General features: G+C 38.7%; 1 protein-coding gene across 3 annotated transcripts; it reads left to right on the top strand.

Annotated features, from left to right (window-relative positions):
* Positions 1-20,177: 20,177 nt before the first annotated feature.
* On the top strand, positions 20,178-45,390 carry LOC118855727 (trem-like transcript 4 protein). Of its 3 annotated transcripts, XM_036765732.1 has the most exons (7): positions 20,178-20,330; positions 23,294-23,632; positions 32,370-32,445; positions 33,097-33,210; positions 36,292-36,394; positions 37,647-37,760; positions 44,967-45,390. In XM_036765732.1, exons 1-6 carry the CDS (start codon positions 20,255-20,257, stop codon positions 37,725-37,727), a joined length of 789 nt encoding a protein of 262 aa, XP_036621627.1. In that variant the 5' UTR covers positions 20,178-20,254; the 3' UTR covers positions 37,728-37,760; positions 44,967-45,390. The 3 variants fall into 3 exon arrangements, with proteins under 3 accessions (XP_036621627.1, XP_036621626.1, XP_036621628.1); XM_036765731.1 differs by lacking the exon at positions 44,967-45,390 and having other exon boundaries at positions 37,647-38,102; XM_036765733.1 differs by lacking the exons at positions 36,292-36,394; positions 44,967-45,390 and having other exon boundaries at positions 37,647-38,102.
* The last annotated feature ends 26,699 nt before the right edge of the window (positions 45,391-72,089 follow it).

The following is a 72,089-nucleotide window of genomic DNA, read 5'->3' as shown; positions in this document are numbered from 1 at the left end:
GAGTTACAGAAAGAAATAGACAGTAAAACTATAATAATGGGAGACCTCAACCTCCCCCTCTCTGAACTTGATAAATCTAACCTCAACATAAACAAGAAAGAAGTTAAGGAAGTGAACAGAATTTTAGAAAAGGCAGATATGATAGACCTCTGGAGAAAACTGAATGGGGATAAAAAGGAATATACTTTTTCTCAGTGGTACATGGCACATACTCAAAAATTGACCATCTACTAGGGCATAAAAACCTCACAATCCAGGGCAGAAAGGCAGAAGTAGTCAAAGCATCATTTTCAGATCACGATGCAATAAAAATTATTTGTAATAAAGAACCATGGAAAAATAAGCTAAAAATTAATAGGAAACTAAATAATCTAATTCTAATGAATAAGTGGGCCAAAGAACAGATCATAGAAACAATTAATAACTTCATTCAAGAGAATGACAATAATGAGACAACATACCAAAACTTATGGGATGCAACAAAAGCAGTTCTTAAGGGAAGTTTTATATCTCTAAATGCTTACATGAATAAAATAGAGAAAAAGGAGATCAATGAATTGGGCATGCAGCTGAAAAAGCTAGAAAAAGAAAAAAATTGAAAATCCCCAATTAAATACCAAATTAGAAATACTGAAAATCAAAGGAGAGAGTAATAAAATTGAAATCAATAAAACTACTGAATTAATAAATAAATGCAAGAGCTGCTTTTATGAAAAAAACAATAAAATTGCTAAACTTTTGGTCAATTTGATTTAAAAAAAGAAAGAAGAAAATCAAATTACCGGTATCAAAAATGAAAAGGGTGAATTCACCTCCAATGAAGAGGAAATTAAAACAACAATTAGGAATTATTTTGCCCAATTGTATGCCCATAAATTTGACAACCTCAGGGATATGGATGAATATCTACAAAAATATAAATTGCCCAGGTTAACAGAAGAGGAAGTAAAATTCCTAAATAATCCCATCTCAGAAAAAGAAATTGAGCAAGCCATCAATGAACTCCCTAGGAAAAAATCCCCTGGGATAGATGGATTTGCATGTGAATTCTATCAAACATTTAAAGAACAATTAATTCATATACTTTGTAGACTATTTGGAAAAATAGGTGAAAGAGTCCTACCAAATTCTTTTTATGACACAAATATGGTACTAATACCCAAACCAAGAAGAGTCAAAACAGAGAAAGAAAATTATGTACCAATTTCCCTAATGAATATTGATGCAAAAATTTTAAATAAAATATTAGCAAAAAGATTGCAGCAACTTATCACAAGAATAATACAATATGACCAGGTAGGATTTATTCCAGGAATGCAAGGCTGGTTCAATATTAGGAAAAGTATCAGCGTAATTGAACATATCAACAACAAAACTAGCCGAAACCATACGATCATCTCAATAGATGCAGAAAAAGCCTTTGATAAAGTACAACACCCATTCCTATTAAAAACACTAGAAACCATAGGAATAAATGGACCCTTCCTTAAAATAATAAATAGCATCTACCTAAAACCATCAACAAGCATCATTTGTAATGGGGATAAGCTAGATGCATTCCCAACAAGATCCGGGTGAAACAAGGATGTCCACCATCACCCCTACTATTCAAGTTGGTACTAGAAACATTAGCTGTAGCAATAAGAGAAGAAAAAGAAATTAAAGGAATTAGAATAGGCAAAGAAGAAACTCAATTATCACTTTTTGCAGACGATATGATGATTTACTTAGAGAATCCTAGAGTATCAAGTAAAAAACTACTTGAAATAATAAACAACTTTAGCAAAGTTGCAGGATATAAAATAAACCCACATAAATCCTTGGCATTCCTATACATTACTAACAAAGCCCAACAGCAAGAGATAGAAAGAGAAATTCCATTTAAAGTTACTGTAGACACTACAAAATATTTGGGAGTCTATCTGCCAAGGCAAACCCAGAGCCTATAAAAACATAATTATGAAACACTCTTCATGCAAAAAAAGTCAGATCTAAATAAATGGAAAAAATATCAGTTGCTCATGGTGAGACCAAGCTAATATAATAAAAATGACAATTTTAGCTAAATTAATTTATTTATTCAGCGCCATACCAATTGAACTACCAAAAATTATTTTACAGAGCTGGATAAAATAATAACAAAATTCATCCGGAAAAAAAGAGGTCTAGAATATCTAGGGAATTAATGAAAAAAAATGCTAGGGAAGGTGGCCTAGCCATACCAGATATTAAACTGTACTATAAAGTAGCAGTCATCGAAACTACCTGTGTACTGGCTAAGAAACAGAGCCACAGATCAGTGGAATAGGATAAGTACACAAGATGCAGTAGTCAACGACTGTAGCAATCTACTCTTTGATAAACCCAAAGAATACAGCTTCTGGGCTAAGAATTCACTATTTCACAAAAACTGCTGGGAAAATTGGAAAATGGTAGGGCAGAAACTGGGCATAGACCAATATCTTACACCCTATACCAAAATAAAGTCAAAATGGGTTCATGATTTAGGAATAAAGGCTGATACTATAAGCAATTTGGGAAAGCAAGGAATAGTTTACCTATCAGATTTGTGGAAAAGAAAAGAATTCATGACACAAGAGATAGAAAGCATTACAAAATGCAAAATGTATAATTTTGTTAAATTGTTATGTTAAATTATGCTAAATTGAAATGTTTTGTATAAAAAGGCCAATGTAACAAAGATTAGGAGGGAAGCAGAAAATTGGGAGAAAATCTTTACAACCAGTGTCTCTGATAAAGGCCTCATCTCTAAAATATACAGGGAGCTGAGCCAGATTTATAGGAATACAAGTTATTCCCCCATTGAGAAATGGTCAAAGGATATGAACAGGCAATTTTCAGAGGAAGAAATTAAAGATATCTATAGTCTTATGAAAAAAATGCTCTAAATCACTACTGATAAGAGAAATGCAAATCAAAACAACTCTTAGGCACCACATCTCTCCTGTCAGATTGGCTAAAATGACAAAACAGGAAAATGATAAATGCTGGAGAGGATGTGGGAATATTCGAACATTGTCACATTGCTGGTGGAGTTGTGAACTGATACAGCTATTCTGGAAAGCAATTGGGAACTATGCCCAAAGAGCTATAAAAATGTTCATACCCTTTGATCCAGCAATACTACTTCTAAGGTTGCATCCCAAAGAGATCACACAAGTGGGAAAAGGACCCATATGTACAAAAATATTTATAGCAGCCGTTTTTGTGGTAGCAAAGAATTGGAAATCAAGGGGATGCCCATTAATTGGGGAATGTCTGAACAAGTCGTGGTATATGAAGGTAACGGAATACTATTGTGCTATAAGAAATGGGGAAGATATGGACTTCATAATAACCCAGAAAAACCTGCATGATATAATGTTGAGGGAGCTGAGCAGAACCAGGAGAACATTATACACAACCACAGATATATGGATTCTGTGATGACTAACCCTGATAGATTTCACTCTTCTCAGCAATACAAGGTTCAAAGACAACTCCAAAGGACTCATGATGGAGAGAGCTATCTACATCCAAAGAAAGAACTATGGAGTCTGAATGCAGATTGAGGCACATTATATGTTCTCCATTTTTTTCCCTTGGATTTTCCTTTTTTTTTTTTTGGTTTTGTTTCTTCTTTCTCATGATTCATTCCATTGGTCATAATTCTTCTTTACAACTTGACCATTGTGTTAATAAGTTCAATGAAAAGTTATATGTAGAAAATATATAGGATTCCATGCTTTCTTGGGAAGTGGGGGAGGGGGGAAGAAAATCTGGAACTCAAAATTATGTGGAACTGAGTGTTGTAAACTAAAATAAAAAATCTTAATTATAAAAAAAGGAAAAGGAGACGAAGACGAAGAAGACGAAGAAGACGAAGAAGACGAAGAAGACGAAGAAGACGAAGAAGACGAAGAAGAATCCTACTGGGAAAAACTTTATTTTGCAAATACCAAAACATGCCATACATCAAACTAAACATCAATGGAAGTATTGAGAAGGTTTACAACAAAGAGTACACAAGAACTTTTATGTGTGTTGTTGGCTGCCTGGATACAAGCAAAATTCAATTATGACAGCTGGAAACCATCTTTATCCAACCATGCATTGGTTTATTGTCATATAAAAATTTTATTTTCAACAAAGTCAGTTATGAATAAAAAAAGTAATCCAACTCTCCCACCACAACCAGTGAGTTTGGGTGAATAAGTGAAAGTACAACCAATCCTGGAAAGGGTAGCCAGAAAAGCTGTGTCATCAGGAGAGAACCAAGTCTCAGTGATTACAAGAAGTTTGTTGTTGTTGTTCATTCTTCATTCTCAGAGTGGATCAATGACATCATGGAGTGATATCTTGACTTGGGTGTGAATTTGAGTGAGGCAGAGCTGTGCAAAGTTGTCAGCTTCACTCTCTCCTCCAGAGTCATTGGGATCCGGTGGCAAGACAAATGGATTGCCCAGGATACAGTGAGTAACCTTGACCTTTCTAAGTTAAGTTCTTTCCCACGTTTCAGTTTGTCTGCAGCTATACTTATTCAATGACTAAGGGTGTAACAACAATGCTGCTTGCCACTACCGTTGCTGGGTAAGGCCAATAACACCAGCACACAGGAGGGCTACTAGCACAGGTTCTTTGATCTGTTTTTCCAAGGAAAGCCACTTTAATTGGCTTACAATCTCACTTTAATTAAACATACGTATATCATTCACTCAGTTCAGGGGGGAAAGTCAGCACCCTGAGCTTCAGAGAAAGCACGAACAGAAATTACAAGCAGAAACCGTATAAACTGAGCAAATAAACACAAATCAACAAATGGGGCTTCTAGTTGTCTGACCAAGAGATTACATACATAGTTACCAGAGAGAGAAGCACCAACATCTGGGTTTTTCAAAGCTGGGGGGCTCTTTAACAGCTACCCAGAGTCTCCACTCCAACTCTCTTGCAATGAGTGAGGCCCAAAACAAAATGCTAACCTTGGAGCATATATACCCTGTTTAGGGCCCTGGAGGCCTCTCAAGGGCTTCATACCTCTTGTGACCTAATTAGCAAACAGGTGTGTGCAAACAAACAAAGGAAGGCAAGACTCACTCAAAGGTAATCAAATACCTTTTGATTAGTGCTGAAGAAAAACAGAAAAAAATGGTGAAAAGTCTCACTTTGCTTGCCATTACAAAGGGCTAGGTAAGAATTGAGACAAAAGATGGCTCAATTTACCGGCTAAACAGAAAACAATTGGTATTTCACTCATTCAAAGCCATCAAAAACTAAACAATGAGCCACAGAGGCTTGGGCTGGGCTTATTATTGGCCATTCAAAAAAGGCCAGAATGAAATGGATTTAAATTCAGGCCTCCCTGACTTCAGGACCCACTCTCTAACCACTGAACCATCTAGCTTTTTTCAATGCTTCACTTACAAATGCATAATAGACAGAGTCAAGATTTATGCTAATAAGATGTTAACTGAAAAATCTTAGAGCTTTCTAATGAAGGCAACATTAAAAGTAGTGGAAAGCAAAAGAAGATGAAGAAATTTTGAGTCCCTTTGATAGGAGCACAAGCAGAAGAAATTTGTGCACAGAAAAAAAGGGATAAACAATGTAAAACCAGAATCTCCTGAAGGTTCAACACCTATAACCATGCTTGGAGATTGGGTAAGGACAAGAAACTGAAATCAGGGGTGAAAAAACATGGAAAGGGACATTGGCAGAAAATTCTCTCAAATTATACATTCTGCAACCAAACAAATGTTATGTTAAAGGAGCAGTCTGAAGATGTTAGAATTAGTTTCTTCAGATAATGAGAACTGAATGTATCTATAAAAGGTCAGTTAAATGAAGAAAACTTTAAAACTTTAGTAATTTGATGTATTTTGAAATGTTTAAATTTTTAGTGTAATAGTATTTTTTCATGAAGCAGAGTCATTGGACAGGCTTACTATCATTCTGCTCAGTTTAATATGTAATAGTCTGGAAAAAAAGATTCCACCAAACAAAATGTGAATGTTCTGAGTCATTGAACAATAATACCCTGCTAAGATAGAATAGCTTGGCTTTATGGCATCAATGTGTCACTAAATTTCAAAGCCTCGTTGATAAAATCCTAAATATACAATGTTACTTGTGTGCATTGTATGTTTTCATATACAGGAGCTGAAGATAATGAATTCTATATCTAGAATAACATAATATTGGGGAATACTTTCTTATATAATAAATTGTTTGACTTTGTTCTGATAGACTTTTAACTTAAATGTTAAGCTAGACTTCTGTAATATTACATTTGAAATTATACATCATAAATATCAAGGTGTGTGATATAGTAATATACTATTACTATATAGTAATATACTATCACTAGGTGTGTGATATAGTAATACTAGCAAAGTGCATGAATTGTACTAGAAACATTTGGACTCAGATAAGTCAAATTAGCAATTTTACTACCACTTAGATGAAAATGGATTAGAATAAGTCATGAAACCGTCACTGCTTGTTTCTTTCACCTCAAGCATTGTGTTCTTCACCTCTTGGTTAAAGAATATATAGTCTTGGCTATATATAGTCAATATATAGTCTTGACCCTTTTGCTGTTGAAATTGTGAATTAGTAAATAAAAAACTCAAATTCTCAGGAAAAAATGTATTTTCAGTTCCAAATTCTCTCCTTCCCTTCACCTTCTCTACCACCTATTGATAAGGCAAGAAATACAATACCTACTGTAAATGTGAAGTCAGACAAAACATATCTCCATATTAACCATGTTGTGAAAAATTAAAAAGCCAAAAACAAAAGAAAATGTCCTTCAGCCTCAAGTACCATAAACCTGAGTTGCCCTACAGGGCACTATATGCTCAACTACCCCACCCCATGTTCCCAAATTTCAACTTCTCTTTCTATCAGTATCTATAATTCTGAAAGTGAAACTAGCTGAAGTGCAGAACTTACCGAGCTTCCACTAATGAAAATAATCATAGTAATAATTTTCAAACTGACCTTTACATAGCATTTTAAGCTCTACAAAGCATTTTACCTACATTATCTCATTTGGGCTTCATCATAACTGAAAAATGGTTACTACAAATAGTGGCAAGAATCATCCTCATTTTACAGATGAGAAAAAAGAAACTTAGAAAAGTCAGGTGACTTGCCCATGGAAACACTGCCACTATAACTCAAACCCATTTCTCTCCTAACTCCAGGTCCACAGTGTTTCAGAACTACAGACACAAATTATTGAAAACAAAAGTAAACACGTTTCGTTCTCAGTCAAATGCATCTTTTGATGCAACAGCAAAAGCCTGGCCTCTTCAACCACTGGCAATAAACTGCTTAATCAATTAATCAGTACATTAAATCCCTACACTATGCTCAGGTGCATTTTTCTGTTATTGGTCTCTGCTTGTGGTTGTTATAGCTACTTGCTTCTAATGGGGGAATCTCGAAATTTCAAAAATTTAGTTCTGGCTTTAGTTAGTGAATTGGGACTTTGTGCTAAGGCCACGCTCTACCTCTACTCTGTGTTTTGGGTGGGGGTAGTCAGCTCACCCTAGGTCAATGAGGCTCCTGAGCTGACCTCTACTTTTCACCCTTAGGTTCCCACCACCCTTTCCCCTTCTTTGAAGTAAACAGCACTAGATCTACAGGGCCCTCTCTTGTACCTTAAGAGAGAGTATCAGAAACCTTGGAGCCCCAGGCCCCGGGTGAGATGACCTAAGAGATGTAGCCCCACATTGGTCATCGCTGGCTGCTTATTGCCCCTGGTCATTAAACTTCCAAGGTCTCTCTCTACCCTTGCCTTTCTGACTACCCTGATTCCCTTTCTCAAGGGAGCCCTCTACTCTGTCTGCCTCCAGACACAAAGTCCTGCAGGCTATACACCTTTGGGTCATTTCTGGTTACACTAGGAAGCTACCCTGCACTGACTCTACATCTGCTGGTGGACACCCTTTCCTACCACCTGTTAGGCAGTTCTGGGGTGGAAGAAGTCAGTTATTGGATTTCTTAATCATTATTGATTCTAGTGTAAACTCCAGAGTTTTGCTATCCTAAGTTTGTGATAGCTGAGTAGTTTGCTTCCCACTCAGGCCACCATCTTGACTGGACATCCTCAGTTAGGTTTATAACACATAACTAGAGATTCAAGAGGTGAACAGCGATAGAGAGTTCTAAAATCTCACTATGCTTAGTTACCCCCCACTACAATATTGTCAATTGACATGCTTAGCTAAAAGAGGGCAAGATGATTTCTAAAATGTCACCATCTGTACTTTCATTGGAATAGGAAGACAATTAAGTGTTTTGGTTTAAAAGGCCCTCTTTTCTTCAGTTCCTGCTGGGCTAACATAAACCCAAGTTTTTTGTTTTATGTTATAAAATGGAGTTCGTGAGTCAGGCACTTATACAAAAATGACTGCTTCATTTAGACCTCTGTCTTTGGTCTCTTTTATAAGTTGTTGTTCCATCACTTTGAGTGTCAGTCTGACCTCAAAGTGCTGCCCAACTGGTTTGCTCTCTTCTCCATTCATAAGCCCTCATAAGAGTTGACTGGACAGATATCCTACTCACTTCTGGACCTTCTAGAGGAGTTCCAGTTTTTCCTGGGTCAGCCCAGAACTTACAATGATAGGATGCTCTGCCCTCTTGAAATGGTAGGCCTCAAAAGCCACCTTTATCACTTGAAATTCCTTCTCCCAGACTGGGCAGTTTGGCTCTGGTTTTAAAAGCATTCAAAGTAAGAAGGCATGAGAGTAAAATGAACTTCAGTTTTGGGTAGAATCATCCCAAAAGGTATTGATTGGAGATATCTGCCTTGACCATAAAGGGTCCAAGTGCAATATGACAAAACAGAAACCAAGAAAGAATTAGGGAGTAAAGGTGGGCTTTGATGGCAAGGGACAGTGAAGTGCAATGGAAAGACCACTAGCTTTAGAAGCAGAAGACCTGGTTTCAAATCTTATGTCTATCATTCTCAACTTGTATGACCTTAGGCATGTCACTTAACTTCCCTGGACCTTAGTTTCCTCATCTTTGAAATGAAGAGCTTAGATTAGATGGTCTCTAAGGACCCTTCCCAGTTCTAGATCTAAAAGTCATCTTATTCCTGGTTTTGTGAAATCTTCCTATTATCCTTTGAGGCCCTGGACCAGACAGTTCCCTCAGTCACACTCTGATTTCCTATAAAACATACCACAGTATCCATTTCTTCAACTATCTTTCTCATTCAGTGGGTGCATCTGGAGGAAGTCAACCAGATTTAGGCTCACATCCAATGAGGACAATTTTCCTGGAAATTGGAGACAAGAGGCAATCTCTGTTCTTTCTAGAGCCAGGCAAGTTTCTCCTAGATTGAGTTCATCAAGCCTTCTTGAAACTGATCAATCAGGGTAGCCACATTCCACAGAAGGTCCCCACTAGGGGTTCAAAATGAATTGTTACACTCTACTGAGCTGTGCTACCTGTTATATCTGGCAGACCAGATACTTGGAAGTCTTCTAGCACAATTGATTCTTAAAAGTTCTTTCCATCCTCATCCATCTCCCTTAAATTGTTCAAAGTTGACCAGTGGAGGCTATTATAAGAAATGACATGGCCTTGCCCCAAACATGGTTGACTAGTATGGAAATTAAAAATCCTATGCTAGTTTGGCTCAAGGTAAAATTCTAAGGTCTATGGGAGTTCTGAAAGAACTGGAAGATGTCATTTTTAGTGATATTTGAAGGATCACAGAAAATGGGAGGAGAGGCATAAGACTGGAGAAGGCTATCTTGATTTTCCAGAAAGGGAATTGAACAGTATGGAAACTATAAGCCAATGAATCCAACTTAAATTCCTGGGGAAATTCTATAATGGATCATTAAATAGATGCTAGACAAACATCTAGAAAGAGAAACAATGATTACAAAGGGCCAGTTCATCAAGAATAGGTTAGGCCACACAAACCCCACTTCCTTTCTTAACAGGATTACTAGACCCGTAGATGAGGGGAATGATGTGTCTCTAGTTTAAGTAGATTTTTAGCAATTCTTTTAATAAAGTATCTTATACTACACTTGTAGAGAAGATGGAGAGATATGGATTGGACAGTTATGGACAAATAGATTCAGAATTGCTTGGATGACCAGACTCCATCTCACTACAGCTACAGGTACCTCCCCCCTTTTCAGCTTCCTTTGTGTTTTGCCTTCCCCTGTTAGACTGCAAGGCCCTTGATAACAAGAACTGTCTTTACTTTTTTTTATTTGTGTCCCCAATGGTCTGGAGGAGGTGCTTAATAAATGTTTATCAGCTGACTTAATTCTTCATATCCTGAATGCAAAGGAGCCACAGGAAGCTAGAAGGGCTTTCAGATGCTTAGCTAATGGGTCTTGAAGGGAGCTTCACTCTGCTGAATCACTTCAAAGGTGTCTGAATGCCTATCCCTGTCAAATAGCCTTCTCCTGCTATGTCTCAATAAATGTCCTTTTGTTAACACTGTAGGTTATTACCTGTAAATATCTGGTTTTGTTTCAATATTGGTTTCTAAACTACCCAGTCAGGCCCAACCTAGAAATAGCCCTGTACTATCGAACATTTTAATCAATGACTGATAAAGGTATATAATGTATAGTCATCAGATTTGTAGATGACACAAAACTGGGAGAGATATGTCCTACACATACCAAACATACACATACACATGCATGATCCAAAAGAATCTCAACAAGCTGAAGCATCAGGCTGGATTTAATATGATGAAACTCAATAGGGAAAGATGTAAAGTCTTATATTTGGTTATATGTATAAAATGGAAGATATGTGAATTAATAGCAGTCATTCTGAAAAAGTTCTGGGGGCTTTAGTGGACTGCAAACTCAAAGCGGGAGGTCATAAAAGCTAATGCAATCTTGGGCTGTGTTAAAAATGACACAATATCCAGAAATAGGAATGTGAGAGTATCACTATGCCCTGCCCTCCTCAGATGCCACCTGAAGCATTGTGTTCCTTTCTGGGCTTAAGAAGGATATTGATAGTCTGGAGAATGCCCAGAGGAGGGTAACCTAGTTGGCAAAGAGTCTTGCATATGACATATGTGGGTCAGTTGAAGGACCTGGATGTGTTTACCCTGGGCAGAGAAGATTCCAGGGGATGTGATGACTGTCTCCAAGTATTTGAAGAATGTCATCTGGAGGATGATTCAGATTTATTCTATTTGACCTCGAGAGGACAGAACCAGGAGTAGTGGATGGGAATTGCAAAGAGTCTACTTTAGGTCTGATGTCAGATGCTCCACATGTAGAATGGGTGTGCTGTATGTCTCAAAGGGAGGTAGAATAGATATCTCTAGTCTTTTCTCTCTTTGCCCTTATTTGAGAGAGACTTTATCTCCTAACAGGAAGGGAAGCAAGAGGTTGAGGCCACAAGCTCGACTGCTTTGATCTCCTCAAAGAGCAGGGACTGGGCTAGCATTATATCTATTTGCTCCCTTAAATATCATTAGTCTAGGGTAGGGGTGGGGAACCTGTGGCCTTCTAGATCCTTAAGTGTGGCCTTTTGGCTGATTCCAAATTTTATAGAACAAATCCTTTTAATAAGGATCTAGAAACCCCCATGTGGCCTCAAGGCCACAGGTTCCCCACCCCTGGTCTAGGGAATGTGGTTTTCAGGTTCAAGCTAAACTTCTGATCGCCATTTCTTAATGAGGAAAGGAGGGCCCCAAGCTTTATATCCCTTCCCACAAAATACCAGTTGCACAATAACCACATATAGGAAGCAGTAAAGAAATCTACTTATCTGAGCTAATAGCAAAACAGAAATCAGAGAAAGTATATGTATATATGCCAAACAATACAAAGTGAAGGAGCTGTCCCACTGAGAGTAAGATAACTGCTCAACTGAAAAAGAGAATCCCAGATCACACCCAAAGGGGAAAGTCCCCCAAAGTCTCTAGTGTGGCAAGCTGGGGATAGGGACACGATGCAGACTGCTAGCTCTTCTCTTATTGGCTTCTTGCCAGAGTCTTATTTTCTCTTTAGTGACTTGAAGTGGAGTTGACATCACACATTTTCTCTCTTGAAGCTAGTAGCCAGAAGCACCTGAAGTGACTACATAGTAACAAAGAAACTAAAGAGCCTCCCCCCGAAGAAGTCCAGAGACTAATTCTCTCTTCTCTTCAACTCCACTCCACCTTTTCCACAGGTGTGGGCCATTGATCTCCAACAGCAAGGAAAGAGTCTCACACCAGTGGTCTTTGAGACCCAAGTTGCACAGGAAAAAAAATACTTCCTAACAATTAGAGCTGTTTCAAAGTTGATTAGACTTGAATGTGGGGTGTTCCCTCTCCTTGGAGGTCTTCCAACAGAGGTCAGTTGATATAATAGCAATTTAGACTTGAAGATCTTTCCCACCCATTAATAGGCCATGTGACCTGCTTACATCACAGGAAGCCTAAGTCACATGTGGTGGCAGGAGCTTGCTGAAAGGAAAAGGAAATTGTGTCACAGGAAATCCTGGAAAGCAGTTATGACAGAACTGAGGGAAAGGGACCTGATGTGTGATATATGTGCTGTAAGTTTTGCTTGTTGGTGGCAAGTCCTCAGCAGGGGTGGATTGTTTTGAGATGGTGAGGCTCCATGTTGTGATGTTGTATATTGAATTCTTTGCTGCTGTGATGAATTGGGTAGATGGCTTATGGGATCTGGTGCTCTGGTGTCTGAATAAATGGTTTACTTCTTCTACCTTCTATGTGGAGAGTCTCTTATATTTTGTGATACAGAACCATATAGGCATTTTGACAATTATCATCTATATTGATGTCACAAACAGAATCGCAAGGTATAAGATCTCTATTTGGAGGCAGAAAGGCTTTAGAGAAAGAAATGGTTATCCCAGGGTGGGAAGAGGTACATTATTCTTCCCTAGCAAGGGAATGGTCTAAAGGCACTGGTTTCTGTGAGGACTAGAAACAGAAGCTGCAGTAGGGCCTAGAGATTTGAAAAGACTTTTGCAAGAAATTACAGTTAAGCCAGGGAGAGAATTGCCAACAGCAATCTCTAGACGAGGCTGGATTTTACTCACAGAGTATTGTATTATATATGAAAGCAGGGACGGACTGTTACAAGAGAGAACTGAGATGATTAGAGAAACATCTAGCTCAAATGAGAATATTCTTCTATACCAACAGATTCCTGTTCAGGAATCAACTGATTTTGCTGTTAATTTGGCTAGAAGACAGAGGGAGCCAAGGAGGTCAAGAGTGCATTTCGGTTCAGCCCAGGTCGAGTCTAACTGACCTAACTGCCAGTCTGGTTGCCATGGTGTATTAGGAGGGCAGAGTTTATAATCTCAAAGAGGATCATAAACATGTCTGAAAGGTTCGGAACCGCCGGATATAAGAAACTCTCAAAGTAGAAGGCAGAAGAATCAAAACATATATTTAGGCTCCACAGTAACCAACCCATGAACCAGCAACCCCATTTTGATATATTGATCAAAAGCTTCCAGGCCCAATAAGTACGCCTTGAAAGAGTAACCAGGAGGCTACAGAGAAGCATGATCGCATAAAGCAAAATCATGCTTCCCCCTCTATGGTAAAAAGATTACCCACTGGCCTGAAGTCTTTGTTCAGCTTCCTCCCGTAGGTCAGCTCTGCTACTGGCAGCTCCTGCTTCAGCTGTGGCTGTGGTTGTGGCTGTGGCTGTGGCTGTAGCTGTGACTGTGACTGTGACTGTGACTGTAGCTGTGACTGTGACTGCGGCTGTAGCTGTAGCAGCCTCTGGCTCCAACGGGAGCTGCTTTTAACCATCCAGCTTCTGCGGGGGTGTAAGGTACGCCGGGGAAAGCACAGGTTCTTTCAATCTGCTTAAGCAAGGTGAAGGGGTTGACCGGGAAAGCACAGGTTCTTTCCATCAGCTTAAGCAAGGGAAGCAAGGTGAAGGGGCCGACAAGCTTACTCCAGTCCAACATACAAACAGTATTCAGTTCAGGGGAAAAAGCCAAACTAGTCAAGGGCACTTGTTGACTAAGTGCTAAGGAGCCCATTTTTGGTTGCCAATACAGAGGGAGAGAGTCTAGAGAGGATGATACAATATCAGAAGCTGAGGCATGAAATGTTACTTTGTGGTATGATGCTATGGAAGGCAGAGAATGATACAGTATGAGACCAGGTACCTCAAACAGCAGTGCTCCCCATACAGCGAAGCAGGCAAGAAACCCAAGATAATAATACAGTGTTCAGGGAAATGTTGGAGGATTTTACACAGCAGGAAATCACAGATATCTTGAGTAGGTTCACCCAGAGAATGGGAGAATCGTTAATATCTTAGATGGTGAGAGTCGGTGGTGAAGGGGCCACAGGAGTATCTGTAGAACTGTGGATTGTATGAGATTCATAAGTATTAGTCAGAATTCTTTTGTACAGAAAGTTTTTAGAGACTGTCATTTGCAAGGAGGTAACCAAACAACCAATATGTTAGCTTTAGCTACAACAGATTGTAATAGAGGATATCCTGCTGATTCTATATGACCTACTGCAGATAGACCCTGGTATTCACTTAGGGAGGAGATGATGAAGACTGCTACTATGTTGGGGAACACAGAAGTTTATTACGATACTCCCTTGGGAGTCTTTCATAGGAATTTGATCGAAATACCTAATTCTGACTCTGCTAATTGCAGAAGTAGGGAATCCTCTTTCAGAGGTGCTGGTTAAGATTCGCAGTTAAATGACTTAGGAGACTGGGGAAAACATAAATTTCCTCCAGAGAAAAGAGTGAATAGCCAGTGGATTCAACATCAGAATAGAGTGACAAGAAATGTTTACTACTCTATTGAGAGCATGGGTAGATTTTAGAAGGATAGATGGTATTCCAACCAATGAGCCATACAAAATGTACCTAGATAAGAGGCTTAATAGCACATGGGAAAGATAATATTATAACAGATGTTTATCCAGGAGGAAATGATTATGAAACTGTAGCCTTCACTCATGTATACTACCATGAATGAGGCTATGACAGTCTCTTTGTTTCTTTTTGGATTTTTGTCTGTTAAATTTGTTTGAGATTTGTTTTCTGCAGGCTTAGTACCATCTACCTGCATATGCCTGATTGCTTAAGCCAGATGTCATCCCTGGATCTGTCCACAACTGTGATGTGTCATCCCTGGACCTGGTGTCAACCGAGTTCTGGATGCTGGCTTACTAAAGAACTGACCTCTCAAATAGGACTCTTTACCTCTTGGGGCAGGAACCTGACCTGTGATAGCTGTGCTGTAAGTTTTGTTTGTTGGTGGCAAGGCTTCAGAAAGGGGCAGATGGTTTTGGGATGGTGAGGCTCCATGCTGTGATGTTATATATTGAATTCTTTGCTGCTGTGATGGATTGGGTAGATGGCTTATGGGATCTGGTCCTCTGGTGTCTGAATAAATGGTTTACTTCTTCTACCTTCTACGTGGAGAGTCTCATATATTTTGTGATACAGAACCACACAGGCTTTTTGACAATTATCATCTATATTGTGATTATTGCCTTGCTGATATATTTGACCATTTGTCCGAAACATTATGGTGGGGATTCCCTTGGTGGTAGGTTGGATTAGTTGGTCCTTAAAGTTCCTTCCAAATCTCCAATTCTATGACATTGTATTTGCATAGCTCATGTTTCTTGTATTGAACTAAACTATGATAAATGACTCTGAACTGAACTGAATGAATTTAATTGAATCTATGCATCTGACTGATGCCTCTAGGATCACTATGGGGTCTCCTGCCTTATATACACCCTTGAGAACCCTACATGGAAAAGTGAAATTGTCAGACATCAGGACTGCTCCCAAGCCCTGTGTTGCCCTGAAACCCTACTTCTCCATATACACATGACTCCTTTCAAATGCTTTCTGTTGGCCTGGGGAAAAGACAGAAAGGGTTGGGTAAGAAGTCAGTAGTGGGAGCAGCTGGGTGGCGCAGTGAGTAGAGCACTGGCCCTGAAGTCAGAAGGACCTGAGTTTGAATCCGGCCTCAGACATTTGACACACTTACTAGCTGTGTGACCTTGGGCAAGTCACTTAACCCCAATTGCCCTGCCTTCCCCCCTCCAAAAAACAAACAAAAAACAACAACAACAAAAAAGAAGTCAGTAGTGACGGATAATCACTTTTTTTCTTAACTAAAAAGAGCTGTTTGACATTTTCTCATAGGCATCATTTTAATGTGCAGAAAGATTAAAATAGACCCTTCTAAATTATGAAAAATTGCTTTAAAGAATAATGTTGATGGCTAAGGAAGAAATAGCCATAATTTATTCTTTGATACATCCAAAAGTTACCAAATGTTAACATTAACAAGAGAGGAGAAGTTGCCAAATAGCAACTAAATTCTGGCAAAAACTGAGGCTGAAAAGGAAGATCTCCATCCACATTTCTAGAGTTCAAATTTAATTTTGCCAATTATTTTCTTTATAAACAGAAAACCCAAGTTCCAGCAATATGTCATGTGATCTAAAGGTGGCACATGGATAGAACACTGGGCCTGGAGTCAGCAAGACCTGAGTTCAAATACAGCCTCAGATACTTACTAGCTGGTTGACCCTAGGCAAGTCACTTTATCCCTTGCTTACCTCAGTTTCCTCACCTGAAAAATGGCAATGATAATAGGATCAAATGAGAAAACATTTCTGAAGCTTTTAGCATAATGCTTAGCACACAATAAGTGCTAAATAAATATTAGCTATAATAAAATTATTGTAATTCTTCTTTCATCTCCACTATGGTATCTTGGCATAGATACAGTAAGTCATTTCAGGTAGGTCTAAGGAGGGCTCCATTTCTGTTAAAGAAGTAAATTCATTAAAAAATAAATGTCAGAGAGGAGCAGAGCCCAGCATGGGCTGCGCCTGGACCAAACAGACTGGTAGCTGGGCGGAACAGGCCCTAGCACCCCGAATCAGTGAGCTGTGGCAGCTGCCAGACTTCCCAACCCACAAACACCAAAGACAACAGAGAAGGTTAGTGTGAAAAACCTTCAGGGACAAAGTGAAAGGCATTTGCAGTGGGCCACCGCCCCGGGGACAGTGAAGGTGGTGGAGCTACAGAACTACAGTTGCAGTTGCTTCCCACCCCAGGCCAACATGGTGGGAGGAATTAAGTGGCAGATCCCAGTGGGAGTGCAGAGCCTGCTCAGATCTGAGTCACAGTCCAGATTGGTGGTTTTGGGGGAGGAGGAGTGCTGGTGTGACAGAGCTTGCTGTGTAGAAGGAGCTCTGAAAACAACAGCACAGTCCCTCAAGCTTGGGACAAAGTACTCTCTATTCTACAAGCAATCATACCCCAATGAAAAGCTCAAGGTCAAGTAGTTGGCTGGGAACATGAACAGGCAGCAAAAATGGACTCAGATTCAGACTCAGACTTTGGAATCTTCCTTTGGTGACAAAGAAGACCAAAACATACAGCCAGAAGAAGTCAACAAAGTCAAAGAGCCTACATCAAAAGCCTCCAAGAAAAAAACATGAACTGCTCTCAGGCCATAGAAGAGCTCAAAAAGGATTTGGAAAAGCAAGTTAGAGAAGTAGAGGAAGAATTGGGAAGAGAAATGAGAGTGATGCGAGAAAACCATGAAAAACAAGTCAATGACTGGCTAAGGGAGACCTCAAAAAATACTGAAGAAAGTAACACCTTAAAAATAGACTAACCCAAATGTCAAAAGAACTCCAAAAAGCCAATGAGGAGAAGAATTCCTTGAAAGGCAGAAATAGCCAAATGGAAAAGGAGGTCCAAAAGACCAGTGAAGAAAATACTACCTTAAAAATTAGATTGAAGCAAGTAGAAGCTAGTGACTTTATGAGAAATCAAGATATTATAAAACAGAACCAAAGGAATGAAAAAATGGAAGACAATGTGAAATATCTCATTGGGAAAACCACTAACCTAGAAAATAGATCCAGGAGAGATCATTTAAAAATTATTGGACTACCTGAAAGCCATGATCAAAAAAGAGCCTAGATACCGTGTTTCAAGAAATTAGCAAGGATAACTGCCTTGATATTCTAGAGCCAGAGGGTAAAATAGAAATTGAAAGAATCTACCTATCACCTCCTCAAAAAGATCCCCAAAAGAAAACTCCTAGGAATATTGTCTCCAAATTCCAGAGCTCCCAGATCAAGGAGAAAATACTGCAATCAGCCAGAAAAAAAAAACAATTTGAGTATTGTGGAAAAACAATCAGGATAACACAAGATCTAGCAGCTTCTACATTAAGGGATCAAAGGGCTTGGAATATGGTATTCCAGAGGTTAATGGAACTAGGATTAAAACCAAGAATAACCTACCCAGCAAAATTGAGTATCATGCTCCAAGGCAAAATGTGGATTTTCAATAAAATAGAGGACTTTCAAGCTTTCTCAGTGAAAAGACCAGAGCTGAATAGAAAATTTGACTTTCAAACACAAGAATCAAGAGAAGCATGGAAAGGTAAACAAGAAAGAGAAATTGTAAGGGACTTACTAAAGTTGAACAGTTTTGTTTACATTCATACATGGAAAGATGATGTGTGTAATTCATGAAACTTCAGTATTAGGGTAGCTCAAGGGAATATACACATATATATAGACAGAGGGCACAGGGTGAGTTGAATATGAAGGGATGATATCTAAAAAAATAAAATCAATTTAAAGGATGAGAGAGGAATCTGTTGAGAGAGGGAGAAAGGGAGATATAGAATGGGGTAAATTATCTTGCATAAAAATGGCAAGAAAAAGCAGTTCTATAGGAGGGGAAGAGGGGGCAGGTGAGGGGGAATGAGTGAATCTTGCTCTCATTGGATTTGACCTGAGGAGGGAATAACATACACACTCAATTGGGTATCTTACCCCACAGGAAAGAAGGAGGAAGGAGATAAAAAAGGGGGGATGATGGAAGGGAGAGCAGATAAGGAGAGGAGGTAATCAAAAGCAAACACTTTCAAAAAGGGACAGGGTCAAGAGAGAAAATTGAACAAAGGGAGATAGGATAGGAAGGAGCAAAATATAGTTGATCTTTCGCAACATGAGTATTGTGGAAGGGTTTTACATAATGATGCACATGTGGCCCATGTTGAATTGCTTGCTTTCTTAGGGTGGCTGGGGAGGGAAATGGGGAGAGAATTTGGAACTCAAAGTTTTAAAAGCAAATGTTCAAAAAAAGGTTTTTGCATGCAACTAGGAAATAAGATATTTGGGCAATAGGGCATAGAAATCTATCTTGCCCTACTGGAAAGTAAGGGAAAAGGGGATGGGGGGGAGTGGGATGACAGAAGGGAGGGCTGACTGGGAAATGGGGCAATCAGAATATATGCCATCTTGGAGTGGCGGGGAGGGTAGAAATGGGGAGAAAATTTGTAATTCAAACTCCTGTGAAAAGCAGTGCTGAAAACTGAAAATATTAAATAAAAAAAGTGAAAAAAAAATAAACATCATACTCAAAAAATCAGACACAAAGTGGTGTGTGCAGGTAGCCTAATAGCAACAATCAATAAATCTGTCAAGTCATTAAGCACCTGATAGGCTACAGCAACAGAGACTGAAATAATCCCTATCCTCAAGGAAGTTACATTCTGGAAAATTCCGTGCAAATCTTAAAATGTATAAATGTAACAGGGACTGGTCAATGAAGGCCTAATTGTCATGCTAATTACCCTCATCATATCATTGTTATGTTTGTATTATTTTCATTATTATGGGAGACACCAAGTTATAGTAGGGACATTTTCAACAGATTTGAGCACAATTGCATAATTGCTATTATATTTCCTTCTTAGAGATGGAGAGGAACTGGGCAGGAATACGGAGGAAAGAGTATTTCTGGGAGGCATGCTATGCCTCTATCTTCATCTTCCCTGTTGTTTAGACAGCTGTCATCTATCCTAGATACCTCCCACCCTACTCCCACAAACCCATCTATACACTCTCACCAATCACAGTACCCCCACCCAGCTAGGTCCTCTTCGTGTCTTTCTGGGGGGTGGCGTGGGAGAGGGAGAGTTAATAATTATCATGTAAGAAACTGATCAAGTTTTGCCCAAGCAAGGCCACATCTTCTGGTGATCTACAGGATTCTACAGTCCAACCTCAAGGCTCTCTAACCCTTCCCTTCTGAGATCAGCACTTCTGCTTGTTCCCCTTCCCGTTTCTCCAAATAGATTGTAAGTTCTTCTTTTGCTTCTGGTATTCTGAAAGTCCTTGGCTGTTCTTTTCAATTTTCCCAAACATACTTGGAGACTCCCTGTATCCCTTGAACCTCTGATTATGGAAAGAAGCAAGATGACCCCAGAGGTCCTTCTTCAGTTGCTGCTGCTGCTTCTATGGGTTTCATGTGAGAGGGGTAAGGAGGAAAAGAGAATAAGAGAGTAAAGACAAGATGAGCTGGGGAGATGGGAGGGGGCAGGGAAGGAGAAGAAGGTGGTGAGGGATGCTACACAGATGGTAGAAAAGGAGGCTTGGCTCCTCAGGACGGGAATGGGGTCTGGGGAGGCATATTCAGGGTATGACTGCTGGAGTAAGAGGGGCCGCTTTCTGAAGAACCGAGGTTCCCTTTCTTTTCTTTTGCCTTTTTCAATTAACATGCTTTAATTTTCTTTAAGTAGATGCCTAAGTATTTCCATAGTTATTTTCATTTTTTTTAAGTTTTTTCCCCTATCAACATTTATTATTTTTATATATTTTATTATATAATATATAGTATATAATAATAGATATAATATAAATATAATATAATATATAATTATATATTATATTATATTTATATGTTATATTATTTTACTTATTTTCTCTCCCCTCCCAATTGAAGGGAGAGAGAGAGAGAGAGAACACTTGTAACATATACAGTCAGACAAAACAAATTCCCAGATTGGCCATCACCAAAAATATATATCTCATTTTGCATCCTGAATGCATTAACTCTCTATCAGGAGGTGGATAGTATGCTTCACCAAAGGCGCCCTGGGATCATGGCTAGTTAGAGAACTGATGAGGCACCTAGGTAGTACAGTGGGTAGAGTGCCAGACCTGCAGTCAGGAAGATCTGAGTTCAAATATGACTTCAGAACTTATTATCTGTCACTTTACTAATGTATGCCTCAGTTCCCTCATCTGTAAACTGAGGAGGACAAGACCTCCCAGGGTTGTTATGAAGATAAAATGAGATAGTTTTTGTAAAGTATTTGTTGTTGTCCAGTCATTTCAATCACGTCTGACTCTTTAGGATCCCATTTAGCCTTTTCTTGACAAACCACTGGGGAGTGGTTGGCCATTTCCTTCTCCAGCTCATTATGAATGATGTAAAACTTACAATGCTATATAAATGTCAGCTATCATCATCATCGTTATTATTATTTCTTTCAAAGTAGTTATTCTTTTTGTTGTTATTATGAAAATGGTTCTTGTCCTGCTAACTTCCTTCTACATCAGTTATTACAAGTCTTCCCAAGCCTCTCTTAAACCACCACTCATGTCATTTCTTATGGCATGATGCTGTTCCAATATATTCATTTCCATAATTTGCTCATCCATTTTCCAATTAATAGGTACTCCTTAGTTTCATTTTTTGCCACAATGCAAAAAAGCTGTTATGAATATTTTTATTCATATGGATCCTTTTCTTTCTTTGATCCCTCTAGGAGTAAAGTCACAATTTAGTAATTTTAAGAAATAGTTCTAAATTACTTTCCAAAATGATGTGTTGCTATACAATCATTTTTCAGTCATGTCCAACTCTTTGTGAGCCCATTCGGGATTTTCTTGGCAGATACTGGGGTAATTTGCCATTTCCTTCTCCAGCTCATTTTACAGATGAGGAAACTGAGGCAAACAGGATTAAGTGACTTGCCTGAAACAACACAGCTGGTAAATGTCTAAGGCCAGATTTGAACTCAGGAAGATGAGTCTTCCTGGCTCTAGGCCCAGTACTCTATCCACTAGAATGCCACTAGAATGTCATGATCAATTCACAATTCCACCAACCATAATTTATTGTTCCCTATTTTCCTGTAGCCCCTTCAACATTTATCATTTTCCCTTTCTATCGACTTTGCCACTGACTGTGTGAGGTAGAACCTCAAAGTAACTTTGATTTGCATTCCTCTGATTATTAGTGATATGGAGAATTTTTTCTTATGATTATTGATGGTTTTGGATCTTTTCCTTTGAAAATTGCCTATTCATATCCTTCAACCATTTATCAATTGAGGAATTAGTGATTCTTATAAATCTGAATCAATTCCTTCTATATCCTGATCATGATAATAAAAATCGTTACTATTTCTGTAGTACTTGAAGGTTTGCTAAGTGATTTACAAATATTATCTCATTTTAAACTCACAATAACCCTGAGGAGCAGATGCTATTATTATCCTCATCTTACAGATGAGGAAACTAAGGCAGGCCAAAGTGAAGTGACTTACTTGCCCAGGATCATATAGCTAGCCAGTGTCTGAGGCCAGATTTAAACTCAGGTCTTCCTGACTCTAAGTCTTGTGCTCTATCCACTTCACCACTTTGAAAAGAAAATGGTTATACAAATTTTTCCCGGTTAGCTATTTCTCTCTGGATTTTGGTCATCTTGGTTTTGTTTGTAGAAACACTTTAATTTCATGGAATCCAAATTACAAGTCTATTTTCTGTGATCCTCTCTCTCCTTTTGTTGGTGGTGTTCATGTTTGTTGTTTGGCATTCATTCCCCCCAGAGCCATAGTTAGAAAACAATCCTTTAGTAGATTGATTGGTATGGCACTGAAGGAGTAAGGTAATTTAGGTAGCATTGGCACTGTTGCTTAATTTGTTGCTAACTTTTTTAATATGATTTGTTATCATCATTGTTGTTATATTCCTCACAATTGTTTTAATTTGTATTCTCCTAATTTAAAGCATTTTTAAAATATGGCTATTAATAGCTTGGCTTTCTTCCCCTCAAAATAACCTATTCATGTTCTTTGATGATTTATCAATTGGGGAAAGGTTTATTCTTATAAATTTGAATCAGTTTCCTATATATCTTAGAAATAAGACCTTTATGGGAGAAACTTGATGCAAAGAAGCTTTCCCATTAATTTACTTCAATTTTATCAGCACTGGTTTTTTGTGCAATTTTTTAACTTGTAATCAGTATTGTCTATTTTACCATCTGTGATTCTCTATGTGGTTATTTTGAATGGAATTTCATTTTCTATCTCTTACTGCTAGTTTTGTTGGCATTCTTCAGAAATGTTCCCTCTACTTCTTCTTTCCTACTCAAGGAAGTATGTTTGTTGTCCAACTGAGCTCCTAGTGACCTGGGGTTGTACTCTGCAGGCTCCCTTGGAAAAGAAATCTATGAAGAGGAGCACAGAGTGGTTGGAGAGACGCTCACAGTGAGCTGCCGGTATACACCTCCAAACCCTGATCATCTAGACAAAGCCTGGTGTAAAAAAATAGAAAATACAACTAGATGTACTTTGTTAATCACAAGACCACAATCTTGGTCAAAGACTAAGGACCCACGATACTCCCTCAGTTATAACACTAGTGTCATCTCAGTCAACATGTCTGGCCTCCAGATAGAAGACTCTGGGGAATACTGGTGTGGAAACCACAATTCTAGTGCAAATATTATTGATGTTTTCAAGAAAGTTCTTCTAACAGTACTTCCAGGTAAGTGGCCCTGAGAACTGGGCTTTCTTGAAGCTTCTTATCCTTTTTAAAGTACTTTAATCACCCCACATACTCATACCCTTGAAAACATACATGTAACACCTGTCCTCTCACATTTCCTGCAGTTCTTCCATGGCTTAGTTTCCTATCTCTAGGAAAGGTAAGCTACTTCCTTCCTTGCCCATCCTTTTTCTGACTAGTGGGTCACTGAACTTGGTGTCCAACATCACCTGTATGTACACACAGACCTGCAAATACCCATGTGCGCACACACACATGAGCACACACAAAAACAGAAATGTGCTTCACCATTTTCAATTCCTGTAATCTCAGGAACTGATGATGGAGGCTGAAAACTGCATGGGTGGATCTTATAGTAGATACTGGTTTGTATTTATGCTGGACACCAGCTAGAACAAGCAGTTTTGGGCAGGGAGAACCCCAAAGCTCAATGAGAGACATTTTTGGGGAATCCCCAGACCCCAAACATGTTGAAGGTAACACCCTCATCTGTCTGGTAGTGGCTGCAACACTTTCAAAGGACAAGGAGCCTCTCGACATAGGGCACATGAGATGGTACATGGTTCTCATGCCAGACACTGGCTAAAGTTTGCAGTTTGGGGCACTGGATTTGACTCTGCCTTCTTTCTCTCTCTACAAAGACAAATTAGCCCCAAAGGCAGAGACTCAATCAAATCTTGAATCTACCAACTATCCCTCTCCCACATCCTTCCCACCTCTACCCTAATCTGAGGAATTATTTCAATATATTCTTAGATTCATTCCTAACCATCATGTCCCCCCCCCCAAAAAAAAGCAATTCTCCCTACACTTTGATGACATAGAACAGTCTTAGTCATAGTGTAAGAGGAAGAGCTTCAGCTCAGGAATCAGACAACCTGCATCAATTCCCACCTGACACTTAGTGACTATTGTGTAAGCTTGAGCAAGTGATTGTATCTTTCCAAGCTTCTGTTATCCTCATCTGTAAATCGGGGATAATAGATATTCACACTAATCCCATGTGTTTGTTGTGAGGATCAAATGTGATTCAGTGTTAAGTTTCTGTTTTGTTTGTTTGTTGAAACTGGAAAGCATTACATAAATGTGAGCTATAGTTAAAGCATAGATAGATATATAAATAAATAGTGACTAGTGGAAAACGGGTTAAGTGGGGTGAGGACACAGCACTTGTTACGTCTTTACTTTTCTAATCTTCCTTAAATCTAGTGCCTTCCATCTGTTCTGACTGACTGTTTTTGTGGCCTAGAACATTTATTAAACACCTATTACATGCCAGGCACTGTCCTAAGCACTGAGGATACAGAGAAACACAAAAAGACAGTCCTCAAAGAACTCACAATCCAATAGGGGAGACAACGTGCAAACAAATATGTCAAAATAAGTTACCAGATAAATAGGAAATAATTAACAGATGGAAGGCACTAGATTTAAGGAAGATTAGAAAAGGTTTCCTTTAGAAATAGAATTTAACTTGAAGAAAGCTAGTAGAGTCACATGGTGGAGAAAGGGAGGGAGAGCAGTCCAGATATGAGGGACAGCCAGAGAAGATGTTCAGAGTTAAAAGATGGAATGTCCTGTTCAAGGAACATCTAGGAGGCCAGTATGATGGGACAACAGAGTAGAAGGGGTTGTTGTTTGTCCTTCATTTTAGAATAGGACCATGACACCAAGGAGGTGATGCCATGACCTAGGAGTGGATTGGATTTGAGTAAGGAAGGGCTGTGCAAAGCCACCAGCTTCACTATCTCCTCCCAGAGCCATCTGGGTCCAGTGGTAAGATATAAATCAAGATGACTGGAGATAGCTTTGGATGCCATGGGAGAACTTGGCCTTTTTAAGCTCAAGTCTTTAACAGGTCTCAGTTTGACTGAGGCAACACCCAATCAGTGATTTTGGTTAGGTAAGAAGTGAGACAGAGAATGGCCTCTTTACCTAGTCAAAAAAAAAATCAATCTGGGAGGAGACAGAAAAGGTATAAAGAAAGCCTGTACAATATACAGCATGCAGGCTGCTTATGGCCTGCCAAAGGATTTCCGATGGCCCTTGAAAAAGGTAGAGGATGCTAAAAAAAAAAAAAAAAAAAAAGTAAAGATGTAACAAGTGCTGTGTCCTCACCCCACTTAACCCGTTTTCCACTAGTCACTATTATGTCCATCATGTAACTTGGAGGGTGAGTTGCCACTGCACATGCTCTCCTGTTTGTCATGTGACCTGCAGCAGCCAACCATTGTCAACCTGTCTCTAGTCTGAGAGAAGCGAGAGTCGCATCTTTTCACTGTGTTTTCAGTCATTACTGGCACTGAAGAGGGACAAAGTGAGCTCAGCCATGTGCCAGCCATCCACTATGTAATGAGCAGCAAAAATTCAAGGGCTTCTTTCTCTCCCTCGCTGTGCTGCCGCCCTCCAAGTTACATGAGTGTCTGGCGCTCTCTCCAAGGTCAGGCACTCAGTTCAGTATTTCTTTGTATGTGAGCAGTTACTGTGGAGCTTTTTTGGTTCTAACATTAAAGTTTTGGGGATGACTTTGTAAAATGGGTGATAAAAAAGAAAAGGAAGATCAAATCGGAATTTGGAATTTTTAATCTGGAGTGGACATATAGATATTTGTTTACTTACACAAGAGACAAAATATTGTGCCATGTTTGCTGAGAAGTAATCACCATTCTGAAAGAATACAATCTTGGTTACCATTTCAAATCAAAACATCCTGACTTAAGCAAATTGGACACCAATGAAAAACAAATTAAAGCATCCAAATTGTTGAAAAATCTCAGCAGGGAACAATAGTTTTTCAAGAAAGTAAACTCAGAAAATGAGGCAGCTACTAAGGTTACTTTTCAGATTTCTAAGGAAATCAATTTCAACCATGCATGATAAACTGATTGCTGACAAGAAGTGTAATACATCCCATTAAGTAAATGTAGATAGTAAGAAAACATGAAAAACATATTCAAACTTGTACCACTTAGCAAAGTAATTTTAAATTTAATTATTTATTTAATATTTTAGTTTTCAACATTGATTTCCACAAGATTTTGAGTTACAAATTTTCTCCCCATTTCTACCCTCCCCCCCACTCCGAGATGGTATATATTCTGATTGTCCCTTTTCCCAGTCTGCCTTCCCTTCTGTCATCCCACTCCCCCGCCCCTCATCCCCTTTCCCCTTAATTTCTTGTAGGGCAGGATAGATTTCTATGCCCCATTCCCTATATATCTTATTTCTCAGTTGCATGCAAAAACAACTTTTTGTTTTGAGCATCTTTGCTCAAAAACTTTGAGTTCCAAATTCTCTCCCCTCTTCCCTTCCCACCCACCCTCCCTAAACAAGCAATTGAACATAGGCCACACATATATCATTATGTAAAACAGTTCCACAATACTCATGTTGTGAAAGACTATATTTCCCTCCATCCTATACAGTCCCCCTTTATTCATTTTTCTCCCTTGACCCTGTCCCTTTTCAAAAGTGTTTGTTTTTGATTACCTCCTCCCCCTATCTGCCCTCCCTTCTATTATCCCCCCTTTTTATCCCCTTCCCCCTACTTTCCTGTGGGGTAAGATACCCAATTGAGTGTATATGTTATTCCCTCCTCAAGTCAAATACGATAAGAGCAAGATTAACTCATTCCCCCTCACCTGCCCCCTCTTCCTCTCCAACAGAACTGCTTTTTCTTGCCACTTTTATGTGAGATAATTTACCCCATTCTATCTCTCCCTTTCTCTTTCAATATATTCCTCTCTCACACTTTAATTTAATTTTATTTTTTAGATAGCATCCCTTCATATTCAACTCACCCTGTGCTCTCTGTCTATATACATACATATATATAATATACATATGTAATATATATACAGATGTATGTATATGTATATGTATATTCTCTTCAACTACCCTAGTACTGAGAAAGGTCTCATGAATTACACACATCATCTTTCCATGTAGGAATGGAAACAAAACTGTTCAACTTTAGTAAGTCCCTTATGATTTCTCTTTCTTGTTTACCTTTCCATGCTTCTCTTGATTCTTGTGTTTGAAAGTCAAATTTTCTATTCAGCTCTGGTCTTTTCACTGAGAAAGCTTGAAGTTCATCTATTTTATTGAAAATCCATATTTTACCTTGGAGCATTATATTCAGTTTTGCCAGATAGGTGATTCTTGGTTTTAACCCTAGCTCCTTTGACCTCCAGAATATCATATTCCAAGCCCTTCAATCCCTTAATGTAGAAGCTGCTAGATCTTGTGTTATCCTGATTGTGTTTCCACAATACTCAAATTGTTTCTTTCTGCCTGCTTGCATTATTTTCTCCTTGACCTGGGAGCTCTGGAATTTGGAGACAATATTCCTAGGAGTTTTCTTTTGGGGATCTTTTTCAAGAGGTGATCAGTGGATTCTTTAAATTTCTATTTTACCCTCTGGCTCTAGAATATCAGGGAAGTTCCCCTTGATAATTTCTTGAAAGATGATGCCAGGGGCAGCTAGGTGGTGCACTGAGTAGAGCACCGGCCCTGTAGTCAGGAGGACCTGAGTTCAAATCCAGCCTCAGACACTTGACACATTTACTAGCTGTGTGACCTTGGGCAAGTCACTTAATCCCAATTGCCCTGCCAAAAAAAAAAAGAAAAGAAAGATAATGTCTAGGCTCTTTTTTTGATCATGGCTCTCAGGTAGTCCAATAATTTTTAAATTATCTCTCCTGGATCTATTCTCCAGGTCAATGGTTTTTCCAATGAGATATTTCACATTGTCTTCCATTTTTTCATTCCTTTGGTTCTGTTTTATAATAACTTCATTTCTCATAACGTGACTAGCTTCCACTTGCTCCAATTTAATTTTTAAGGTAGTGTTTTCTTCAGTGGTCTTTTGGACCTCCTTTTCCATTTGGCTAATTCTGCCTTTCAAGGCATTCTTCTCCTCATTGGCTTTTTGGAGCTCTTTTGCCATTTGAGTTAGTCTGTTTTTTAAGGTGTTACTTTCTTCAGTATTTTTTGGGTCTCCTTTAGCAAGTCATTGACTTGTTTTCCATGGTTTTCTCACATCACTCTCATTTCTCTTCCCAATTTTTCCTTTACTTCTCTTACTTGCTTTTCCAAATCTTTTTTGAGCGCTTCCATGGCCAGAGACCAATTCATATTTTTCTTGGAGGCTTTTAATGTAGGCTGTTTGACTTTGTTTACTCCTTCTGGCTGTATGTTTTGATCTTCTTTGTCACCAAAAAAGATTCTAGAGTCTGAGTCTGAGTCTGTGTCCTTTTTCACTGCCTGACTATGTTCCTAGCCAACTACTTGACCTTTGAGCTTTTTGTCAGCGTATGGCTGCTTGTAGAGAGTGCTTTGTCCCAAGCTTTAGGGGCTGAGCTGCTGTTTTCAGAGCTACTTCTACTCCACCCTCACTGCAAGCTCTGCCACAGCAACACTCCTCCTCCCCCAAGAGCCACCAACCAGTATTGCAACCCAGATCCAAGCAGGGCAAAGCAAGCCCTGTACTCCTGCTCTGGTCTGATGCTTGATTCCTCCCACCATGTGAGCCAGGGACTCTGGAAGCAGCTGACACTGGAGCTCTGGAAGCAGCTGCAGGAGCTTCCTGCTGCTGCTGTCACCACCACTGCACCACCTCCATCACCCCCAGAGCTGGGGCCAGATGGCTTTCTAACCTGATCTTGCAGTTTTCCCACTAACCTGCTCCGTGGTCTTTGGCATTTGTGTGTTGAGAAGTCTGGTAACTGCCACAGCTCAATGATTCATGGCGCTAAGGCCTGCTCTGGGCTGACTCCAGGTCTGATCAGTCCTGGCATGGCCCATGCTGGGCTGTGGTCTGCCCCTAGCACTGTGCGGTAGACCCTTCCCAGTGATCTTCCAGGCTGTCCTGGGCTGGAGACCTGCTTTTCTCTCTTATTTCATGGGTTCCACAGCTCTAGAATTTGTTCAGAACCATTTTTTACAGGTGTTTGGAGGGATTTGGAGGAGAGCTTAAGCAAGTCCCTGCTTTCCAGCCACCATCTTGGCTCTGCCTCCAAAGTAATTTTTTTAACATTAATGTAATTTCATGATAAATAAAAATCTTAAGTAATAATTATAATTAATTGATATTAATTAAAATTTTCCTTTTTCAATATGGTTTATTTGCAAAATAGTTTAATCATCAATTATACCTTTACTATTAATTATACTGCTAAAAACCTATCTATGACCCAAAAGAGTTTAGCCTATTTTAATTCTGGCCCCTTCCTACTGCCAAATTATGCAGGTCTGGTATAAATTGTAAGAAGACTGGAAAGACGGGGAGGTAGGCTATTAAATGTTTTGAATATCAAACAATGTATTTTGTATTTGATCCTGGAGGAATAGGGAGCCACTGGAGTTTACTGAGGAGACACAGTCAGACTACTGCTTTAGCAAGATCAGAAATGCTTAAAAACCCCTGCCCTAGATATATGATCCTAAGATCTCAGGTTTCCCAACTCCCTTTTGCCATGTTTAACCAGAATGGTAGAAGATAGATGTCAGAGAATGGAGGTGACATTGGTAGGGAGAGGAGGGGGTTGAGGGACTAGGTTGTGTATAGGAATATATAGGAAACCTGATTGATTTGCAAAGTGACCCTCACTGTCTGCAAATCAGACAACAGAACCTGACAAGACTGGGGAATTTTTAAGGTTCATTCAAAAGCATGAGAATTATTCAAAAGTCAGATAAAGCCTTGTTCTGGTGGAAAGTAGCAATATCTTTGCTATCTATCTTTATTTTTTTTTAATCTGTAGATAGTTGGCTTCTACATTACCTTTATTTCCAAATGTCTCCTTTGCCCTTCCACTACCCAATGGGCTATCCTTTATAACAAAAGGAAAAAAATAGAGGGGAAAAAAACAGTTCAGCAAAAGAAACCACATATCAACCAAGGCTGACTAAGAAACTATTATAATCGTTGTCCTTCACCTTTTCTGCTACTATTCTAGTTAACAAAGTAGAGATGTCTCATGGGTACCAGAGGAAAGAATGCTAGACTTGAAGTCAGAGAATATGGGTGTGACACCCAGGCCTGGTGGGTACTACTTGGGTGACCTCCAGCAATCAATTAACGTCTCTAATCTTCAAGTTTCTCCAGTATAGAAGGAGAGTGTTGAACCAAATTACCTCCGAGGTCTCTTTTGGCTCTAAATCTATGATCCTATGAGTCATATACTCATGGGTTTTACCATTTAATTCAAAATTTTGATCATCAATGCATCATAGTCTCATACTGGAATGTTGAAATTGGGAGATTCCTTAAGGATTATCTGATTCAATCCTTTCTTTTAATTTTTAATTTTAAAATATATATATATATATTTTTTAATACCATAGTTACTTCTTAGGTAGCGCCCCCCACCCCCATCCTTAGGTAGCACAGTGGACAGAGTGCCTTGCCTGGAGCCTGGAAGATTCATCTTCATGAGTTCAAATCCGGTCTCAGACACTTACTATAGCTGTATGACCCTGGGCAAGTCACTTAACCCTGTTTGCCTCAGTTTCCTCACCTGTAAAATAAGTTGGAGAAGGAAATGGTAAACCACTCCAGTGTCTTTCCAAAGAAAACTCCAAATAGGGGTCATGAAGAGTCAGGTATGACTGAAACAATTAAACAACAATAACCATCTTCACAGAAACCTTCATTACAAAAGAGAAAAGTAGAATCTACAACTGACCCAGTTGATAGCATATGAAACATTGCTGACCATAGCCCATAACCTCTAATCTTAAGAGAAAAGGAAAGAAATAAACATTTATTAAGCACCTCCTATGTTCCTGGCACTGTGCTAAGCACTTTAGAAATATTATCTTATTTGATCCTCACCACAACCCTGGGATTTAGGTGCTATTTTATAGATGAAGAAATTGAAGTCAACAGAGGTTATGCCCAAGGTCATACAACTAGTATCTGAGGCTGGATTTGAACTTAAGTCTTCCTGACTTCAGGCCCAGTACACTATCCACTGCACCACCTAGCTGCCATCTAAAAGAAGAAAATTTTTCTTTACTGATCCTATAGCATCAGTGTTGATCATGGCAATCGGTATGATTGCATATGTCTTTTAGTTCAATGTCTTCATTTCAAAGAAGGAAACTGCAGCGTAGAGATGGGTCGATTGCTCAAGTACAAGTTAGTGAGTGTAAGTTTCCTTAGATTACATCACCCTTGTTGCTCACACATCATCAGTACCCTCTGCCCGGGTATCCTCCCTCCCTCAGATTGAAAAGTGGAAAACGGACAGCTCCACCAAGAACTTCCACATAAGGAGGGCACCCAGGCCAGCCATCCCTTCATTTCCCATCCTGCAGAATCCCTTTGGCTTTACGCATCGTTCCCCACCCACCTTCTCTTTCCTCTTGTTCCCCTTTTCAGTGAAGCCCTTCCTACTAAACCAAGCTCTTTCTCCTTACACTGTGATCATCTTGGTCACCCATGATGTTAGTGCCAAGGATAATAGATAAATTAAAGGATAGTGACAACCAGAAAAAGAGAAGACAAAATGGGAGGTGAGAGAATTGATCATTAATGTGGTTTGATATAATACCTTGAATAATACCACACATTAATAAGGAACATTTGACTTTACATTGTGCCCTCATTCTGATTATTCCACAGGTCTGGGCAAAGTCTGAGGCTTTGACATTAGGCAACCTTCTGGGTAGGGAGGTGCCAATCATCTATCACTTTGTCTTCTCTTTGCAGCCCAAACACGAAGGACAACCAAGCAGAAATTAACTACCATGATAGAAACTATTACCATCACCTCTGCCACCATCAGGTAAAACTCCTCTGTAGGAACTCCCTCTGTTCTATGACACTCCACCATCTACTCTGCCTCCCCAGAAGTCTGTATGTGCCCCTACCTTCCACTTATCCAGAGTACCAAGATTCCGTGGACTCCAGCCTGCCCATACTTGGCCTGTTCCCAAGCTCACTGTCCATCTATCAGGCTACTCCATAGTCCACAGCTACCACACTGTGGCTCTTGTGAGATTTCCTGGCTCAGCCAAAAGCTCAGGTGGGCCTCAGGAAACCATACTTCCCATTTTTCTCTTGTCTTCAAATATATGTGGATTGCAATCTAGTTTCTTTTTACCTCCCAGTTCTCCATCAGGTTGTACTCCCTTCAATTTCATCATGTCCCCCAGGAGCCTCATTGTCCTGACCCAGGCCAACCATGTCTTCGTTTCCCACTCCACAGCACTCCTTTGAACTTGTCCATCATTCCTTACCTTCTCTTTCCTGCCCTTCACCTTTTCAGCTTCCTTTTCTGTGTGGTATTCCCCCATTAGATTGTAAGCTCCTTGAGGTCAGGGACTATCTTTCTTTTTTGTATTTGTATCTCTAGCACTTAGTATAGTGCGGGGCACATAGTAGGCACTTAATAAATGTTTATTGACTAACTGACCCCTACCCTGATATTTTTCAGGCCCCAGCTCAACATAACTGGTACAACATACTTGATGTATACAGATGTCCAGCCAACAGAAAATTCTACTTCTAGAAGTCAAGTTGTGGATCATGTTGGCTCTGTGGACCTGAGGTAGGTGGTTCCAATTAGGGCTCCCTCACCGTGGAATATTTGTGCTTCTTGTCCAGTTTCATTTCTGACCCTTGACTTTAACCGAATTTCATGCATTGACCCAGTCCAACATGAGTAGTCCCCTTTGACAAGATGCTTGTTATAGTAGGTCATGTGAAAAAGGCACCTCATTTAGTATTAGATGACTAGGCTTGTCCCTTACTACTTGTGTGACTTTGGTCAAGTCACTTCCCCTGTCTAGGCCTCCTTTTGCTCATCTGAAAAAATGAGTTACACTAGAGGATCTCTTAAGGTGCTTTACAGATTTAAACTTTTGTGATCCTATGATCCATTCAGCAGATTTCAGCATAAGCTGCCTATTACACCCTCCCCCTACTCACTCCACTCCATACCTTCCTTAACTGCTGTTCTGGAGGCAATCAAATGAAAGTGCACTGGACCCAGCTTTGGATTGAGAAAGTTTTCATGCCTGGTGCATTGTTTAGCAAGGGTCTCTATCATTTCTGTTCATGCCAATTCATCACTAACAGAATCTGAAAGCCTTCCCAAAACTTCATCAACACCTATTAATGCCAAAGATTATCCAAGCTCAGCACATACAATGTATTTAAGGGGTCCACAGTGAACCAACTCCTGGCCCTGCTAGAGCTAGAGAATGGACTCATAGTCCAACCTGCATGACAGAATCATCAGAGGAGCTCCAGCATTCTTGGGAAAGCCCCTGGAAATTTTTGAGGAGTGGCTTGTCTCTTCTCAAATAAAACTTAGCTCAGGGTCCCCTTGGTTGTGTCAGCATGAAACTCCTACATGAAGATATCCATGGAAAGCTCTGTGTGAGAACTCTGAGGATAATGTATCATATCTAGAGAGCTAAGGAGGCTCCTTCAGGGTTTGATGCTAAGCTGCTTTGGATTAAGATGATGCATACCAGGTAGGATTAGTAGCTCATATTTCCAAAACACTTTTTCATGAGTTATCTCATTTGGCTATCACAACAACCCTGTGAGGTAGGTGCTATTATTATCCCCACTTCATCCTATAACATATATAATACAGTATATACACATATATATATACACACATATATGCACATATGTGTGTATGTATGTATGTATATGCTTGTATATATATATATATATATATATATATATATATATATATAAAGAGAGACAGAGAGAGAATACTTTGAGCATACTATACTATTTCTGTTTTTCTTGGCAAAGATAAGGAAATTGAGGTTGGGAAACGTTGAGGTTAAGTATCGGCTAAGACCCTAGCTGGGATCAGCTCCAGCAAACAAAAGCTGATCATTAAATTTTTCAGTGTGAGCATTTCTTTACACTTCAGTTATTGTTTTGTTGATTGCCTAGACAAGAAAGTAATGGAGAAAATGTTAATGATGTTGATTAAACTTAAAAGCATCATCAGCTCAGTCTCAAGTCACAGAGGAGCTACAAAGTTGGGTCATCAATCAATCAATTAAGCACGAGCTATGTGCCAGGCACTGTGCTAAGTCCTGGGGATACAAAAAGAGGCAAAAAAAATCCCTATCCTCCAGGAGTCCACAATCTAGTGGATGATTCCACCAAAGAGTTTTTGATAAGCACCCATCTGTGTCATGGAAAGTGCTGTCCCATAGGGAGTATGGCCCACTTATCTAGATATTAGAAAGCCCACTCCAGCTTTAGCAGTCATTCAGCCAGCATTTATTAAGCAGTTACTATATGCTAGGCACTATGCTAAAAGCTAGGGATATAAAGAAAGGCAAAGAATATCCCTGCCCTCAAGAAACTCATGTCCTATTAAGACAAACAACATGTAAGTCATTAGTTACATACAAGATATATATGGAGTAGATGGAAAATAGAAGAAAGTTCAGAAGGAAGCACAGACCAACAGAACAGATATGAAATTTAGTATATACTTTTATTTATTATATATTTATTATATACTTTTAAATTTATTTTATTTAAATTATTTATTATGTTATATAATATATTATTAAATTTATTTAATTTACTTTTTACTTTATATAATTTATTATATACTTTTTAAAAAACCACACAGCATGAAATAGAGTTAGCAATTACATATATAACCTTTTTTTGTATTATTCTGTGCATATGTATCAGAAGAAGTCCTAACATCAGCACTAAGACCAGCACTCTCTTAGCTCAGGTTCAATTTTAGCATTAAAATACGGCACTTGTAAGTTAACAGAAGGGAAGTTTCCATTGTCTGAATACATATGCAACAAAGTTATGGTGGCACTTAACTTCAGTTTGGGAACATGGGACCTCCCTAACCTCATATGGAAATTTGAAGGTCAGCAGACTAGCAGGGCAAGTTATGGCAATTCAAGAGGTCTCATACCCACCAAGTCTGAAAAACCTTAACCCCACCTGGATGAGACTTTGTATCCCTTTCATATGTTGTTGTTCAGTCATTTTCAGTCATATCTGACTCATGGTGACCTCATTTGGGGTTTTCTTGGCAAAAATACTGGAGTGGTTTGCCATTTCTTTCTCCAGTTCATTTTTATAGATGAGGAAACTGAGACAAATAGGATGAAGTGACTTGCCCAGGGGCACACAGCTAGTAAGTGTCTGTGTGCAGATTTGAACCCAGATCTTCCTGAGTCCAGGGCTGGCACCCTATTCAGTGTCTCACCAACTTCCCTATTATGTCCATTTTATACCCTTAGGTGACCAAAAATCTGTCTTGGGAAAGCAGAGGTCAATCAGACCACTGAACATATTTTTTTTTTCCTTTTAGGGAAAACTCACATTGGGGAAAAGTGGGAAAGCATGGACCAAACCATCTAGTGCAGAAATGCTGGTAGATATAGATATATCACAATATGGAAATTTTGTTTTTTCTTTTCTTTCCTCTTCTTTTTTTATTTCTTTCTTACATTTTCTGTGTGTGCATATGTGTGATTTTTAACAGAATAAATTGTTTTTTAAGTAGATAGGGAGGACACAATCAGAATTCTACCATAGGCACCCTCACAGCTGGAGAATGTGCCAGAGGATTCAGCCTCCCAGAGGCTTCACCATCTTCTCTGTTTTCTCCTGCCAGGTCCCCAAACTGTCTCCTTACCCTTGTGGTGTTTGGCCTCCTCCTGATAAAAGGTCTGGCCTTCTCAGTCCTTCTTGTTCTCCTGTTAAGGTTCAGGAACCAGGTGAGTGGTGGCATTCCAGGATCATTATAGATTTGGAGCCAGAAGGGACTTCAGAGGCCATAGATTCCATACTCCTCATTTTACAGTTGAGGAGACTGAGGCAGATAGAGGTTGAGTAATGATTTACTCAGGGCCACACAGTCTGAGGCAGGATTTGAAACCAGATATTCATGACATCAAGTCCAGTGTTCTTTCCACTACACCCTGCAGTCTCTGTTTTGACTTTAGCTTGAGTTAGAAATAAAACAAGGAACATCCTCTCCACCATCCTAGGATGGAAGAAGCTCCCACAGGCACTGGAGGCAGTGGATAGACTCCTTCCTGGAGTCAGGAAGACTTGAGTTCAAATCCAGCCTCAGATACTTACTATCTGTGTGACCCAGGGCAAATTACTTAATTTCTGTCTGCCTCAGTTTCTTCAGCTGTAAAATGGGGATAATAATGGCACCTACTTCACAAAATAATATTTGTAAAGTGTTTAACACAGTGCCTGACACATAGTAAGCATTTAATAAGTACTTGCTCTCTTCTCCTTCCTCCTTGGCCCTTAGAGTGGAACAATAACCTCCCAGAGTCTCACTTCAGAGCCCCACTACTAGAATCTAGCCCTGAGATAACAAAAAGATTGAGGAAAGTCTACAGTGACATACTAAAATGAGAGGTGGCATAGTAGACAAAGCACTGGGACTAGAGATTGGAAATCTTGAGTTCAAATCCAGATTTAAACACTTACTGGTTAAATGACCCTAGGCAAATCAATTAACCTCTGCTTGCCTCAGTTTCTTCAACTCTAAAATGGGGATGCATTTTAACTATTCTAAGAGCTAAAACAGTTCTTACCCCAACAGAGTATTTGTAAAGCACTTAGCACAGTACATAAAATGTGCGGAGCACTATATAACTGTTAGATATTGTTATTTCTATCATCACAATTAGCTGTTTTATGCATGGATCTGGGTTCAGTGGAAAAGGGCAAACTAAGGACTGCCAGGACAGGCTGGGATAAGAGTTCTGTGGCAGTAATGGGGTGTTAATTGAATTGAGATGACAGTTAGATGTGACATGATGGCATTTCTACAGGGATTAAAAGCCCTGCCTGGTCATATGAAGTGGGTATATGGGTTGGACAGCATTGGAGAGGGTATGAAAATGTTAAGAAGGTTTTAAATTTTAACAAGGACAAGGTTGCGTAAAGCAGGGATAATGGTCAAATATTGAATTTGTTTGTTTTCTTAACTTTTTCCATCCTCAGGGTAATGGGGACACTGGAAAAGAGGAGGAGTTGAACAAATTGGAGTTATATGAGATATCCCCCTACCTAACCTCCTCTTGATGGAGGGTCCTGATGTCCCTAGTTCAGCCCAAGGTACTAAGTACAAAGATTTCTTGTCTTACCAAGTTTTTAAGTACCAAATGTATCACCAGATGCTGGAGCCAGGTGTGCTGGTAAATATTTAACAACCCACTCTCTGAAAACACATGCTGCACTTTCAAGTTTAATCTGCATTATTAGTATTGTCTCCAACACCATGTTAAATCTTGACAATCAACAAAACAACAAATCCAGCCCTTATATGTAGCAATTGGCTGATTTCCTTTGGAGGAGGTTTCTTTCTTTTTTTTTAAATCAGACTACTTTTCATTGGACTACTTTCATGTGGTCCAATATTTTTCCAGTGACATAGTTCCCATGATTGTTTTATTGTTTCTTGATGTCTCTTGGAGTCATTAACTTTCACTTGCTCAATTCCAATTTTTAAATAATTATTTTCTTCAGTGAGCTTTTGTACCTCTTTTTCCATTTGACTGATTCTGTTTTTAAGGTATTCTTCTCTTCATTGGATTTGTATGCCTCTTTTACCATTTGGCCCATTGTGCTTTTTAAATTATTTTCTTCTGTATTTTGCACCTCCTTTACCAAGCTGTTGACTCATTTTTCATGATTTTCTTGCATCACTCATTTCTTTTCCCAATTTTTCCTCTGCCTCTCTTATTTGATTTTTATAATCCTTTTTGAGCTCTTCTAGGAATTCTTTTAGGGTCTGAGAGCAATTCATATTTTTTTCTTTGAGGCTTTGGATGTAGCAGTTTTGACTTTGGTGTCTTCTTCTGAGTTTGTGTTTGGATCTTCCCTGTCACCATAGTAACTTTCTATGGTCAATATCTTTTTTTATTGTTTGCACATTTTTCCATCTCATTTCTTGACTTTTAACTTTATATTAAAGTTGGGTTCTGCTCTTGGAGTGGAGGGGGCACTATCCCAAACTTCAGAGTTTTTGTGCAGTTATTTTTAGAGCTAGTCCTAGTGATCTGTAAGCTTTCATTTCTTCCAAGATGGTATGATCTGAGGTGAGATGCTCACTACTCTCCTGGACTGTGCTCTGGGCTATGAATAGTTACAAGCACTCTTTTCTCCCCTGGAACTGTAACCTTGGTCCCACTCCCCTGCATCTACAAGTTCTCGTGTGTTAGTGCTCCTCTTTGCCCTGGGACTCCCATGCAGGACTACAATCCAGATCCAAGTATGGTCAATGCAACAGAGTCCTACACCCAGTACCAGCAAAGGGACCCCTGTAATCTCCTGACCAGTTGTCCAACCCCCTTACCATCCATGCACTTCCTGATTTGCAAAGTGTAAATGCTCATACTAAAAATTTAACAATCAGTTCTCTTGAGCTCCTTGGAGGCTGTAAGACAATAAAATCTTATAACCTGCCCCTCTGCCTTGTCCTCTTATTGCTTTGAATTTCTGTTTCATTTCTCCTGGGGTAATGATTCAGGGAATGAGATAGAGAGGAGCAGAAGCCAACAGTCAGTCCTCTTTCCTCATCCACCTGGCACATAGTATAAGCTTAATAAATATTGATTAATTGATCCACCTTGGACTTCAACTTAATTCAATTTAAAGCATTTTTCAAGCACCTGATTGGTCAGAGGTGCTGTGGCAGAGGCTGGGATTAGGAAGACATTCAACATTTTAGGCCAGTCCTTCCTTAAAAATAATAATGTTAATCAACGTTATAGCCATTATCTCACTGGACCTCATAACCACTCTGTGATGGAAATACAGACACACAGCTGATAAACATCAAAGCAGGAATTTGAACCCAACACTTTTATTATTCCAAGTCCAGAACTCATATACTACCCAATCTCTCCTCCTTTGATTTCCATGTTACTGCCCTGCTTGACCATCCCATCTAGCTTTTCTTTGAAGGTTCAACCTTCTCCTTCCATGCTCTAAGTATGAATTTCCCTTAAGGCTCTCACCTCAGCATTCTTCCCTCAAGGTCTATACTTTCTCCCTTGACAAGCTCATCCATTTCCATGATTTCAGTTAGTGCCTCTGCATATGCTGAGTGCCAAATGTATACATCCAACTCTCTTCTCTCCCCTGAGCTCTCATCTCACATTTGCAACTATCTGCCTTCTAATCTGGATGCCCACTGATATCTCAAACATGTCCAAAACTGAAGTCATTGTATCTCAATTTAAATCTGCTACTACTTCTAATATTCCTGCTTCTAGTGATAGTTTTACCATCCTCTCAGTAACCCTGCCTCAAAACTTCAAAGGCATATTTAACCCTTCTCTCTCCTTCCCCAATCCAATCAGCTGCCATTCTTTATTGGTTCTACCTTGAAAATATCTCTTGATATCCATTGACAATATCTTGATATCCACCTATAATATTTCTTGACTCAACCACTTGCAAAGGAGTATTATAGATAAAGAAGAGCCAAGAGATCAGAACAGAGCTCTGGGGGAAACTCATAGTTAGGGGACAGGATCTGAAAGGGTGGTGATCTGAAAGGAAACTGAAAAGGGCAACCAGACCCATAATGGAAGACCGGTATTGAACAGCATCAGGGGAGCCAAAGAAGGAGAGAGAATCCAGGAGTAGGAGGTGTGGTTAATAATATCAAAAGTTGTCAAAGCCTTAAAGAATGAGGACTGAGATGGAATGAGGGGAAGCATAAGTTTTAACTATAAGGAGAAACAGAGGCTTATCAATGGTCAAAATAAATCACAAAAATGCAGAACGTTTGCTGCTGACCCATACGCATAATAAAGGGAGGAGTGTAGAATGAATAAATGGCAAACAGTAAGTGACATAAATGATGTAGCCTCTTTAGCTTACCTTACCTTTTTGTTTTGACTCAAATTCATTTGCGTGCTAAACTAGAAAAAAAATTAGAGAATGCCAGCATGACAGTTAATTGGAAGGAAGGGTTACAATCTCCATGAAGACATAAGGGTCCATAAGCCTTAATCTTATCCTTAGAAGGGCGCTGCCTGACTTTTGTTGGCTTACTATGGTGGCTATAACTCAAGAATTACCAGACTGCCCTTCCCAGTAAGAGGTTCTAGCCATTATATCCTAACAGATTAGAGCTAAAATGACTTGCATATTGTAGATGCTTAATCATGCTTATTGACTGAATTGGTTCCCAAGTTATAGACTGAGAACCCTAGGCACAGTGGGGAGTAGGGGAGTGGCAGAAAGCAGTTAGGGAAGAAGTTATTGCAAAAGATCTGTGCATATTCACTACCCACCTTTATTTCAGCCTTTACTGCTCCAACAAAATATGTAGCATGACTCAGTATGGCAAAAAAGTAAACAGACCTCCTGTAGACAAAATAAATAGTATGTCTCCACATACATGTATTACTAGGGTATTTTGTTTTTGTTTTCTACTATCGGTAGATACCATGATTGCACAGATACTAATTCATTTAAAAGAATAGTAATCTTATGCTATCATGTATTTTCTCAAATCAATGAATACCATAGTACTAATGCTATTGGGTGAGGCTCTGCAAAACTTTTTTAAACGAAAGAGGGGATTTCGGCTTTGAAGACTGCAGGAGCCTCTGTTCTTACTTGGGCATGGGTTGGATTAGATGGCTCTGATATCTCTCCCAACTCCAAAATGCTATATTGTATGGTAATAGAATTCCATTCAACATACTGCTCTGCTTCTGCTGGTTTGCGTATATCTTTTACATTTCTTTTCATTCTTTGTATCTTTTTCTTTCTTTTATGATGCTGAGCCAGCTCGGTGGTACGGTGGATCAAGTGTTAGACTTGGAATTGGGAAAACCTGAGTTTGAGTCCTGAGTCACACACTTACTAGCTGTGTGAGGCTGGGCAAATCAATTAATTTCTCTGGCTCACAGTTTATTTACCTATAAAATGGGAATGATAGCCTCTCTCTCACAGGATTGTTGTGAGGGCTAAATGAGAAATTTGTAAAACATTTACAAATGTTTAATCTCTATACAAATGTTAGCTATTGTTATTAATATTCCAGTCAAACTTTTTTCTTTTTTTTAAATTTTTTAAATTTATTTAATATATTTACTTTTCAGCATTGATTTTCACAAAAGTTTGAATTACAAATTTTTCCCCATTTCTACCCTCCCCCCACTCCAAGATGGCATATATTCTGGTTGCCCCGTTCCCCCCTCAGCCCACTGATGTTTCCACCTGTCATCCCACTCCCCTCCCGTCCCCCTTTCCCTTCTTCTCTTGTAGGGCAAGATAAATTTCTATGCCCCATCGCCTGTGTATCTTATTTCCTAGTTGCATGCAAAAACTTTTTTTTGTTGTTGTTGTTTTTGAACATCTGTTTTTAAAACTTTGAGTTCCAAATTCTCTCCCCTCTTTCCTCCCTACCCGCCCTCTCTAAGAAGGCAAGCAATTCAACATAGGCCACATGCGTATCATTATGTAAAACCTTTCCACAATACTCATGTTGCGAAAGATCAACTATGTTTTGCTCCTTCCTAACCTATCCCCCTTTATTGAATTTTCTCCCTTGACCCTGTCCCTTTTCAAAAGTGTTTGTTTTTGATTACCTCTTCCCCCCGTCTGCCCTCCCTTCTATCATCCCCTCTTTTTTATCTTCATCCTCCTTCTTTCCTGTGGGGTAAGATACCCAATTGAGTGTGTATGGTATTCCCTCCTCAGGTCAAATCCAATGAGAGCAAGATTTACTCATTCCCCCTCACCTGCCCCCTCTTCCCTTCCTATAGAACCACTTTTTCTTGCCACTTTTATGCAAGATAATTTACCTCATTCTATCTCTCCCTTTCTCCCTCTCTCAATATATTCCTCTCTTATCCCTTAAATTGATTTTATTTTTTTAGATATCATCCCTTCGTATTCAACTCACCCTGTGCCCTTTGTGTGTGCATATATATATATACCTGCATATATACATACATAGACACACACAGATGTATATATATGTATACACATATATATGCATATTCCTTTCAGCTACTATGATATTGCGGTCTCATGAATCATACACATCATCTTTCTACGTAGGAATGTAAACAAAACAGTTCAACTTTAGTAAGTCCTTTATGATTTCTCTTTCTTCTTTACATTTTCATGCTTCTCTTGATTGTTGTGTTTGAAAGTCAAATTTGCTATTCATCTCTGGTCTTTTCACTGAGAAAGCTTGAAAGTCCTCTATTTTATTGAAAATCCATATTTTGCCTTGGAGCATGATACTCAGTTTTGCTGGGTAGGTGATTCTTGGTTTTAATCCTAGCTCCATTGACCTCCTAAATATCATATTCCAAGCCCTTCGGTCCCTTAATGTAGAAGCTGCCAGATCCTGTGTTATCCTGATTGTTTTTCCACAATATTCAAATTGTTTCTTTCTGGCTGCTTGCAGTATTTTCTCCTTGACCTGGGAGCTCTGGAATTTGGCAACAATATTCCTAGGAGTTTTCTTTTTGGGATCGATTTGAGGAGGCGATCTGCGGATTCTTTCAATTTCTATTTTACCCTCTGGCTCTAGAATATCAAGGAAATTCTCCTGGATAATTTCTTGAAAGATGATATCTAGGCTCTTTTTTTGATCATGGCTTTCAGGTAGTCCAATAATTTTTAAATTATCTCTCCGGGATCTGTTTTACATGTCAGTGGTTTTTCCAATGAGATATTTGACATTGTCTTCCATTTTTTCATTCCTTTGGTTCTGTTTTATAATATCTTGATTTCTCACCAAGTCACTAGCTTCCACTTGCTCCAATCTCATTTTTAAGGTAGCATTTTCTTCAGTGGTCTTTTGGACCTCCTTTTCCATTTGGCTAATTCTGCCTTTCAAGGCATTCTTCTCCTCATTGGCTTTTTGGAGCTCTTTTGCCATTTGAGTTAGTCTATTTTTTAAAGTGTTGTTTTCTCCAATTTTTTTTCAGTATTTTTTTGGGTCTCCTTTAGCAAGTCATTGACTTATTTTTTGTGGTTTTCTTGCATCATTCTCATTTCTCATCCTAATTTTCCTCTACTTTTCTAACTTGCTTTTCCAACTCCTTTTTGAGCTCTTCCATGGCCTGAGACCAGTTCATGTTTTTCTTGGAGGCTTTTGGTCTAGGCTCTTGCACTTTGTTGACTTCTTCAGGCCATATGTTTTGGTCTTCTTTGTCACCAAAGAAAGATTCCAAAGTCTGAGACTGAATCTGGGTGCGTTTTGCTGCCTGGCCATGTTGCCAGCCAACTTACTTGACCCTTGAGTTTTTCGTCAAGAGTATGACTGCTTGTAGAGCAAAGAGTACTTTGTTCCAAGCTTGAGGGGATGCGCCATTGATTTCAGAGCTATTTCCATACAGCCAGCTCTGCTACCTCAGCACTCCTCCTTCCTCAAGAACCACTAACCCGGACCTGATGCAAATCTTCAGCAGGCTCTTCACTCCTGCTCTGATCCGCCACTTAATTCCTCCCACCACATGGGCCTGGGACCAGAAGTAACTGCAACTATAGTTCTGTAGCTGCACCTCCCCTGCTACCCCTGGGGCAGTGGCCCAACCGTGAACTCTGTCCCCCGCAGCTTTTCCCATTAACTTTCTCTGTTGTCTTTGGTGTTTGTGGGTTGAGAAGTCTGGTAACTGCCACAGCTCACTGATTCAGGATGCTAGGGCCTGTTCTGCCCGGTTCCTGGTCTGGCTGGTCCTGCTGCCTCCCACGCTGAGCTCTGCTCCCCTCTACCCCGTGCATAATAGACCTCATCCAGCAACCATCCAGGCTGTCCTGGGCTGGATCCCTGCTTCCCTCTGCTATTTTGTGGGTTCTGCAGTTCTAGAATTGTTCAGAGCCATTTTTTATAAGTTTTTGGAGGGACATGGTGGGGAGTTCACGCAAGTCCCAGCTTTCCAGCTGTCATCTTGGCTCCACCCCCCTCCAGTCCATCTTTTTAAATATGAGAACAGACTTTTTCTTTTTTTTTATGCTGATGGGAATTCAAAACAAAAAGTCACCATTCTCCTCCTTGTCCCTCCTATCTTGCTAACTGAAGCTCCCAGGATAGTGATTTGCACGGACTATGGTGGGCATCACCGACTTGGAAAAAGTTAAAAAGAATTTTCTCAAAGTAAAAGGAACTAAGCCCTTAGAGGGACAGCTTAGATAGAGTCAAAGGAGTTCCAAAGACAGATTTAACTTAAGTCTTATGACTTTTGCTGGCCTTAGGCTAGTTGTGATTTGGTGGTTTACATCACCAAAAAAAAGGGAAATCATGCCAAGATTTAAAAAGGACTTGAAAACTCTTTCCTTGAGGAATTTGAAAGACATGAAGTCATTGAAATTCCAAAGAAGGCCAGCAGATGGAAGCAGAGAGCAGTTGGACATGGAAAACCAGCCAACAAGTGCCACAACCTAGTAAGTCTCATCAGCAGAGCACAGCAACTCACAGCCTGATGACTTTACTGGGCCAGCTGATGGACATCAGTGATTCTATGGAGGGGAAGCACCAGAGGCGGAGAAGGATGACATCAGGGAGGCCACCCCAAGAGTGAGAATGACTCTCACTCTTCATGTTGCTTGTCCCATAGGTGCGACAACCATGATCCTTTGTTATCCCCAGGTATATCGGCTCTCCCCACAAGCTCTCTAAGTTGGTTCTCTCTCCACTGGTGTTATGGTAATCTGTGAGAGAGTATACCCTTCCCTATGTGTATACAGGACTTTCTAAATCATTTTTGTCTGTATCATTTAATTAAGTAAATACTTTTTTGCTTTGAATTCATGTGTCCTCTTGTTGGTGTGGCAGAAATTACATCAGTGAGAACTTGGGACGGTGGTTGTGAGTTGATGCTGACCTGATGTGACCCATAAATCACAGAACCATAGATCTGTACATCTGGGAGGAAGAACCGCAGAGATGATCTCATCTATCCCTTTTCTGAAGTAAAGAATATTCTCTACAACATTCCTGAGAAGTTTCTGTCAAGCTATTGATGGAATATATCCAGTAATGGAGACCTCATTGCCCATTCCATTTTCAGGCAGCTTTTATCATTAGGAAGTTCATATTTCCATTGATGAGAAATCTGACTCCTTATATCTGGGCCTATTAAGAATCCCTCTAAGCTTTCCTAAACTCACTGGCCTAAACAGCAGGCTAGCAGTTATTGTCCTACTGCTACCAGCCATATATAAAGGATCCATCCCAATTCTAGTTTCCTAGATTCTCAACGCCCCCCAACCCCAGACATCTGCACTTTGATTTCAGAGTTTTTACCTTTCGATATTTTCTAAATGTTCACTAGTCAATGGAACCCAATTCCACATAGAGCATCTCAAACTTTCCTGGCCAATTTAGCTTCTTGAGTTCAGAGATTGCTAGTCTATGGTCCCTAATTGTCTCTCCCTATTCTTCTAACTTAGTCACTGTGATTGGATATCTGCTATTGTTATTGTTCAGTTGGTCCAGTCATGTCCAACTCTTCATGGGCCTATTTGGGGTTTTCTTGGCAAATATACTAGAGTGCTTTGTCATTTCTTTCTCTAGCTCATTTTACAGATGAGGAACTGAGGCAGATAGGGTCAAGTGATTTGCCCAGAGTCACGCAGCTGTTGACTGTTGTCCTTTGTTCTTGAGGAGGACCAAAATGATATCACCACACTAGAGTCAAGTTTCAACGTGTCCAGCTGTGGCTGATCAGACCAATACAAGTTCAGAATGCTCTACCACAGGGCAGGCACAAATAGTCCTTGTGAACATTTGGGGTGGATTCCCGAAATTTGCACATCCTGCATTTCCTTTGAGCTATTTCAATTCTGCTTCTCTGATGCGGGCACACTACGCTGAGCAGTCCCGTGCCAGTGTCACCATGTCACAAAATCAATTCCAAAGTTCTTAAGAGAGACCTTGAGAGTATCCTTGTATCACTTCCTCTGACCACCATATGAGCACTTGCCCTTTGTCTTTTTGGCAAGAGTACATTTTGCATTTGAACAATGTGGCCAGCCCATCGTAGTTGTGCTCTCTGAAGCAGAGTATGAATGCTTGGCAGTTCAGTTTGAGTAAGTACCTCAGTGTCTGGTACCTTATCCTGCCAGGTGATCTTCAGAATCTTCCTAAGACAATTCAAATGGAAGTGATTCAGTTTCCTGGCATGGTGCTGGTAGACTGTCCAGGTTTCAGAGACATACAACAATGAGGTCAGCCCAGTGGCTCTGTAGACCTTCAGTTTGGTAGTCAGTCTAATACCTCTTCTCTCCCAAACACTGAGCTAGCTCTGGCAATGAGTGCGTCAACCTCATTATCAATGTGTACATCCCTCCAAAGTACACTACCACAGTAAGTGAACTTATCCACAGCATTCAAAACTTCTCCATCTGTTGTAACTGATAGTTCCACATATGGATGGTGCGGTGGTGGCTGATGGAACACCTGTGCTTTCTGGGTATTAAACTAGTAAGTGTCTGAAGCCAGATTTGAATAAACATGAGTCTTTTTTATGTCAGGCCTGGCACTTTATCCACTGTACCACCTACCTTCCCTAACTGGTACTTCTCTGTTCTTGCCTTCCATACTCTAGGCTATGCAGATTCAATACAGTAATCTAACAAACAGGAATTGTTGGTCATTCCCAAGATTTTTAAACATCAAAAACTTTCATGGACCACCCCATTCTCTCTCTGTCTCTCTGTCTGTCTGTCTCTCTCTCTCTCTCTCTCTCTCTCTCTCTCTCTCTCACACACACACACACACACACACACACACACACACACAAAGTACAGTAGTTACAGTATCATTAGTTTTGATTGAGAAACCACATGACAAAAAGCAACTGTGAACAAAATAAGTGCAGCTAGGAAGAGAAAAGCATTTAGTTAGGAAAAATATTCAAAGCAGATATCTCTAATAAAGGTCCAATATAAAGGATGCAGAAAAAATTTGGGAGGGAGGAGAAGCCTAAAAACAAGTCATTCTCAGATAGACAAGTCATTAAAAGATACAGATAGTTTTCAAAAAGGAAGAAATTCAAGCCATCAGCAATCATAAGAAAGAAGGCTCCATACTCATCAATAAGATAAGTGCAAATTAAAATGACCCTCTAGTTTTACCTCACAATCATCAAATTAGCCAAGATAACAAAAGATAAAAGATTATAAGTATTGAGAGAGGGACTGTAGGAAGAGGGGAGCATTAATACATTGTTGGTGGAGCTGTGAATTGAATCAATTGCTCTAGAAAACATTTTGACATTATACTTTAAAAGTGTAAAAAGAAAAAAAGAGGCAGTATAGTATAGTGGATAGAAAACTAGCTTCAGAGGCTGGAGAGCTGGATCAACAAATCAACAAATGTTTATTGAGACCATTTCATTAATATTGCATTTTATGGGGCGGGGATAAACAGGGAAGGAGAGAGCTCCATTCTCTTCAGTTTCTTTGGACTTGTCTTCAAGCCTCTTTGAGTGTCTTTGGTCTTTTAGACTTTGGGTGCTTCTGGCTTCCAGCTTTGAAAGAGAAAATGGATGATACTAACCCCACTTCACTTTGCTGAAGCAAAAGACTTGGAAGAAGTCAGCATGAGAGTAGTTGGCAGTCTCCATCATGTCCCCATGCCCTGCTTGATACTCTAAAGATTTCAGGGAGTTTCACTTCAGGTAAGATTAGGACTTTCCCTCTTGGTTGAGTCAAGTCATCTCACTCCAACAGGAGAGCTCCTTCAATATGTATTGTCTGATACATATTCTCCTATATATACTTTCTCTGATTTCTGTTTTTGCCATCAACTTGGATGAAAGAGTTTCCTGACTACCTTCTATGTGTGTTCATTTTGGAAATGGTATTTGGTGGGAAGGAAATCAATCAAACCAGAGATATAAAGCTTAGGGTCCTGTCTCACCAAAAAATGAAACAGTGATCAGAAGTTAGACTGAACCTTAAAGTCACATTCCCTGAATGAACAATATTTAATGTAACAGATAGATAAAATTCTAGCCTGGTATGCCCTATCTCTGTAGAGACCAAAGTTTCTGACCCCAAACTTTTGCCTCCCCTCCTGGCAAGAATTTAAAAATTCTTTGGAGAAGGGTGGGGGAAAAAGAGGCTAGAGATGTCTATTTTGCCTCCTTTTGAGCCACATAATGACATACATTCTGATGCAACATGTAAGAGACAGCTCTCTTTACATGTAGAAGACTATGTGCCTCCACTTTGCAGGAAACACAACAGGCTGAACCTGGAGTGATTATCTCTTTATGGCTGCTTAAAAAGTCCGTTTTCCTTTCCCCTCACCTCTCTACTCTGCCTTGGTTAGACTGCCTGGTATCCTTTTTATTGGCTTTTCTGGCTATTTTAATCTTTGTTGTTTTTCTTTATTTGATTTCTTCTTCCTCACATAAAACCATACATGTGAATTTGAAGTGTTTTCAATGATACGTTTGTGTGTAAATACAGTGTGGAAGAAGTGTTGTTGAGAAATGCTGGGGCTAGCTCATGTAGGAGAAAGCCAGTCTCTGTTCAATAATTAGAGAGAAAAAAGTCTGTTTCTCTATCCCGGAGGCTCTGAACTTATCAGCTTGCATAAATAGTCAGCATTATGTATTCAATCCAGCAAACTATTGCCCTAGATTAAAAAAAAAAAAAAAGTGAGCTTATACTGTGGTCTCCAGCACCTCCTAGGGGTTTCAGTGGGGAGCTGCTGAATCAAGTATAGACGATTTTTGCTTCATGTAAATTTACATTATGCAGAATCAACTTTATGTAAAAAAATTCTGAAAAAAATGTGCATTCCAAAAAGAATTACAAAAAATGCCTTATGCAAAACAGACACTGTATGATAAAATGCTATACGATGCCCACAGTGTGCAAACAGTGCTAGGAAGCGGAGAAGCATCTCTAAGTCAGTCCCTGCCAGTCTGTAGACAGTGAGTGATTCCACTCCTCTCCCTGTGATCTTTATATTTTCTCCATTGCTGGCGACAAATGTGGTCTTAAAGGGAAAAATGGACCATCTTGGGAGCATAAGCCAATGAACTTGGAAATGAAAATGAAAATAATTAGAAAATATGAAGGAGGACAAAAATTATCATCAGTAGCATGTGAATTTAGTGTTTGCAGGGTCAACTATGAACACAGTCAAGGATACTGCCTGGATAAAGAAGTTTGCAAATGGCAATATTTGCTGGAAATCGATTTAGCTGTCAAAACAGAAAAGGTGCTATTCTAGAAATGGAGAAACTATTTTCTACGTGGCTAGAAGGCCAGACTCAGAAGGATATTCATTTAAACTTGAGAGCAATTCAGCCAAGACTCAAAGCCTCTTTGAAGATTTACAGGTAAAGTACCAGAACACAGGTATTTGCAGCAAGCAGTGATTAGTTTGCACAATTTAAAAATTGTTCAGGATTTCATAATGTGTAAGTGTCAGGAGTAGTGCCAATGTAGATAGTGAAGGAGTAAAGAAGTTCCCAGAGTTCCTGAAAAAAATAGCAACTGAAGATCCCTACTTGCTGGAACAAATCTTTAGAAACTGGCCTATTTTATTGAAGAATGCTATCTCAAACCTACATCTTGGTGAAGGAAAAAACCATGATGGGGCATAAAGCTTGGAAAAAAGAGTTACTCTTCTGCTTACAGGGAATACATCTGGGATTTGCAAATTAAAACCTGTCCTTGTGCACCACTCAGAAAATTCCAGAGCATTGAAAGGAATCAGCAAGGCAACACTACTTGTACATTATTTTGCTAACCCTAGGACATGGATAGCCCTTATCATCTTTGAACAATTTTTGTAATGATAATAGCATTCCTTTCAAGATTCTACTTACTTTGGATAATGCCCCAGGTCACCCTCCCCATCTGGAAGATTTTAATGAAAATGTAAAAGTAGTCTACCTTCCCCTTAACACTACCTCATTATTATAACCTATGGATCAGGGAGTGATTGCAAATTTCAAGCGTATTATTTACACACTACATTTGCTCAGGCAATTGCAGCTTTGAATGCAAATCAGGACTTGACATTGAGAGATTTCTGGAAGTCCTACAATATTTACCATGCAATCCAGAATATTGCTTAGACATGGAAAAATGTAACAGAAACGTATATAAAGAGAGTTTGGGGTGGAAGCGGTGGCAAAAGTATGCCTGCTGTTCATTCCCAGTTTTCATGGATTTGACAAAGACAAAATGTTCAAAGAAGTTGAGTAACAAGATTGTAAACTTAGCACAAGAATTGTAGCTAGAAGTAGATGAGAATGAGTAGGGGAGTTGATTGAGTGTCACGGAGAAGAACAGTGGAATGAAGATTTGATTGAGCTGCTGGATGCAAAGATGACAAAAGAAGAAAGGGATGCTTTGAGTCTGAGGTTGAACCAAAAAGGTTTGCAACAAAATAATTGGCAGAAACATTTCATTATCTGAGTGAATTTTTTTTTTCTTGTATAAGATGGATCCAAATACTTCAAGATTTTTTTTAAAATTCAAAGACTTGTTGAGGACAATATTTCTTGCTATCTTCACCTATATAAAGAAAAAAAAAGGAGCCACTGTCCAAACATCACTTGATAGTTTCATTAAAAAATTATGCCTCCAACTAGTGATAAAGGCTAGGTGCAGTGGGTAGAAAAGCAGCAATATACTGCACACCTATATTAACCTCACTATACAGTACCTGCACATACCTTATCATTAACTTTACTTTTCATTTCATAATTTTATTATCATGGTATAGTATTGAATATGTTTGCATTTTAGTATATTTTATGACTTACATAAAGGCATTATTTTCTGTGTGCCTTTGTTACTTAGGCTAAGTGAAGTGGGCAGGTAAGGACAAATTTGCATTATGTAAAAATCATTTTGTGCAGATATCTGTAGTCCATAAAGCAAGAGGAGATTTGTATATCATACTGTAGGAAGACTTAGGAGGGGGAAGGTGAAAATGAGAAGGAAGCCTCTACACTTTACTATGGACTGATTATCTTGGATTCTCCTGAAGAGACACTAAATCTCTCCCCTTAGACTTCCTAGTTTGTGCTTGGTTCCTATACTCAAGTTAAGGGGAAAGGGGCTAGGAGGGTGATAGTAAGAATAGGATTCAAGCACATATTTCAATTCACCATGTGTCTCTGCATGTGTTCATGAATGCTTATGTGTATAGATCCTGTAATCCACTATTCAAGAAAAAGCACTGCAAAAAAAAAATCGCAGGAGGAAAATCCTTTCTATGATTGCCCTTTACCAATTCCAACCTTAAACATTTTAGCCTCTTTACTGCTTACCTTCTTTGTTTAATAAAAAAATTAAGATCTGGAGTGAATCAGAAGTTTGGCCAAGGTCAAGCAAGTATTCAAACCCAGGTCATCTGACCTGACACTTTATACTTCTTTTATCACATAATCTAGAGGCTATTGGCAGCCACAGAAGGACTTTGAGTAGGCGAGTAACATGGTCAGACCTGAGCCTCAGAACTATTCTCTGGAGCTATGTGAAGGTTGGATTAGAGGTAGAAAATAGGAGGCATTTACAACAGTGGTAGGGGGAAGATGATGAGAGCTTGAACTAAGATGGTAGTAGAAGTAAGATGCATATTACTAAAAAACAAACAAACAAACTGGTTGACAAGATTTGACAACTAAAAGATGTGAGATGTGGGAGAGAAAAGAGTCAATGAACCCAACGGGTTAAGCCTGGATGGAAACAGGAAAGTTGGAAAGAGGTACAGGTTTGAAGGCAAAGTGGATAAATTTGATTTGGGATATATTGTGTTTGAGGTCCCAGCAGGACATTCAGGTGGAGATATCCAAAAGGCAAAAGGTGGATATGAAGACCAAGGGATATATTGAAATTAGATGTGCAGATATGGGAGTTATTTACAAAGGGATGATCATTGAAGCCACTAGAGCTGGTAAGATCATACAGGATCAAACTACAGAGAAAGGGACCAAGGACAGAACATTCAGAGACACCCACACCCGAGGGCTAGAGTGAGGAAGTTCAAGAAGTGTAAGAGGATGAGATGGAGCAGTCACAGAGATAGGATGATAACTAGCAGAGACAAACAAACATCAAGGAAAGAAATGAAGGATGGAATAAAAAGAAATAGCAGTTGGTCATCAGTGTCAACTGTTACAGAAATTTCAAGAAGAATACAGACTAAGAAAAGCTCATTGGATATAGAAATTGAGGGAATTTGAGAGATTTTTTCAGTAGAGAAATAAGGGTAGAAATAAGATTTAGGGTGGTGATGAAATTCAAGTGGTGAATGTAAATTCCCCTCCTTCGAAGTTAAATAATGAAGGAGTAGTGAAAGGAGGACATAAAAGGATCTTTATAGAGCAAAAGTGATCAGGCTTTTGGGCTTATGGTTCAATACTCAAGTGCAGGGAGTCTTTAACCTGGAGCATGCCAATTTCTAATATATGATATAAATATAAAATAAATATATATATTTCAGCATAATTGGTTTCTTCCAGCATTTGTGTAGTACCTACTATGTGCCAGGAACTGTGATAAGCACTTTACAAATTATTATCTTATTTTATCTTCAAAACAACCTTGGGAGGTAGATGCTATTATTATCCCTATTTTACATTTGAGGAAACTGAGTAAAGCAGAGGTTAATTGACTTGCCTAAGGTCATATAGCCAGTAAGTATCTAGGGCCAAATTCGAACTCAGGTCCTGCCAACTCCAGGGTAGCTAGGTGATGCAGCAGATAGAGCATTGGGCTTGGAATCAAGAAGACTTATCTTCATGAGTTCAAATCCAGCCTCAGAAACTTACTAGCTGTGCGACCCTGGGCAAGCCTCTTAAACCTGTTTGCTTCAGTTCCTCATCTGTAAAATAAGCTGGAGAAGAGAATGACAAACCACTCTGGTATCTTTGCCAAGAAAACCCCAAATGGGGTCACTGAAATGACACAATAACAACCTCTTGACTCCACACCCAAAGCTTTACCCACTATGTATTGTTCTAATTGTTGTGGTTACATACAGACTGTGTAACCCTGGGCAAGTTACTTAATCTCTCAGTAGACCAGGCAGCTCCCTATTACTATAAACTGCAGAGAGGGTTCCAACCTGGATTATTAGTAAAGTAAAAGAACTTCTTAGGCCAATGAAATTACAGATCTGGTCAAAAAGCTATGTTACAAACAGGGGGAAAGTCATTTCAGAGGAGAAAAGAGCACTAACCAGGCCTCCTGTAAAGGGTGGTTTTTTGAGATATCTTGAAGCAATGTAGGGATTCCAAGTGGCATAGATAAGGAGAGTGTTCAAGGGATGCAAAATGACTTGTTCAAAGGTACAGAGGTAGGAAATACAATCTTGTATAAAAGGAACAGCAAGTAGTACAGTTTGACTGGAACATAGAATGCATAAAGAAGAATAATAAAAGTAGTAAAAAAAAAATTGGTTCCCAATATTTTTGCTCCCTTTCAACAACAACAAAATGTCTTGTGAACCCCCAGGATAACTGCATATACTACTCATAATACATTTTTATACTTATTCAGTAAGTGCTTAAATAACTAAAATGATAACTGTTTGCCCAAAAAAGACCCAAATTAAAATTTGTATTATAAAACTAAAAAATACAAAATTTGATTCTCCCTCTAATCATGAAAACTTTACATGTAAAATTATGAAACTAATTGTAAAATAAATGTCAAACCCTTGTAACAGTTTGGAAACAATTTGATGACAGGTTGAGAAACTGCAGGAATACATTGCCCTTTGTCAGAAGTAGTCAGAGTTTGAAGCAACTGCTGCCTAAATACCAAAATTATGTGCATGATCATGACAGTTGCAAATCACTACAGAAAAAAAGCTTTAATGCCTCAAAAATTCCCATGCTTCTTGTCACAGAGGAAAAATATATTTGTAATCTAAGTGAGTAATTGTATAATACTTGAGGAGCCATTATGGGCAGCTATGTGGCACAGTGGATAGAGTGCTGGTCCTAGAGTTAAGAAGATTCATCTTCCTGATGTCAAATCTGGCCTCAGACCCTTATTAGCTGTGTGACCCTGGGCAAGTCACTTAACTCAGTTTGCCTCAGTTTTCTCATCTGTCAAATGAGCTGGAGAAGAAAATGGCAAACCACTCCAGTATCTTTAACAAGAAAACCCCAAATTGTGTCACAACTGAAAAATGACTAAGCTAAGGTGCCAATAAACAAGTTTTTAGCATAAACTCCTTTGACCATCATAGCAAACCTCCAAGGGATTTCTCCATTTAGGTCACAGTAACTGCTTATTTGTATTTCTCTCCTTGGCCTGAAGTTCTTACACAAACTGCCCAGTTGTGGTTTTCTAAGGATTTTTACTTCCAGGAACTATAAGAAAACAGATGAATGTAACAAGACTCTGGATTTCTCTTCCAAAGATTTCTCTTCCTGCATGTCAGGGAGTCTCCCTGAGAGTCAATAGGGTAACTTTTGTAATGCCATTGGTTTGAGCTTCCTTTCTTGTGTGTTTCTCCCCTCTGTACTGTTAATTGCCCTTAATTAACACCTCAGTTCCATTTAACCAAATAACATCACACAGTTTTCACAAGGGGATATTTGCCCAAAAGACATAGCCTGAACAGAAGTACATAAATTCCCCTCAACACCTGGGGAGCATGTTCTCCTCTCTACTGCCTTGGTCTATTAGGAGAGTGGAGTAAAACCTAAAGCAGTTTCTCCATAGAATGTGTCCCCACCAAGTTCACTTCTAAATGTAGTATGGACAGTGGATGGATAAGCCCACATCTCTGCTGACTTCCAGCAACTCCCAGCTTCCAGACTCTAGCAGCTCACTCCCCTAAAGTTTTGGAACTCACAAGGTTGTAGCTGTTTTCAATCTATTTTACTTAAAACAGGAGAGAAAAAAAATGCAAAAAAGAGAAAAAAACAGAGGCCCATATTCACAGGCCACATGTTTATCTTGATGAGGAGGGCCCAAAGCCTCCCCCATTACAACATTGCCTCTCATACAGGAACATAGACAGTCAGGAAAAAGCCAGAGTCAGATCCATGCTCTGTCTGATCAATGCCTTTTGAATTCATCCCAGTTCTGGCTACACAATCAGTCAGCTGTCCTCACTGAGTGTTTAGCAGACCAGAATTAGCTATAGAATGTCTATTGACATTCTATATAATTCTATATAATACATATTGAAGAGCAGGATCCTTCTATTCTGTGTCTTTGTAAAAGCAGGCTCCTCAGCCTCTTCCATATAGGGAAACACCATGTATGTGGCACAGTGGATAGAGCAAATTATTCCGGTATCTTTGCCAAGAAAAACTTCAAACGGGGTCAGGAGTCGAACCCAACTATGACTCAGTAGCAACAAACAAACCAAAAGGGATATATAAAATTGAGAGGCATCTTATTTTTCTGTCTAGTTTTTTCTCTTTGTTTCTTTGTCTTTAGAAACATCTTCAACCAAGCCCCTATCTACCTCTCTTCTCACACCTGGGGCTGGTGCTCATCAGTTCCCCCAACCCTTGGCAAGGCCCCCTTTCTCTTCCTGCACCAAATGGAAGAACAATGTGTCCATAGGAGTAGGGGGCTACTTTTATGATTGAGAGAAGGTCGAGCCCGGTGTCTCACTCTCAGTGTAAAGTCAATTAGAATCATCGCCCAACATTCTCTTCTCTCAAGGCCCAGCCTCAATCGTTCTGCCAAGTCAGGGTACAAAGCAAAGGTGTTCTCAGATGGATCCAAAGCCAAGTTCAGTGCCATCTAGGGATCAAATACCCTCTGTTATTTATAGACTCCTTTTTCTGAATGTTTTCAGCCTATTCCCTCCTTCTGTGATTTGGCAAAAGATGGAGGGGGTTAGTTGCAGAAGCAGCAATCTGATGATGAAGATGAGTTTTAGAGACAGTGTAAGTGATGTTATCCAGGAATTGCTTCTCCCTACTGTAAGACAGACCCAGTGGACCTTCCTGTCTCCTCAATCACTCGCATTTATCTGGAAGCATGCACCCCAGGACAAATATGTTCCATTTTCCCACCTCACCAACCCTTCCAGAGGCTTCCCTATGGACAGGCCTGGGGTGGGAAACTGGCCAAGCAACAACCACACACTCTGGAAACTTCCAAGGCTTGCAAGCTGAAAAATTCTGGCCCTTGTCATGAATTTTCCCACCCGTTTCCTCTGAGCTCAGCGTCCCTGCTCCCTCCACTCCCTTTGCTTCCCCAATCAAGTCTTTGTTCCTTCCTTAGTTCTTCTTCCTTCCTGGTGGTTTTGAGGCAACTGTTGAAGTCAGAGTTAGGCTTAGGTTCTTGGTTCTAGTTCTGCAGAAGCCAATAAGGTGTGGGAGCCTCACTGTGCCCCTTTCTCCCTTCACTTTTTTGGGCAAAAATCCTAATCTCTTTCCTCCAACCTTGGGCTAATGGTTTCCTCTCTGCTTCCTCAGCAAAGAACATTTCCCTAGGGGAAAAGGAGTCCCAAAACCTATAAACTCCACCTATGCAGGGAGGGACTGCTCAGAGCTTAAGCAGGTGTCAATCTGGGGTCAGACAAACAAGAAGAGGACCCCTAGAGCTCACTAAACACAGGACACAGGAAAATGAGTCCTAGTGGAGTGTGCCTGGCCTCAACTGAACCTTGCAGAAGGGCTGGGCTAGGAATAGAGAGGAAGGGAGAATGGTCCTTCCTCTGACCCAGACATCTTTTCCTATGAGAAGCTCCCCTGGGATAGCAGAAGTGGAATCCTAGGATATTAAAGCTAAAAGGAATGTCACATCTAGTCCAGCCCTCCCATTTTACAAATGGGGAAATTGAGGCTCAGGCAAGAGAAGTGACTTGCCCAAACTCCCTGCCAGGCCCTTCTCCTTTAGAGCAGGTGGAGGGAAAGAGCCCTTAAACTTCCCCATACACAGGGACCTACATCCCAGGATAGTCTGCCCAGAGGTGGGGGCCACATGTGGTCTTCTAGGTCCAGGTGCTGCCTTTTGACCGAGTCCAAGTTTTACAGAACTGATCCTTTTATTAAAGGGATTTGTTCTGTGAAATCTGGATTCAATGAAAAGGCTGTACTTGAGGACCTAGAGAGTCACATGTGGCCTCGAGACCACAGGGTCCCCACCCCTGGAGCCCCAGTCAATCCTGTTAACACATGGAGCTTGGAGCTGCTCCCTGAGGCTGAGGCTTCTAGGAGGGAATTATCCCCTCTTGCCCCTGCCTTCCTCCCGGTATGTAAAGAAGAAATAAAATTTTACCTTTTTGCAAATGATATAATGGTATACATAAAGAACCCTAAAGAGTTGACTAAAAACTAACTGAAATAATTAATAACTTTATTATATAATTAACTTACATAATGTATAATTAACTTTATTATAGAATTAATTCCTATTATTAATAACTTTATGCTCTGCAAAGTTGCAGGATATAAAAGAAATCCACAAAAATTAGCCACATTTCTATACAGTACCAATAAAATTCAGCAAGAAGAGATGAAAAGAGAAATTCCATTTTAAATCACTATGGAATGTATCAAATGCATGCGAGTCCACCTTCCAAGAAATAAACAAGAACTATATACATACAACTATAAACAACTGTCAAAAGAAATCAAGACAGACCTGAGTAATTGGAAACTCTTAGTTGTTCATGAATAAGACAAACCACCACAATAAAAATTAACAATACATTCTTATTTTATCAATTCCATACCAAACTATTTAATAGAAATAAAGATAGATCTAAATAATTAGAAAAATATTGGTTATTTATGGGTAAGATAAGCCAATATAATGAAAATAACAATGCATCCTTACTTAATCAATTCCATACATATCAAGATATTCAAGAGAAATAAAGATAGATCTAAATAATTAGAAAAATATTGGTTGTTTATGGTCAAGATAAACCAATATAATAAAAATAACAATGCATCCTTAATTTCCATGCCAATCAAACTACCAAAGTATTACTTTATAGAACTAGAAAAAATAATCATGAAATTAATATGAATGGGGGGAAAGGTAAAGAATCTTTAGAGAAATAATGAAAAGAAAGAGGAAGAAAGAGAGTCTAGCAGTACCAAATCTCAAACTATATTACAAAGCAGTTACTATTAAAAAAATTCTTTGCCACTGGTTAAGAAATAGATTGATCAGTGAAACAGATTAGGTACATAATATACGGAAGCAAATGTTAACTATTACCCTAGTGTGCAATAAATACAAAAACACAACCTCCATGCATCACTTTTCATTCCAGAAGGAAAAACAGAGAAGACAGGCTCTAAATGATAAGTAGAAAGAATTGTTACAAAGTCCAGCTCTGTCTAGCTCTAGAGTTGTTCTTAGGAATAATTATAATAATTATTACTTCCATACTTCAATGATCAATGATGTCATTGGTTTGGGTGTTCACATCTCTCATAGATGTCCCCATTTTCTCTTCTGACACTGCTACTACCCTCCAGCAGGCACAGATCACGTTGTGCCTGAACTATGGCAATAACCTGCTGGTCATTCTTTCTCCCTGCCTCAAGTCTCTCTCCATTCCAATCTATCCTCTACTCAACTGTCAAAATGTCCACTTAAAGCACAGATCTATGTCACCTCCCCCCTCGATTGAATAAACTCCAGTGGCTCCCTATCACTTCCAAGATCAGACATAAAATCCTGTTTGAAATTCAAAGCCCTTTACAACCTGGCTCCACTCGTTGGGATCAACATACTAGTATGATTATTACTTTGACAGGCTAAGTTGAAATTTAGATAAGACACACGGATCTCTATAGAAATAAAATCATAAGTAAGATAAATAAATAAAATATGTTATAAATAAATATGTACTATATATAAATATATACTGTAAATATATTTAAAATATATATTAAATATATTTTACATAAATATATTAAATATTAAAAATTAAGTATGTTAAAATATATTTAAGCATATAAATATATAGCATAAATAATATATAACTATATAAATAAGTATATACTATGTATTATAAATAAATAAAATATAAAATAGTTATGAGATTAAGTTAGATATCAGAAGATTTTTGTTAAAACTTAAGTTTCTAAGGATAAGTTCCTCTTTGGTTGTAATTTCCTATTTTTTTTTTTTGCAGCTCCCAGAAGTAAGTTTGTTGTTGTTTTTTAGTCATTTCTGACTCTTCATGACTCCTTTTGAGGTTTTCTTGGTAAAGATACTGCAGCAGTTTACCATTTCCTTCTCCATCTCATTTTACAGATGATGAAACTGAGGCAAACAAGATTAAGTGACTTGTCCAAGGTGGCACAGCTGGTAAGTATCTGAGGCTAGATTTGAACTCAGGTCCTCCTAACTCCTGTACCACCTTTAAATTAGCTGCAGATGATACTGCTATAGGACCTTCTAGCTAAAATAACCCTTTCACAGACAGGATGATGAACATAAACTCTAAATAATCAGTCTCATAAATGTCACATTGTAGAAACTTGCCATTATGCCTCCAACAAGCCCAAAGAAACACACTAGTCAAAGTAGCTGCCTTGTCCAATTGGAGTATGTTCAAAAAAAGTTTCTCAAGATTTCTGTAATTTGCAATGCCTCTTTTTCTGTTATAAAACTCGGCTCTGTAAATCACTCCTTTGTCTCTGACTACTGAGGAGTCAGTAGACCTGATTTGTTGGCAACTGCTAACCTTGCAGATGAATTATTATCCTGGGAAGTTTGAGCCTCAATTTCTATTATTCATAGATTTTTGTTGTGACAACTGGTGAGCCCAGATGAGGCCTGAGTGAGGGACTCCAACCACCAAGGACATATCTCCAGAGAATGGAGATTAGACTCCTGTAATATTAAGTTGGGACTTTTTTATTGTTTTAGAATGCTAAATTAATTATGTGTCTTTGATTGAGTCTTACTAGGTGCTAAACCCCAGGCCTACACCTTTTTACTACTAGGTGCAAAGCCACAGGCTGGTTAGCAAACTACTTCGCTAGTTTGAGCGAGGCATGAAACCCCAGGGCCCTAAGGGGAGTTGCTAAGACCAGAGCCAATAGTATGCGCCTGAGTTCTGGTCACTCAGATGACATTTGATGACATCCCAAAGACTGTGTAAAAAGAGAGAACAGAGCTATTTCCTTGAGGATCTCACTCCTGGAGGAGTGTTAGTGTGGGAATCTGGGTAGCTGCTCTAAAAGCCTCCCGGCTTGTCAACCCAGATGTTGATAGTTTCTTGGTAACTATGAATTGTGATCTGGTCTATTTATTGTGTATGTTTATAACTTGTTTGTATTTACTCTGAAGTTCAGGTTGCTGGCTTTTCCTCCTGAACTAAGTGAATGATATTTGTATGTTGGATTGAAATAAGATTGTTAACCCCTTAACGTTGCTTTCCTTAGTAAAGCAGATCAAAAGACCTGTGCTGGCAGCATTCTTATTGTTGGGCTTGTGTTGGTCTTTCACCCCCACAATAGCTGCAACAACTCCTCATTGTGTTCAACCCAAATTCTTCTAGGATAAGGTAAGTAGGAACCTCTAAATTACTGGGAAAATGCTCTTAAAGCTCCCAGATGGGGAACCTCCACAGCCCAGGTGGAGAAAGTCCTTCCCTAAATGTCCTTGGGAAGATCCTCTGTATAAGGGAGGTAAAATCCCCTTTAAAGGTAAACTAAGTGCACCCCATTGGAAAGGCCCTTTAAGGGAGATAGGGGATAGCCCACAGTCCCCAAATCAGAAAAGTGTCTAGAAAGTCAGAGACAGCTCTACCAGCTAACAGAGACTTGACTCTCACTAATTTAAGTCTTATTTTTTTTTTTGTTTTCCCTCTTTTTTTCCTGTGAATCGGTCTGTGGATTGGTCAAAAGCTCATTTTCAGTGAGAGTTAGGAATATTTTGCCATGCAAGTAGGTGCTTAAGGGGGAACTTTGAAAACTGGTATTAGAGTCAAAAGGTTCAACTGACAAATTATATGAAATTTTATGTGGCCCAAAGAAGGGATTTTTCAATTACTAATAACTAAAACTTTAAGGCTACTTTTTTTTTAAATCATGCACACAAACTTTTTGATTAAACTGATTACAAATAAAAAAATAAAAACCTTGTAGGCAAGTACATGTATATGTCTGTTTATCTATGTTTCTGTCTTGATAATTAAACCAACCTTTTCCTGTGGTCTAATAAACCAAAGGAAAACTGTATAGAAAGTAAAAGCTTTCTGCAGAATTTTAAAAAGCCCTATAAGATATGAGGAGCAGACAGACTTCATAATAACCTGGAAAGACATGATCTGATGCTGAGTGAGGGGAGCAGAACCAGGAGAACATCATACATTATTACAGACACATGGTATCTCTTATGACTAACTTAGATAGACTTGGCTCTTCTCGGCAATACAAGGTTCTAAGACAGCTCCAAAAGACTCATGTTGGAAAAAGCTATCCACATCCAGAGAAAGAATTACGGAGTCTGAATGCAGATTGAGGCAAATTATTTCCTCTCTTTTTTTTCTTCTTTTTTGGTTTTGTTTCTTCTTTCTCATGGTTCATTCCATTGGTTATAATTCTTCTTTACAACTTGACTATTGTGTAAATAAGTTTAATGTAAAGATATATGTAGAACCTATATTGGATTGCATGCTATCTTGGAGTGGGGGAAGAAAGAGGAGAGGGAGGGGGAGAAAATTTGGAACTCAAAAACTTGTGGAACTGAGTGTTGTAAGCTAAAAATAAAAAATAAATTTAAAAAAATAAATAGATAAAAAAAGAACTTTAAAAAGCCTTCAAAAAAATTTCCCTCTCTGCCTTTCTGGCTTTGGCCAAGCTGGGGAGGGAAGTAGGGGCAGACAAGAGACATGAATAAGAAGGCAGTTATCTTTGTTCCCAACTTCAGAAAAATAAGTACCATTATAAATTAATTAGAGACCAAAGGTTGTTTCCTCTATTATAAGTCTCCAAATTATGGTTTGACTACTTCTGTAAAATTCGCCTTTATCACTCTTTCCCTGGAGAGTGACTAGTTTGTTTTAGCGTAAAAAGGGAAGGTGACTTTAGTGATTGGGGAAAAGCAAACCGGAAATAGTAAATTCTCACAGTTTGCAGAAACACCACAACAAGAAGAAAGCTTGTTTTAAAAACGGAAGCAACTGAAAAGTAAGTAAAATTTAATAATACCACTGCATTTAAAATTAATTGTTTAGGTAAATTAGAAATGTTATAAATTCGTGCATTTCAGCACAATGGAAGTGAAATTAGTTCAAAAATGCATTTCAATAGAAATAAGTCTATAATAAGTTAAGGTAAGAATTATTGAAGGTAGAATTAAGCAAGAATATAGTACCAAAGGAGACTATAGTAACCAATTAACTGTCTGTTTGCCTACATCAAATTAATACCAAATTAAAAGCATATTATTTATAAATATTAGTATTTATATACAGAAGTTTTGAGAAACCAAAAAAATTTTTTAACAAATTATTTCAGGGTATTCCTTGCCTCCTTACCTTGGGTACCAAGACAAATAAATGTTTTAAAGAATAAAATTAGGAAACTTACAATAGAAAACAAATTTTGTCACTTGAAAGTATAATCTTACATTTTCCAAAATACAGATTCCTAAAACAAGACCCAGTATTTCTAGGGAGAACAATCTGCTTCACTATCAAAGAGGCAGTGAAATTGATAGAACAGCTGCTTGTTTTTTTAAAAGTCAAAGGATTTGTATAAGTTATCTAGCATATGTCACTTAAAAGTACTGCTGTTTAATTTACATTTAATTATTTTAATTAGGCCCGATGTGAAATTATAGTGTTCATCACATCTCAGCAATCGAGTCTCAACATCACTTCTCAGTTTGTGGGGTTAAAAATTTTGTAATATACATTTAAAATATTGAATTTTGAAAAATTGCAGCTTAAATTAGCTGAAAACAGTTGGCTTTGGAAAAATTGAGATTTAAATAGTATCATTAGAGATTATAAATCTGGCTTTGATCTTGTCAAAATTTCACTCTGATGGTGCATTATAATTCTAGTATGTCAGAGAATTTAATCAGTCTTTTTTATATATAAAGGGGTTAATAAATAATAGCACCTTCTTTCCAAGGCTGTTGGAAGAATTAAATGGTTCTGCAATGCTTAGCATAGTGAGCACTGTATAAATGCCGATTATTGTTACTGAGTTTTGGATCAAATAACATATCAAAGATAATGACATGGATGATTTTCTAAGAACAATAAATCAAGATTTTATCTAAGGGAATAGATGAAATTTTACTTGAGAAGTTTGGCATTATGTTTAAAAAACAAACAAACATGATATTCTTTAGACTTCTAGTTTTTCTTGTATTGTGGAATTTACAAGAATATTAGATATATGATTAGAAATGCGAATTCATTTTCAATTAAGAGGATATGCTTTTAAAGACATACTATTATGTGAAATTTTTCTAAAATATTGTAAAGTGCTATTAGAGAGGTCACTTCCTTATCGAGTTATTAAAATGAATGTGTTAACAATCTTTGGAAAATGGTAATAATAAATTATCATTTGCTTTAATTAATTAATTAATGCTTTTTTGATTTAATAAGAAGTTAGAGGACTTATGATGAAACGTATTATCCATCTTCAAAGAAAAAACTAATGGAGTCTGAATGCAGATCAAAGTATACTCTTTTTTGCTTTTTGTTTTGTTTTTTGGTCTGTGTTTTCTTTCACAACACAATTAATAGAGAAATATGTTTTACATGACTGCACATGTATAACCTGTATCAAATTGCTTGCCTTCTCAATGAGGAGAGAAGGAAGAGGAGGAGGGAAGGAGGAAGAGAATTTGGATGTGATTAATAAAATACCAAAGGAATTAAGATAGATAATTTTTCCTGTAACAGAATTTTAAAATGCATTCCATTGAATTATTGTCATTGACTAGTAACAAATTTCATGTTTTAAATATATATTGGGTATACAAATTTTTCTCTTGTAAAATCTGAGAAAAGCTGTTAAGACAAGTTACTTCCTCTTTTGATCTGAAAGCTGTTAGATCATAAATGTATCTGTTATAGAATGTGACAAAATTATTTGAAAACCTATTAATTTTAATGAGGTATGTTTTGTTTTAAGTTAAGTAAATAATCAAAATGATAAATGACTTAGTGTTAGGAGAAAAGCATAGCAAAATCCTCTTAAGAGAACTTTGTGAGGTTCCTTAGCACTTGTACTTGTGCTAAGTTAGAAGATCTTACCAGCTCTGCTGATAACATACTGTGAAACTTAAATGCTGCAATTTAAGGAACAGGGACCTCTCCCAGACATTTTTGTTGTTCAGTCATGTCTGACTCTTCATCACCTCATTTGGGATTTTCTTGGCAAAAATAAAAAGAATGAAATTAGGAAGCTTACAATAGAAAACAAATTTTTATCACTAGGAAGTATAATCTTACATTTTCCAAAATACAAATTTATAAAACAAGACCTGATACTTCTATGGAGAACAATCTGCTTCACTATCAAAGAGGCAGTGAAATTGATAGAACATGTGTTTGTTGTTTTTAAAGTCAAAGGATTTGTATAAGTTATCTAGCATATGTCAGTTAAAAGTACTGTTGTTTAATTTACATTTCATTGGGGTTTTCTTGGCAAGATACTAGAGTGGTTTGCCATCTTTCTCCAGCTCATTTTATGAATGATGAAACTGAGGAAAACAAGGTTAAATGACTTGCTCAGGGTCATAGAGCTAGGAAGTGTTAGAGGCTGGATTTGAACTCAGGTCTTCCTGACTCCAGGCTCAGAACTCTATCCACTGCCTCAGTATTAGTATGTAGTAATGTTAGATTTTTGAACCAACTATTCAGTGTGTATAAACTAGTGTTTACTGTATTTATGTAAAACTCCAGAATGTAATATTTCTGCTGCTTATCCAACTCATCCAACATTCAACCAGCTTGCCTCTCCATCATTTCCTGGGGTAGTTGCCCTCAACATCCACACCTTGCTTTCATATGTATGCCTAAGTCTAGTCACTATAAAGTCTCCCTTCAACTCACTCCTGGGCTAAAGCTTTTTCTAGATGATAAAACTCTTATTGGCAAGCTGTACTTTGAAGGCCACCTAAGATGGCCTAAATTAAGTCTAGCATTCCCCTTCTTTTATCTTATCTGCAGGGCAGACCAAGGGGGAAGCTGCATTAATTATTAATTATTCTATATAGTGTTATTTATTTTAATATTTCTATAATTAATATTAATTATTAATTAAAATATTAAAACTTGTCATATTTATTTAGATATGCTTTAGGACATATGTGCATGTGGTGAATTTTGCCTCAAACAGCTATACTGAATACATGAAAAGTCTTCCTGTTAATGAATACTGTGTGAATTTGAACCAACACTCTTAATAATTATTGTCACATGAACATAATAGTTATATCCTTCCCTAACATATGATTAAAGAAGTTTTGCTATTTAAGGCAGAATCTTGTGGGACTTTAATTTGATATACTTTTAAGTTTTGATTTCAGGTCTATGTCTGACCTCTCATAAGGCTGAGAATCCATCATTCAAGGAAAACGTCAACAGCTCAACAGGATTTGTGGACTCTCACTAGTGGACAGCTCTCCTGGGGAATAGTTAGGTGAGAGGCAATTTTAAGAAGACTAAAGTAAGACTCCCATGACTCAGTTTTCCATGCAAGACATTTTTCCACCTGGCTAATTCTGAGCCTGGGTGTGATATCTTGTCATACAACTGGCTGCCTATGACATACCTGAAATCAACAGAACTAATGAACAGTATTGAAACTGCCATGTCTCTCTCTTTCTCCTCACATAGCAAATTCCATTGATAAGAGCAAGTCAACAATGATGCCTCATTTTCTCATTTTAATAAAGACATAAGAGATAAACCCTATTGGTGACTTCTGATTGAATTTTGACTAGTATAGCACTACTATATGAAGAATCACTTTAAATTGTCCTTTGACTTACAAATAACAGAGACCATGAGGATTTATAATTGATAGGGTATTTAGTTTATATGAGATCAATACTACAACATTCTTTCATTATGTTAATGTGATATAATATCCTCAAAAGGGAGGAATTAATGGGAGATGTAACACAATTTTCAATATTGGATTAAGAATTTTACATGTAAAATTGCATTAATAATTATAGAGAGGGTGAATTTTTTTCTTATTTGAAGTATCTTTCTGATAGTTTTAAGAAAAAGAAAGACTCATTTTCCATTTCAATCCCTCATGATGTAACAATTTAAATTCTCTGAAATTTCAGGTGAATTATGCATTCTTAATTTGATGCTCTTCTTACTAACTCTATTAAGAAAATCAGAACCATAAGGCTTGAGTTAGAAGGATGTATTAAATTGTATTGTTTGTATTAAGCCTTCCTATGTGCTCTTGGAACCTGAGCAGATATGGAAGGAAGAACTACTTCAGAGCTGTCCTAAGAATGTTACTTGTTGCAGATATGTATATCTGTTACTTCAGACAATTGCAAATCAATCTAGAAAGAACTCCATAACACAGGAGGGCTGCAGTAAAGACTAAACCTTTGAACTTTTTCATCTATAACAAGAATTTCCAGTGAACTGGTGAGATTCAACAAAAGACTTTATTCTCTTTTCCCCATGTGTCATTACCTCTGTACCAAAAGGGATTACCCCCTGAAAATTTTGTCAATGCACTGGCTTTAATCTGTAGAACTGTTTGACAACTGAGTTCTGAGTTAGGGCAACAAAAACACAAAAAGAAAACTCTGTTGCTTTATCCGGGAAGTCCCCAGATTCATATTCCTTTTAATGTTATTCCCTGACACTCCCAGGTCAGCACAAACCATGGGGAACATAGAGGCTTCCTCATCTAGGCTGGGATTCTCCATTGAAACACCTCTGGTCAAGTGTCAGAGTTCAGATACATAAAAAAATTCTGCCTGCCTGTCCCTGAGATGATAACAATATGGTGGGTTCAGAGTATTGCCTTCAAGGACTTGCAATGACTCCTTATTGCCTACTGGGTGAAGCTGAAACTCCTTAGTCTGGGAGTCAAAGCCCTTCACAATATCTCCCAACTGTCTTTCAAGCCTTTGCTCCCGCTACTCCCCTGAGAGCAGTCTGCAATGAAACCAGGCTTCAGAAAATGCCCCCCTACTTCCTACTTTACCTTTTCATCTTCTGAAACCCACTTGTGGCTGGAGGACTGGTTTTCATTCCCTCTTCCTAAGCTACATTTTCCTTAGAAAACCTGGCAAAGAGTCTTGGAGCTTTATTTTGTTCCTAGATACAAACACACAATGCATGGATGCCTCTGAGAACAGGACTTTTGAAAGAGGAAAGCTAGAGATGGGGATGCCTAGGAATGAGCCATGGGGAGAATTCCTCCCCACACCATGGCTCCCCACTAACCATTCCCCCTCAGAGATATTTTACATTTTGATGGCATATAGAAGACAAGACCGATTGAATCTCCATCCAACTCCATAACTGAGCAAGCAGTGGTAAAGCAGTCAGGACAGGAACAAGGTCCCTAACCACATCAGAGCAGAGAGTAAAGAAGAACTACTATGACATGGCACAATCAAGCAAGGAATTCTCTTCCTTACTCTGCCTTTGGGGATTCCCTAGATGAACAGGTATTATGAGGGATTGAATGAAGCACCTAAACTGTATTTCTATCAACCTTGCAGCATTTCCATGTGGTACTAAAATATATATTATTAGCAGTTCCATTTAGAAGACACCATAAGTTTTTTAGCTCTATATTCCCCAGCAATTTGTCCAATTCTATATTTTCCTTTTGTTTGTCTTTGTGTTTTCTCAAATTGTCCTGAACTGAGAGAAGGGTATTAAAATCTCATGCCACTATTGTGTTACTGTCTATGTCTTCTTGTAACTCAGTTAACTTTTCCTTTATGAAGTTTGATACTAAGGCATTTGGAGCATATAAATTTAATATTGATTTCCATTTATTGTCTATGGTTCCAGAATAATGTGATTTCCTTGTTTATCTCTTTGTTTATAAATGTTTGGTTTTGCTTTGTTTAATATTATGATTTTAATTCCTGCCTTTTTGGTGATTCACCTGACGCATAATTTTGTTCCAGGACCTAATTTTTATTCTGTGTATTTTGGGGGCAGGGGAGAGTTGTATGAGTATTTTTTGAAAGTAATGGATTGCGGGGTTTTATTTTCTTAATCCTATCTGTAACTATTTTTTTTCATCTTATTGGATTATTTGATCCATTAACATTTAAATTTGTGAGTAAGATTTATTGGATTTTTTGGATTATTTGATCCATTAACATTCAAATTTGTGAGTTATATTTTTCCTCCATTTGACTTTAATATGAGTTTTTTTTTCCCAAAAAAGGAATTTTATTTTTGCTTTTCCACTGTAAGGACAGTACTTTTTCTCTTTTGTTATGTTAACTTAATATACTTTAAGGTAACTTTATTCCCACCAATTCTCTTCCCTTTACCCTTATCCATCCCCTACTGTTCCACTTTTCCATAGTTTCAGAATTCTGATTAGTTTATTAATTCTTTTTCCTTTGTTTCTTTTAACTAGATACATAATTCTTCCACTCTTTTAGTTAGGAAGATAAATAAGACCCTCCTTTCCTTCCCTTTAATTTGTTTTGTTTGTTAGTTTCTTATTTAATTTTCTGAACTTTTTTTATTCTCTTCATTATTTGTCTTCCTTTTCTATTATAGAATTTTATACTTTGATTACTCATCTACTTATTTATTGCTTCTTCAGTCATAAGATGCCTCATAGCTTTTCAAATACCTATTTGGAATTCCCTTTTCTAAATAATTTTTATATTATTGCTTATAGATATCATACCCCAACCTTCTTTTTATGTTGTACATCATTCTTAGAAATAACAATTCCTGAAGGTAGAATGGGAAAGAAGATAGAAATCTTTCTTCTTGATAGGAATTTTCCTATGTCCCTGACTAAAAGTTTATCCCTACCCTTTGTCCTCTCTATGATCAATTTCTCCCATTTGCCATGAAATCTATTATATTGAATCACTATGTGTCTTGGAATTTGCAGCAAATACAATTGTATATCAATAAACATGTATTAAACACCTACTATGCACATTTTTTCATTCTGGAAACAGTCTCTGGATTCTTTCAATTGACAGTTTCTTTTCTGTGTTCTGGGCAGAAGTTCTGGCAGTTTTCTTCTATTATTTCGTATATTATGATGTTCAGGGTTTTTGACTTGTCATATTCTTCTGGAAGAACTACAGGTCTTCAGTTTTGTCTATAAATTCTATCATAAAAATCAATATTCTTTGCTTGTATAGAGATTATTTTTTAAAATATTATTACTGGGCGGGGGGGAGGGATGGAGCCAAGATGGCAGCTGGCAAGCAGGGACTGGCCTAAAGCTCTCCCCCCAGGACCCTCCAAACACCTATAAAAATGTCTCTGAACAAATTCTAGAACAGCAGAACCCACGAAATAGCAGAGGGAAGCAGGGCTCCAGCCCAGGACAGCCTGTATGGTCGCTGGGTAAGGTCTATCACACGGAGCTGGGAGAAGAGTGGAGCAGAGCCCAGTGTGGGCTGCTCCTGGACCAACCAGACTGAAAGCTGGGCAGAACAGGCCCTAGCACCCTGAATCAGTGAGCTTTGGCAGTTACCAGAATTCTCAACCCACAAATGCCAAAGACAACAAAGAAGGTTAGTGGGAAAAAACTGCAGGGACAGAGTGAAAGGAGTTCTCAGTTTGGCCACTGCCCCGGGGGCAGCGGAGGTGGTGCAGCTACAGAACTACAGCTGCAGTTGATTCCCGCCCCAGGCCCACATGGTAGGAGGAATTAAGTGGCGGATCCCGGGGGGGGGGGGGGGGTGCAGAGCCTGCTCAGATCTGAGTTGCGGTCTGGGTTGGCAGTTCTTGGGGGAGGAGGAGCACTTGAACGGCACAGCTTGCTGTGAAGAAAAAGCTCTGAAAACAACAGTGCAGCCCTTCAAGCTTGGGACAAAGTACTCTATACTCTACAAGCACTCATACCCCGAAGAAAAACTCAAGGGTCAAGTCGTTGGCTGGGAACATGGCCAGGCAGTGAAACCTGACTCAGATTCAGACTCAGACTTTGGAATCTTTCTTTGGGGACAAAGAAGACTGAAACATACAGCCAGAAGAAGTCAACAAAGTCAAAGAGCCTACATCAAAAGCCTCCAAGAAAAACATGAACTGGTCTCAGGCCATGGAAGAGCTCAAAAAGGATTGGGAAAAGCAAGTAAGAGAAGTGGAGGAAAAATTGGGAAAAGAAATGAGAGTGATGTGAGAAAACCACAAAAAACAAGTCAATGACTTGCTAAAGGAGACCCAAAAAAAATACTGAAGAAAATAACACCTTAAAAAATAGACTAACTCAAATGGCAAAAGAGCTCCAAAAAGGCAATGAGGAGAAGAAGATTACCTTGAAAGGCAGAATTAGCCAAATGGAAAAGGAGGTCCAAAAGACCACTGAAGAAAATACTACCTGAAAAATTAGACTGGAACAGGTGGAAGCTAGTGACTTTATGAAAAATCAAGATATTATAAAACAGAACCAAAGGAATAAAAAAGTGTAAGACAATGTGAAATATCTCATTGGAAAAACCACTGACCTGGATAATAGATCCAGGAGAGATAATTTAAAAATTATTGGACTACCTGAAAGTCATGATCAAAAAAGAGCCTAGATATCATCTTTCAAGAAATTATCAAGGAGAACCCTGATTTTCTACAGCCAGAGGGTAAAATAGAAATTGAAAGAATGCACCGATCACCTCCTGGAAAAGATTCCAAAAAGAAAACTAGGAACATTGTTGCCAAATTCCAGAGTTCCCAGATCAAGGAGAAAATACTGCAAGCAGCCAGAAAGAAACAATTTGAGCACTGTGGAAACACAGTCAGGATAACACAAGATCTAGCAGCTTCTGCATTAAGGGATCAAAGGGCTTGGAATATGGTATTCCAGAGGTTAATGGAGCTAGGATTAAAACCAAGAATCACCTACCCAGCAAAACTGAAATATATATATATATATATATATATATATATATATATATATATATATATATGTGTGTGTGTATGTATGTATTATTGCTGTTTGCTTCTTTTCTTCCTTGTCATCCTTCACCTTTATGTATTTGCATTCCCAATCAGTTGTTCTCTCTTTTGTTTCTTTGGTGGGGTTTGCCACAGTGGATTCAAGTTTTTCTACTTCTTGATTATTTCCTCTGTAAAGACCATAAATTCTGTTTTCCTAATTCTGATTTCCCTATTAAGTCATTTGGAAATCTCTTGCTGTGGTTCCCTGCTCTCCTGAGAATCCACATGGTCCTCTGCCTCATCAGGTATTAATTTATCTTCTTTTATCTTACAATATTTATTCACAGATGTCTAGATTCACTTAGAGGATCTGGAGGCTATGTTCCCCTCTGTTATTAATATTTTCCTTCTTGGTTCACCTAGTT

The sequence above is a fragment of the Trichosurus vulpecula genome, chromosome 7 (genome assembly GCF_011100635.1).
Source record: "Trichosurus vulpecula isolate mTriVul1 chromosome 7, mTriVul1.pri, whole genome shotgun sequence".
In the NCBI taxonomy this organism is placed as follows: Eukaryota; Metazoa; Chordata; class Mammalia; order Diprotodontia; family Phalangeridae; genus Trichosurus; species Trichosurus vulpecula.
This window is presented reverse-complemented; position numbering and strand designations above follow the sequence as displayed.

Coding starts and splice junctions, on each gene's coding strand:
- LOC118855727 (XM_036765732.1), top strand. CDS start 20,255: ATGGAAAGAAGCAAGATGACCCCAGAGGTCCTTCTTCAGTTGCTGCTG. Junction 23,633..32,369: donor TCTTCTAACAGTACTTCCAG/GTAAGTGGCCCT, acceptor TTCTCTTTGCAG/CCCAAACACGAAGGACAACC. Junction 32,446..33,096: donor ATCACCTCTGCCACCATCAG/GTAAAACTCCTC, acceptor GATATTTTTCAG/GCCCCAGCTCAACATAACTG.